The sequence below is a fragment of the Lathyrus oleraceus genome, chromosome 6 (assembly GCF_024323335.1).
Source record: "Lathyrus oleraceus cultivar Zhongwan6 chromosome 6, CAAS_Psat_ZW6_1.0, whole genome shotgun sequence".
NCBI lineage: Eukaryota > Viridiplantae > Streptophyta > Magnoliopsida > Fabales > Fabaceae > Lathyrus > Lathyrus oleraceus.
In genome coordinates this window covers 361813862-361885950 of record NC_066584.1, presented here as the reverse complement: position 1 = coordinate 361885950, position 72089 = coordinate 361813862, and the positions used below count along the sequence as shown (strand labels likewise).

The 72089-nt window shown below is 36.4% G+C and overlaps 1 protein-coding gene and 1 non-coding gene across 16 annotated transcripts; both read left to right on the top strand.

Annotated features, from left to right (window-relative positions):
• The first annotated feature begins 5260 nt into the window (after positions 1 to 5260).
• Positions 5261 to 5367, top strand: LOC127099809 (small nucleolar RNA R71). The gene has a single exon (XR_007794277.1). It is a non-coding gene; the product is annotated as a small nucleolar RNA R71 (small nucleolar RNA).
• Positions 5368 to 24207: 18840 nt separating this feature from the next.
• LOC127092216 (arogenate dehydratase/prephenate dehydratase 1, chloroplastic) lies at positions 24208 to 70491 on the top strand. 15 transcript variants are annotated; one of them, XM_051031057.1, is made up of 13 exons: positions 24210 to 24967; positions 25275 to 25371; positions 25512 to 25579; positions 25680 to 25772; positions 25859 to 26059; positions 26334 to 26414; positions 26501 to 26634; positions 26808 to 26924; positions 27034 to 27099; positions 27530 to 27606; positions 28114 to 28160; positions 28867 to 28924; positions 69641 to 70491. In XM_051031057.1, exons 1-8 carry the CDS (start codon positions 24938 to 24940, stop codon positions 26908 to 26910), a joined length of 807 nt encoding a protein of 268 aa, XP_050887014.1. In that variant the 5' UTR covers positions 24210 to 24937; the 3' UTR covers positions 26911 to 26924; positions 27034 to 27099; positions 27530 to 27606; positions 28114 to 28160; positions 28867 to 28924; positions 69641 to 70491. The 15 variants fall into 15 exon arrangements, with proteins under 15 accessions (XP_050887017.1, XP_050887014.1, XP_050887015.1 ...); XM_051031058.1 differs by having other exon boundaries at positions 69634 to 70491; XM_051031055.1 differs by having other exon boundaries at positions 28861 to 28924.
• Positions 70492 to 72089: the final 1598 nt, after the last annotated feature.

The window sequence follows — 72089 nt, the reverse complement described above, 5'->3', positions numbered from 1 at the left end:
TATTGAACATCCTGAATTGAATGAAACCTCGGTTTATTCCTTTTCCATGGTTTGGTAAATAGATCAGGGAGCTAAGGAATTCTAGAGTTAGCCTTCGGTAAGTAACAAATTGTCTGCGAATAGGAGTGGTTTCCCACCCTATTTGATTCAGCAGATACATGACACTATCTCTTAGCCCAAGTACGATCATTGCATCTTCATCAGCATAGAAGGTTGGGTGCATCTCTCTCTCAGAAAGTTCCTCAAATTTATGTCTCTGAGCTCTCCCTCTGAATTTGATACCCATGCGGTCAATATGTGCCATCAGGTTAGAGTTAACTAAAGAAAAGAAAAACAAGAGTTTTAGTCAGGATTTGGCCAAATGCCGAAAGAAGAAAAGAAGAAAAATTTAATTAAAATAAAGAATACGTAGAATGAAAACTAAATAAAATAAAAAAAAAGGAATGATCAAAGAAGAAATAAAAATAAAAATTTGTGGGTTGTCTCCCACGAAGCTCTTTGTTTAATGTCGCAAGCTCGACATAAAACTATTAAATGTTAATCTATAAATTCTGAAGACATTACGTCTAAGTGCAGGACTTGCGAGCCTTCATTGTTCTCAGCATAATGATAATGTTTTAGACGCTGCCCGTTTACGATAAATGGTTCATTAGATTTTCCTTTAATTTCTACAGCTCCACTGGGAAAGACATTGGTGATTTGGAAAGGGCCTGACCATCTAGATCGTAGCTTTCCTGGGAATAACTTAAGTCTAGAGTTAAACAATAGGACTACATCGCCTTGTTTGAAAGGTTTTCTTGATATACGTTTATCATGCCATTTTTTCGTTCTTTCCTTGTAGATTCTGGCATTCTCGTAGGCGTCTTGTCTAAGTTCCTCTAATTCGTTTATATCAAGAATTCGCTTTTTACCGGCGGCCTTATAGTTTAAATTTAAATTTTTAATAGCCCAATAGGCCTTATATGCTAATTCTACCGGGAGGTGGCAAGATTTTCCGTAAATAAGCTTAAATGGGGTTGTTCCTATGGGAGTTTTGTAAGCGGTTCGATAAGCCCATAAAGCTTCAGATAATTTTGATGACCAGTCTTTTCTTGACGTAGCGACTGTTTTTTCCAATATCTGTTTAATTTCTCTATTAGACACTTCCACTTGTCCACTAGTTTGAGGATGGTAAGGTGTTGCTACTCGATGTTTTACGCCATACTTAAATAATAATTTTTCGAGTATCTTAGATATGAAATGGGATCCACCATCACCGACGACTATTCTTGGGACACCAAATCATGGAAAGATTATATTCTTAAAGAGTCTAGTTACTACTCGTGTGTCGTTTGTTGGAGAAGCTATAGCTTCAATCCATTTTGATACGTAGTCAACTGCTACGACTATGTACTTGTTACCGAAAGAAGGTGGGAAAGGTCCCATGAAATCTATTCCCCACACGTCGAAAATGTCTACTTCCAAAATTCCCTTTTGTGGCATCTCGTCACGTCTAGATATGTTTCCTGTGCGTTGACACCTATCACATTTCTTGACAGCAGCATGCACATCCTTCCATATGTTTGGCCAATAAAGACCGGCTTGTAGGATTTTAGAGCAGGTCTTGGATGTACTTGCGTGTCCACCATAAGGAGCGGAATGACAATGTTGGATTATACTTTTTACCTCTTCTTCAGGTATACACCGACGGGAAATACCATCGGGGCCTCTTTTGAAAAGTAAAGGGTTGTCCCAATAATAATGTTTTATGTCATGGAAGAATCGTTTCTTTTGTTGGTAGGATAAATCAAGTGGAACCACTCCGGTAGCTAAATAATTGACAAAATCAGCGTACCATGGTGTAACACATATAGCTAAGGTGGTCTCTACCTGTTCATCAGCTCTATTTTCTTCCAAATTAGCTATAAGTTTATCATACGAGAAATCATCGTTGATCGATGTTCTTTCCGGTTCCAGGTTCTCAAGTCTAGAGAGGTGATCTGCTACTATGTTTTCAGTTCCTTTTTCATCTTTGATTTCCAAATCAAATTCTTGTAGCAACAAGATCCACCTTAGGAGTCTGGGTTTAGAATCCTTTTTTGTTAAGAGGTACTTAATGGCAACGTGGTCAGTGTAAACGATTATTTTAGCTCCGACCAAGTATGAACGAAATTTATCTAGTGCAAATACTACTGCTAAAAGTTCTTTCTCGGTCGTGGCGTAATTCATTTGCGCTTCATCTAGAGTTCTACTCGCGTAATATATGACGTGAAGTTTTTTATCCTTTCGCTGTCCCAAAACAGCGCCTACGGCGTAGTCACTTGCGTCACACATTATTTCGAAAGGTTCATTCCAATCTGGGGTCTGCATTATGGGCGCGGAGATCAATGCTTGTTTAAGTGTTTGAAATGCTTCTAAGCATTTATTGTCGAAGATGAATTCAACATCTTTCATTAATAGTCCGGTTAAAGGTTTAGTTATTTTAGAGAAATCTTTAATGAATCGTCGGTAAAAACCGGAATGTCCTAAGAAGCTTCGTACTTCTCTCACAGTTTTCGGAGGTTGAAGGTTTTCGATTACTTCTATTTTGGCTTTGTCTACTTCAATTCCTCTATTTGATATGATGTGTCCTAAAACAATTCCTTCTTGTACCATAAAGTGACATTTTTCCCAATTAAGTACTAGGTTTACTTTTACACATCGTTCTAGAACTCTTTCTAGGTTTTCAAGGCATTCTTCAAAACTTTGTCCGCATACGGAAAAGTCATCCATAAAGACTTACATGATGTTTTCGAGAAAATCGGCGAATATTGCCATCATGCACCTTTGGAAGGTTGCAGGAGCATTGCACAAGCCAAACGGCATTCGTCGATAAGCGAAGGTACCAAAAGGACATGTGAACGTTGTTTTGTCTTGGTCATCAGGATGAATTGGTATTTGAAAGAAGCCTGAGTAACCGTCTAGATAGCAGAAATGAGAATGCTTGGCTAATCGTTCTAACATCTGGTCTATGAATGGTAAAGGAAAATGATCTTTTCGGGTTGCTTTGTTTAGCTTTCTATAATCAATGCACATTCTCCATCACGATTCAATTCGTTTGGTTATAGTTTCTCCTTTTTCATTTTCGATCACTGTTATACCTCCTTTCTTTGGTACTACGTGTACAGGGCTAACCCATTTGCTATCAGATATAGAATATATAATACCTGCCTCTAATAACTTCGTTACTTCCTTCTTCACTACCTCACTCAGGATCGGGTTTAGTCTCCTCTGATGTTCCCTAGAATTTTTACAGTCTTCTTCTAGCATGATGCGGTGCATACAAATAGAAGGACTTATCCCTTTGAGATCGGTGATGTTGTATCCTAGTGCGGTTGGATATTTTCTTAAGATATGTAGGAGTTTTTTGGTTTCGAGTTTTCCTAGGTCTGCATTGACTATTACGGGTCGTTCAAGTTCTAAGTCTAGGAATTCATATCTCAGATTTTTGGGAAGTGTTTTCAGGTCGAGGGTAGGTTTCTTAAGGCATTGATTCAGTCTGTCTTCTACATGATAGTCGGACAAATCGTCATTTTCTAATTCTGTTTCTTTTATGCATTCATCGATGATATCCATGAAGTAACATGTGTCTTCTATTGCAGGTGCTTTCAAAAATTTGGAAAGGATGAACTCAATTTTCTCTTCTCCTACTTCGAAAGTGAGTCGTCCTCGTTTTACGTCTATGATGGCACCGGCGGTTGCTAAGAAGGGTCTTCCCAGTATAATGGGTGTAACTTCATCTTCTCTTATGTCCATAATTATAAAATCGGTGGGAATGTAGAATTGACCTATGCGCACGGGAACGTTTTCAAGAATTCCTACGGGATATCTAACGGAACGATCTGCTAATTGCACAGACATTTTGGTTGGTCTTAATTATCCCATTTCAAGTCTCTTGCATATGGACAAGGGCATAACACTGATACCGACTCCTAAATCGCATAAAGCTTTGTCTATGACAAATTTTCCTATGTGACAGGGTATAGAGAAACTACCAGGATCTTTAAGTTTAGGAGGCATATTCTGGATTATCGCGCTGCACTCAGCAGTGAGTGTAACGGTTTCGCTCTCTTCAAGTTTCCTTTTATTAGATAGAATTTCTTTTAAGAACTTAGCATATGAGGGCATCTGTGTAATAGCTTCTGTAAAAGGAATGGTGACGTTTAATTGTTTCAGTAGGTCAACAAATTTTTTAAATTGGCCCGCGTCTTTGGTTTTAATTAGCCTCTGAGGATAAAGGATGGGTGGTTTGTAAGGAGGTGGAGGTACATAAGGTTCTTTGTTTTCTGCGGTATCCTTATTAAACTCTTCCTTTTCCTTAGGTTTACTTTCTTCCTCAGTTGACTTTTTAGAGTTTTGGTTCTCAATCCTTGGGTCAGACGGTCCCTCTACCTCTGTTCCACTTCTTAATATAATTGCATGAGCGTGGCTTTTCGGATTAGGTTGGGGCTGTCCAGGAAATGTACCAGTTGGGGCAGCAGTAGGCGCTTGTTGTTGAGCTACTTGTGAGATTTGTGTTTCCAGCATTTTGTTATGGGTAGCCAGGGCATCTACTTTACTTGCTAGTTGTTTAATCTGTTCGTTAGTGTGTACATTCTGGTTTAAGAACTCTTTATTGGTTTGCTGTTGAGAAGCTATGAAGTTCTCCATCATGATTTCCAAATTGGATTTTCTAGGAACGTTATTGTTAGGTGTAGATGGGGTCGGCTTTTGATATCCAGGAGGTATAACTGGGGCTTGACTGGGAGCTTGTCCTGGTGCGTATAAAGCATTGTTACTCTTATATGAAAAATTAGGATGGTTCTTCCAGTTTGAGTTATAGGTATGCGAGTAAGGATTTCCTTGAGCATAGTTCACCTGCTCTGCTTGGATTCCTGTTAGGAGTTGACAATCTGTAGGAGTGTGACCTTGAATTCCACAGACTTTGCAATTTTGAGTTACAGCATCCACGGTGGCTGGAGGTGATACATTTAAACTTTCAATTTTCTGGGCAAGAGCATCCACTTTTGCACTAACATGATCAAGGCTACTTATCTCGTACATGCCAGTTTTCGTTTGAGGTTTTTCTACCATTGTTCGGTCGCTTCCCCACTGATAATGGTTTTGGGCCATGCTTTCGATAAGTTGGTAAGCGTCAGCGTAAGGTTTATCCATAAGCGCACCACCTGTGGCGGCGTCTATTGTTAATCTTGTGTTGTATAAGAGACCATTATATAAGGTATGAATTACTAACCAGTCCTCTAAACCATGGTGTGGACAAAGTCTCATCATGTCTTTGTATCTTTCCCATGCTTCGAAAAGAGACTCGTTATCTTTCTGTTTAAATCCATTTATCTGGGCTCTTAACATAGTTGTTTTGCTTGGAGGAAAATATCGGGCAAGAAAGACTTTCTTCAACTCATTCCATGTGGTGACTGAGTTGGAAGGAAGAGACTGAAGCCATCTTCTAGATTTATCTCTTAACGAGAAAGGAAAGAGACAAAGTCGAATTGCCTCTGAAGTGACACCATTAGCTTTAACAGTATCAGTGTATTGAACAAATACGGATAAATGAAGGTTTGGATCCTCGGTAGGATTTCCAGAAAATTGGTTCTGTTGCACTGCCTGCAACAGTGAAGGTTTAAGTTCGAAGTTGTTTGCTTCAATTGCGGGTGGAGCAATACTCGAATGCGGCTCATCTTGCGATGGAGCAGCGTAATCTCGAATAGCACGAGCTAGTTCTGCCATCTCGGGTATCAGCGAAGGAAGAAGATTTTTGAGATCAGGAATTTCGATTGGAGGAAGATTGTTTGCGGCACGATACTCCCGAATTCGTCGTAAGACTCGGAGATATCGTTCAACGTCGTTGATTTGTAAGTAGTACGGTTCGCCTTGTGAGCGAGTGTGTGGCATACAAATCAATGAAACACAAAAGGAAAAATAAAAATTACCTTAGTATCTATAGCGTAACAGAAGAGTTACGATATCGACTAAATAAAATTCCCCGGCAACGGCGCCAAAAACTTGATCGCGACTTTATGAGTCTATTGGGGTATTAACTGCAAGTGCACAGTCTAATCGCGTAGTTTTAAAAGATATCGATCCCACAGGGACTTAATGAATCGATATACCTTTTTTTTAGGGTTACTTCGTAAAGCTAAGGCGGATGATACTTTGATGATTAGGGGGAAAAGTAAAACTAAAATTGGATCTAGATTAAATATCAAATAACGCGGATATCGGTATGTAGTTCGTCGTAATTAGGGAATCAAATCTTCGTTGGTTTCTTAGTTTTAAAATAAGTCCTTTCATTAGACACTATTGATTAAAAGCCTTTTCTCAAACTCTCGCTCTGTTGAATAGACTATGATTTTACCTTAACGTACGCTCTCACTATTTAGTTAAAACTAAAATCACTTTTTGAAAACAATAGAATCTATAGAAACTCTTTTTATTAAAATACTAACCGTCTAAACACCATCGTCTCAAACTCTCGCTCTGTTGACTTAGATTATATGAATAAACTTAAATGCTTAACTCTCGTCCTCTCATTTAACCTTTAAAAATACTTTTTGAAAATGATTAGAATTTAATTAACTCTAAAAATTGCTTTCGCTCTGATTTAAAGTTAATGTCCAATTTACACTGTACAGTTAAAATCTCAAACTGTCGTTCTATTGATTTTAACTTCTTTATGTCTTGTACTCTCGTACAAAAACTTTGGTATTAACTCTGTAAATTGAGACCATAAAAAGAGTGACTATATTTTTAAACAAATCCGACTCAGTTTTGATTCCTTTATCCCGCTTACTTTACATACCGATATCTAAATTAATTAGTCGGACATGCTAAATAGGCCTAAACAATTATTATGCTTAAATACAGCCATATCAGACAAACAATATAGATAAACAGCAGCACAGAGCATATATAAGTTAAAACAATAAATTAATGAACCTGTAAAATTAATAGAAATCTTGGTTGTTCCCTAGCTTCGATGCTTGAACACTCCACCACAAACCGGTTGGATTTGTTCTTCACAACTCTTGAGCAGACAGGAAAATAAAAACAAAGAAGTAAAATACTATGATCTAACGTAAGGTTAGATCCAGTAAAAGTTACACAATAGTTTCCGGTGTAGAAACTATTGTGAGAAAATTAATTGAATGCCTAAAAAAACTAAGCTATAAAAGAAAAAGGAAGTAAAAATGCTAAGGTAATAAACTGCTGGAGAAAATATGGAATGCTGAGAAAAAAATATAATGCTGTAAAAATAATGCACGGCGTGGAAATCTGGAAAAGAGAGAGAGCGTCAAGGCACCACTTAAGATCTATTTATATTAATCCATCATGTAACCGTTTCCCAAAAATTCCTTCAGTAGGTTTCCTCGTGTGTCAACGAGTCAAGCGAAGAAAAAGGCCGAACGTGCTTCTGTTACGCGTCAAAGCCAAAAAAATAGGAATGGGGGTGTGACGTATGTCACACCCTGTGTTACGCTCGTAACACTGAGCAGAGGGGCATGACGCTCGTCATGCCTTGTGTGGCGGTCCTCATAGCATCACAGCGCATTTCCTTGTGGTTGTGGGTTGGGCTTTAGTGGAATGCTTCTTTTTGGAGAATCCTCTTTTTGCACCCCTTTTCTTTCCTTTTTACACATGCTTCAGTTTATGTTACCTGAAATAAATAGAAGGAAAATACCAAGTAATATCGAATAATATAAAATAAATCGAATCAAATAATAATATAATTTAATTAAATTGAGTCCAAAAATGTGATATTATTTCATGTTATCAATCACGCCGAATCTCCACAGACGTCTAAATACTTGATTCTGAGATCAATGGCTTCTTCAAGCCCCATAATACACACTTCATACTTAGCCATATTATTTTTACACTTGAAAGTTAATCTAGCTGTAAACGGAAAATGCATGCCTTAAGGAGTAATAGTCACTGCCCCAATACCATTACCATACTGATTAACAGCTCCATCAAATACAATTCCCCAATGGGAACCAGGTTCTGGCCCTTCTTTAAGCAATGGTTCATCATAATCTTTCATCTTCAAGTCCAAGATCTCTTCATCAGGGAAGTCATATTGCACTGACTAGTAATCTTCAATTGGTTGGTGAGCCAAATGGTTAGCCAAGATACTACCTTTGATTGCTTTTTGAGATCGGTATTCAATATCATACTCTGATAACAACATCTGCCAATGGGCAATCCTCCCAGTTAAAGTAGGCTTCTCAAAAATATGCTTGATTAGATCCATTTTGGATATCAACCAAGTGGTATGATTCATCGTATATTGACGCAGACGCTTAGCAGCTCAAGCCAATGCACAACAAGTGTTCTCCAGCATAGAATATCGAGTCTCACAATCGGTGAATTTCTTACTGAGGTAGTAAATTGCATATTCTTTCTTTCCAGTTTTGTCTTGCTGACCTAGAACACAACTCATACTCTCTTCGAGCATAGTTAAATACACGATCAATGATCTTCCTTCAACAGGCGGAGATAGAACCGGAGGCTCAAGCAGATACCCTTTGATACTGTCAAAAGCTTTATGGAAATCCTCGGTCCAATCACAAGACTAATCTTTCCGAAGAAGGTTGAATATAGGAGCACATGTGGCAGTCATATGCGATATGAATTTGGAGATATAACTCAAGCGACCGAGAAAACCTCTGACTTGCTTCTCAATATTGGGCGCGAGCATCTCTTGTATTGCTTTGACCTTGGAAGGATCAACTTCATTACCCTTCTCGCTGACAATAAATCCCAACAACTTACCAGAACGAACACCGAAAGCACACTTATTGGGATTCAAGCGAAGTTTGTACTTTCTCAAACGCTGGAATAGCTTCAACAAATGCTCAACATGTTCTTCTTCATCACTAGATTTAGCAATCATATCATCAACATAGACTTCGATCTCTTTATGAATCATATCATGAAAAAGAGTGGTCATCGCTCTCTGGTAAGTTGCACCAACATTCTTTAGACTGAAAGGCATCACTCTATAACAAAATGTTCCCCAGGATATAATGAATGTGGTCTTCTCCATATCTTCGGGTGCCATTTTGATTTGATTATATCCAAAAAATTCGTCCATAAACGAAAAGACTTTGAATTTAGCTATATTACCTACCAACATGTCAACGTGTGGCAGAGGGAAATCATCTTTCGGACTAGCTTTGTTCAAATCTCAATAATCGACGCACATACGGACTTTTCCATCCTTCTTCGGAACAAGCACAATGTTGGCCACCCATTGCGGATACTCAGTAGTAACAAGGAAACCAACATCAATCTTCTTTTGCACTTTTTCTTTGATCTTTACTGCCATATCAGGATGAGTCCTCCTCAATTTCTGCTTGACTGGCGGGCATTCTGGCTTCAACGACAATCTATGCTCCACAATCTCAGAATCCAAGCCAGACATGTCTTGGTAGGACCAGGAAAATACATCTGGATACTCTCGGAAAATATCAATCAACCCCTTCTTAACCTCTAGACACAGTTGAAAGCCAATCTTGACTAACTCAATTTGGTCTTCGAATTGCTGAATGGCTTTTTCCTCTTGCTCAAGTAAACGAGTCAATTCATTAGACACTTCTTCATCACTTTCTTCCTCAGCCTCAAACACAGGGAATTCAAAGTTTGGAGAAGGAGTAGGATCATTGTATTCGATGGGTTTAGAAACCAACCTGCATAATGATTTGATATTTTGATTTTAGAGAAGTGAATTGTGACCAAATATTATGCAGATGAACAATTATTATTTACGTATTTATGTTTTTTGTGATTACCATTTTTCAGAAAAGCAAAAAGTAAAAGTAAAACATCATAGATGTGGATGAATAAAATTGTATTTTATTAATGATCAAATTGAAAGATGCCTAACAATGTTCACTTCTCCCTTAGGCATAGGAGAAGGATTTCAAAAATAATAAAACAATTACTTAGAATGATGAACAATAACCAGAACATCGATAATGATCCAATTGTTGCAAGATTTTCCATGCATCACAAAATTGGTGTCGTCTTCATCTTCACCATCCTCAATCACTACAACTGAGTGTTGTTCATTACCATGGATGAACCCTCCGCTACGGAAAGTAGGTTGCACATCTTCAGCTTTGACAACATACATCCCTTGCTGGAAACCCAAACCGGATATGTTATTGTTCTCGGCGAACTCTACCATCCGGCCCCACTGATCAGAACTACCATATTCAACAATCTTCTGAGCATCTTTAAAAGAGGACATAGGTGCCCCAACTTTCTTCTCTTCAGCAATAGATAGAGCTTGGAACAGGGTTCCAATCTCATCCTCAGCTTCTACATATGAGAAAGACGACAAATGACTCACCAACAACGCTTTCTCTCCACCCATAATGACGAGCTTTCCATTCTTCACGAACTTCAACTTCTGATGCAGAGTGGACATCACAGCTCCTGCCTCATGTTTCCATGGCCTTCCTAACAAGCAACTATAGTCTGGGTGGATATCCATTACTTGAAAATTAGTTTGGAAATCACCCAGACCTTTCTTCACTAGAAGGTCCACCTCACCAATAACAGTCTTACGAGAACCATCAAAAGCTTTGACGATCACGCCACTGTATCTCATCGGAGCTCCTTGATACGACAATCTGGACAGAGTTGACTTCAGGAGTACACTCAATGAAGAATCGGTATCAACCAACACATTGGATAACACATCCTCCTTGCAGTTCATTGAAATATGTAGTCCAGAATGTGATTTCTGCCTTCTTCGGGAAGTTCTTCATCACAAAAACTCAGATTGTTGCAAGAAGTAATGTTGGCAACAATATGGTCAAACTGGTCCACTGTTACATCATGTTCCACATAAGCTTGCTCCAATACCTTTTGCAATGCTTTTCTGTGCGCTTCAAAATTCATAAGCAGAGACAACACTGAAATCTTGAAAGGAGTTTGAAGCAGTTGCTCCACCATATTGAATTCACTCTTCTTAATCAAACAGAGCACATCATCATCATCGTTAGGCTTTAGCTTGCTGGATTCACAAGACTGACACGTAAGAGCACTAACCGGACTTGTTACAGGCACTTCAACCTTCTTACCAACATCCTCTATATCCTTCAGGAAAATAGGACCAAACACAGGACCGCTACGGGTCACCTTCGCTATATCGGCAATATTCATAACAGATTAGTCGTAGGCAACGGGACCTCTTGACCATTCTCCACCATTGTTGCATTATACTGATAGGGAACAACTCTATCATATGCATACGGGACTGGGCCCGCTAACCGTATCACTAACGGTGATACCGATCTGTTGGCCCTGTTACTACTGCTACTATCGAACTGAATTACCACCCGTTCAGGGGTCTTAAACACTGGCACTATCACATTGGCATCATCTATATCTCTTGATTGTTGAATCTGAATCACATTCTCGTCCATCAACCTTTGGATATCTCTCTTGACAACCGAACACCCATGGGGTTTCACACTGCAAATTGCATAACTGTCATGGTCATGTTCACAACCACTAATCGTGCACAGGGTCTTATGCATCTGAACCAAGGATCGACGGATACGTCGTACATCAAACACACGGAAGCTTTCTGGACAGCCATCTACCATATTAACAGAGGGATTACCATGAGCTGGCAATGGGTTAGCTTTAACATTCGGTGCACGGTCCTTAAAGGACACCATCCCGTTCTTTACTAGCTTCTGGAACTCGTATTTCAATGGGTAGCAATTCTCGATATCATGACCAGGAGCCCTTGATGAAAGGCACAACGGAGTTCTGTCTTATACCACCATGGAAGTGGTTCTGGAATTTGTGACGGATTTCTTGGTGGGAGAAGGTTCTTGAGAACCAAAGACGGGTATAATTCAGCATATGACATAGGAATAGGGTCGAAAGAGACCTTATTCCTCTCAAAGTTTTGTTATTATTGTTGATTATTATTGTTGTTGTTGTAGTTGTTCATTTTTTGTTGCGGTTGTTGTTGACGTTGTTGTTGTTGAATTGGAATAGGTTGATTGTTGGAAAATACTGGAATAATGGATGAAACTTGATTATGATGTTGTCGCGGTTGCGGACTCCTTCTGACATGAGGCCTCCTCTGCCTCCCTGCTGACACTGCATTAGTCTCACCTTCCTTCTTCCTGACGAATCTGTTACCATACTTCTTGCTTGAAGATACTTCCTCCTTAGACAAATGTCACTCACAGACACCCTCTTCTAATCTCATCCCCATATTTTCCATTTCGGTAAAGTCACTAGGGGAACTAGCAATCATCCGTCCGTAATAAAACGAACTCATGGTCTTGAGGAAAATCTTAGTCATTCCTTTTTCTTCCAACAAAGGGTTTATTTGAGCAGTAAGCTATCTCCATCTTTGGGCGTACTCTTTAAATGTCTCTTTGTCTTTCTAAGACATCGACCTCAGCTGGTCTCTATCTAGAGCCATATCAATGTTGTATTTAGATTGCCTCACAAAGGCCTCACCCAAATCATTAAATATGCAAACACTTGCACTATCCAATCCCATGTACCACCTCAGAGCAGCACCAGTCAGACTGTCCTAAAAGTAGTGAATCAATAACTGATCATTATTGATTTGCATCGATATTTTCTTGGTATACATGACAAGATGGCTAAGTGGGCAAGTATTTCCCTTATACTTTTCAAAGTCAGGGACTTTGAACTTCATCAGGATATTGACTTTGGGAACCAGGCAAAGTTCTGCGGCACTCTTACCAAACAAATATTTTCCTCTCAAGGTTTTCAACTCCTTTCGCAGCTCAAGGAATTGGTCTTTCATCTCATCCATCTTTTCATAAACATCCGGACCCTTAGACGACTCATAATGGTAGATGGTGTCCTCAACACGAGGCAGAGTGTGAAAAACTGGAGGCGGCACATGCATGACAAGGATAGATGCCGACATGGAAGCAAAAGTGGGTGCAAACCCTTCAAGCACAAAGTTCGGAGGCATCCCCCACGGGAATCCGGCAGGCATAGCAGGAGCAAACTGAGTGGAAGGCACGGTTAAAGTAGCAACCTTTGAGATGATAGTTCTCTGAGGAGGAGGAGTTTCAGGCGTTGGAGAAGATTGACTATGAGCAGCTAGAACAGACTCCATCATGCCAGTCAAACGGGCAATCTCGTCCTTCAACTCTCGGTTCTCTTCTTCCAAGTGTTCCATGATTCTCGGATGACTGGCGTGAGTATTGTATCGATGAGTCAACTTGGCAGAAGCACATAAGAATAACCAATAAGACATATAGCGGAAGAAAGACCTGTTATGCAAATGATGCATGAAATGCGATATTTTGATTGTTTTTATTTTCAAGGAACATACTATTTTATTTGAAAATATATGTAATAATAACAATTGTAACAATTTGATTGACCATAAAAATCTCTTTTATTCATATAATTTGGAAGGATTACACTGAGTACATTTTCAGAAACCAAAATAAAAATACAAGAGAAAAGGAAACTACTCATCCTAAGGATCCCCTAACGACGGTGTCAGATGATCTGACTGCAGGCGCGTACTTCCTTCGGATCTCGGACTCAAAATAAGTCTTCATCTGAGCCTTCTCGAGGACAAGCTGATCAACAATCTTCTTCGAAGCACCGGAAGGTTGAGGCATACTAGAGGAAGATGGACCCTCTAGCTCTCTCTGTCTCTTCACTGCTCAGTCTTCAAGAAGTTCAATAAGCGCATCTTTATCCTTAGACTCAAGCTGTAACTCCTCATGATTTCTGCTCAAAGCATGGAACCGCTCTTCCCGCATATCTTTCTCTTGCATCATCTTGGCAAGTGTTTCTTTCAACTCCTCTACATCCTAGTTAGGGAGAGTTAATGGCTCAACCACAACCATATACATAGATCTCTCACAAGCATACGACATCTTCAACTCCAAAGCTACACAGTTGCACAGACCAAGCTCAGATCTTCCTTTCCTATGCACGTTATACAAACATGTACCATCTTCTTCTTAAAAAGTTGGGGATCTTTACCCTCTTGATAGAAAAAACCTTCTAGCTGAGTGTTATTAGGTTTGTCTCTCAAGGGGAACCCAAGTTGACGACGAGCCAAAGCAGGGTTGTAGTTGATTCCTCCTTGTGTACCAATAAGGGGATATTAGAGAATTCACCATAACTGTCAATAATATCCAAACTACTCAATGAAGAATCATACTAAAATATATCATCATTAGTGAGGGACATAAGTCTCTGAGACCACCGTAGACATTGTTTGTTCTCCACAAAAGCAGGTGTCTGAGGCAAGTGTGAAATAAACCACTTGTACAGAAGAGGAACACAACACACAATAGTCTCACCACCTTTAGAATTCCTCAAATGAAAATATAAGTACATATCACCTAACAGAGTAGGCACAAGATTCCCAATCAAGAAGATTCTAATGGCGTTAACATCAACAAAATCGTCAATGTTAGGGAATAAAGTTAAACCATAGATGAGCAACACAAAGATGACTTCGAAAGCATCCACACTACCGGCTTGAGAAAAGAAAGTAGCTTTCCCTATGAGGAACTCAGAAGTCAACCCAAAGATTCCTCCTTTCTTCACCCAATGAGCCTCAATCTCAGACTTCTTCAGATGAACAGCTTCAGTTATGATATGAGATCTAGGAATCTCCTCCAATCCACTAAATGACACTTTATTAGAAATAGGTATTCCCAAAAGATGGACATACTCCTCTTACGTAGGAACAAGCTGATAATCAGGAAAAGTGAAGCAACAATAGAAAGGATCATAGAACTGAACCAAAACACTCAAGAGTCCTTCGACCACATCAGCAGATAACACAGATAGAAGCTTCTCATGACATTGTTTGAAGTCTGAGGGATCTAATACAAAAGATGATAACTTCCTTATCTCTTTCAAATAGGGACATCTGAAACTGTACTTCTTAGTGTTCATTCATCCACAATCCATGGTTTGTAAATATTTGCGAATAAAACCTCAGTTCCTTGAAGTTATTTTTCGTGTGATGAATTTTATGATGCGCATGAATGCATGAATGCAACAATAAAAAATAAGGGATCACACACAAGGCAAACAAAGGTCAAGGGATGAATCAAGTCTTTGTCAAGATCAATCGTCCATTTTGGTGGATTATGGTTTTCACCTTATCAACACCCAAGTTCCATTGATATTGACAAGACTTGATTGGATCAACCAAGAATCAAGGGTTTATTATGACTCACGAGTATGAAGTCAGGTTAAGAACCATCCCAAAGGAGTGTACTAAGGATAAAAACATGTAGATTATGTTCTAAAAGGTCCCCAGAGTCTTAATTCCATCTATCGGATATTACAGGTTAGGAAAACTAACTCATCAACCCGAAATATTCTCAAGAGAAACTCGTCTGAGTGTAGTATCACGTAACAACTGTTATCAAGTTTACACTTGAACATTCTCCGCACTACGTCCTAAATAGGCCAAGTTGGGTTAAATGTTCTACGATCCTCAGCTTCTCGGACCTCAAATCAGAGAAAGTAATGTCTAACCACAAATAACTTATGTGACATCAATAGCTCCAAAAGGGTCTCCACTGAGTAAGTGGGTCTCAAGCCAACTTGTTAAGGACTACTCCACACAAGTCGAACATGACTATACCATCCTCCTATCTTAATTCCACACAAGCCAACTTGTTAAGGACTACTCCACACAAGCAGATTATATCATACATACAAAGATACAAACATAAAATATATAGTTATATACACATAAAAAAGTAGGCTAAACCCACTGGACACTACTCCCTAGCAGAGTCGCCACTTCATTTCTGTAGCGGTAAATTCATGACCATTAAGCTATCAAGAAACTTAACGTCAATAAAACCAGAGTCGCCACCGTGATTTTATTGGTTCCAAAGGAAAAGGGAAAAGTACTAACAAAAGCCAAAGATGAGAAGTTCTCAAATTAAAACTAATAAAATGTGAGAGATTACAGGTAAGGGGGTTGATTACAAAGAGGGAAGGTGTTAGCACCCAAAGTGTCCTAGGTACTCCTAGGGGCCCCTTTTTTTATGTGTGTATGTGCTTTTGGTATAAAATTATGTTTGCAATAAATAGAGTGTGGTGATGAGAAAAGAATTCATTAATTTATATTTTTATGTTTGACAAGACCTTCGTACTTGTGCATACGTACCAACGTAAAAATGAGGGATCAAAACCTCGTAGTTCGTGGTATCAATTTCAAAGTGAGTTGCTTGCTTTTAACAAAAGTTTAAGTTTAGAAGAGGCACAAAAGGCCTAAAAGAGTTTGAATTAGTGTTAGTTCTTTTTATCTTTTGAAATTTTAAGTTAAGTATGGTTAAGTTCATTCACAAGTTTGATTAAGAAAAAGAGTTCAAAAATGCAATGGTATAAGGCCAAACTTTCTAATTTGCAATAAAGTCTAAGTTTAAAAAATCACAAGCAAAGAAGATTTTGAAAGAGGGGAGAGATTTGAAATTTAAGAAGTGGGAGGAGATGAAGAGACTAATCCTAAGCAAAAATTTAAAACTTAAGGGTTGAAAATACCTGACCAGTGGGATACAATCCAATAGACAAGAGTGTCATATAGAAACACACTTTCCCTTGGACTTTAAAATCAAGAAACATCAACAAGCAAGATGAAGAACAAGGCATCAAATAAAGATAGCCACATCTAAGCTAGTAATTCCATAGTCTTCTTCATAATCTTCCCCATGAATCAGATGACATACTCATTGAATGGCTCAGAAATAGGTATTAGACACGGGTTCAAAGTAACATTTGCATCAATACCATATAGCAGATGAACTCAAAAGGGATCTTAATACTTGCATCAGATGAAAGCCCAATTCTCAATGTCTTGGCTTCAGAAAAGTTGGCATTGGCCAAGTCCTTTTGCATAGGGAGTGTTGCCTAATTCTAAGTCCAAGTCTCAGATTAAATCCAACAGTCCACACAAACATTTTTTAGGGGTTTTTGTTGTTATTATGTACATTAAGGTCCCAATACCACAAACACAAACAAGGGACAAGACAAGTATATACAATCACAATATATGGTTCAAGTAAGCAAAGTAAAAATGCCATTAAAATAAACAAGTTAAATGATATGAGATATCATAGGTCAATGTAATGAATGGGATATAAGGGGATTGAAGATGAAGAGGGAGGGGAAATGAGACAAACACAAATTGGACAAGGGAAAGATTTTATCAAATTAAAATCATTCATTCAATTTGGGAGATGGAATGTACATTCCATAAATCTCCTAAATCCAATGATTTTAATCCAACAAAGTCAAATCAACCTTGACCAAGGTCCAAATAACATAGTCAAACTCAACAAGTCAATAAAAATAGCTCAACACAATTTATTCACAATTAAACAAATTAAAATCAATTAAAAATACATTAAATTAAATATGTTTAATCAAAAACCTAAAATCTCTCCAAAACACCAAATAAATGGTTAAGAGACTTATCCTAGGTCAATGAAGGTCAAAGGACCTTGGACAAAAAGTTTCATAATTTTTGGAAACTTAAAAGTATTTTTAAACAATTAAAAGCATGCACTAAAACAATTATATCATGAAAAATATTAATATTGATCCAAAAAAAAATTTAATTCAGAAAATGAAAGAGAAAGATATTTGAATTTTTTTGGTGAAAGTCCCATATTTTTTGGATCAATATTAAAATTAATATGAACTAATGAAAATAAAGCAATTAAAAGAGAAAATTAAAAAATTAAAAAAACGTGGACCACTTGATCTCCCTCATTAATTGAGGTGGCAGATCAAGTGGCTCCAAACGCGCGTTCCACAAGGTCATTAGTCAACAACGCAACAGGAATGGTAATTACAACCAACGCGTGAGATTAAAACAATTTGAAAGGATTATGTGGTTCAGAAGTGTGTTAACACATCGCCGGAGCCAGAGCTCCGATCTTCTTCTCCAGTGGACCTCACCGGACTGGTCTACCTTCAACCTCATCAAAATGAAAAAGGAGGACATGAATTTAAAGAAAAAATGATCAGGAGCTTGAATCTGGCCTCAATTTTGTCTAACTCCAAGTATATAGAAAGATACAAGGAGTTGAATTTTGAGGATCATTATCTGGGTTACTTCGATTTAACCTCTAAGCAACTCAATCTTGTTCCCTATATCGGTAGGACTTCAGACAACCAAAAATCAACAAGAATAGTGGAGAATTGAGTGAGAATCGAAGAGATGAAAAATTCTAAAAATCACCTTCAATGTAACTTCAGATTGGCACAATCTTGCTCTCAATTATGCTTGGCCTTGCTTCAGATGCTTGATGGAGTGGAAATGGATCAAAGAGGAGGAAGGACTCTTGGAGTTTCAATCTCAAAAATAGTGGGAGATTCAAACTCGATTTTCAAAGAAAATGTTCAAGCTTATCCTTTGAATGTGATGGTTTATGGTTGCTGATTCAAAGCTTGTGCGCCAGGGTCCTTAATTCTGAGCAATGAAGCTTCTATTTATAGCCAAGGAGATTGATAATTGCACACTTCATTTTTGGCCAAAGCTGGAAATATCACTTGCATGCTTGCATGGGCGTGTGATAGGCCCATCAAATAATGCACTTAGGTCTAAAATTATGTGTAAGCAATGCTGAAGTCATGTGGAAAAGCCATGCAATCGTGTATGAAAAGTGGAACTTCAAATTATCCAAATGGTCCTTCAACTTTATGCCATGCGCAAGTCATTTATACTTTGTCCAAATGAGACGAATTTTGACTTTTTGGAGAGGCTAGATCAATAGGAACAACTTTCATGTTGAACAATTTTTCATTTGAGGCTTGGATCATGATGAATTTTGAGATGGAAGTTTAGAAAATCAAACATATCAGAAAAATTTCTAAGTATCAAGCCATATGTTCACTTTTTCCACCTTGAGTAACTTTTTCTATGGACTTCAAATGAGAAACCTTCCTTCATAAAAGTTGTAGATATTTAAAATCCATTAAATTTGGTCATAAATTTGACCTCATTTGGATTTAGAATGAAGGAGTTATGCATTTTAGAAGTTGAGGAAAATCACTTGTTCAATGGTATTGACCCAAAATGACCTATAATGTTCCCTCTTATCACATGTATTTGCAAGTTGAATTTGCACTTACTCCAAAGATGAAAGTTGAAGTAGACATCTTTAATTTGATCATGAAATTTTAATTGCTTTCATATCATAAAAAGTGAGCAAGTTATGGTCTTGGGAAGTTGACCTCCAAACTAGGGTTTAGACAAAATGACCTATAATCTTTCGCCACACAAATTGACTTTACATGCAAAACTAGCTCTTGACCTCAACATGAAAGTTGTTTGGAATGTAATTTAGAATAACCTTTATCTTGGAATCATTTTCATATTACAAAGAATTGTAGGAGATAAGGTCTAGGGAACCCCAGTTTTGACGAGTTGACTTTCTCTGGTCAACCACCATGAACCAACTTGCTAGCTTGATATTCTATTGACTTTTGGGACTCATGGAGGATCATATATGCATAAGATGATGAAATGTGAAGTATAACTTGAAATATTTGATCAAATGTTGAAGAAACTTGTTAAAGAAGTCACACAAGATACCTAGATGAATCAGGGTTTCCAAGGCAAACAAACTCCAAACTCTTGATGATTTCTTGATCAAAATAAAATATGAAGATAATGGGGGATCCATGTATGAAACCTAGAGCCAATGTGGACCAATTCTGGATTGATCTCCTTGCAATGAGGGTCTTAAACCTTAGATATGAGCTTGATAGAGCATAGTTGAGCATGTGCACTACCTACAAAAGAGTTAAACAATACAAATGACATATTTTTGGTATTTTGGTTAATAAATAAATAAAAACAAAGTATGATACAATCACATGGTGCTTGGTGATCTCTCCCAATGCAATCCCAATGAATGAGGGGTAAGGAGGATGCCAAGGTGTGTTCCCAATGCTAATGCATATGATGAGAATAACATGAGGGATATTAGGGTCAAAATTGGGGTCTTACATATACGAGAAGGATTTAAACTTTCTTTACAAATGTTGAGTTTCATCATATCCCTCGAGATGAAAACCGGATGGCATATGCTCTTGAAACGTTAGCTTCAATGATTATGGTGAAATTCTGGAATGAAGTTCGTAATTTGTCTGTGATGCATCTTGATAGGCCAGCTCATGTGTTTGTTGTTGAAGAAGTTACAGATGAAAAGCCGTGGTATTTTGATATCAAGTGTTTTCTCCAAAATCAGATCTACCCGCCTAGGGCATCCTTGAAAGGTAAGAAGACTTTGAGGAGATTAGCTGGCAACTTCTACTTGAAAGGTGATGTGCTTTACAAGAGAAACTTCAATATGGTTCTGCTTAGATGCGTGGATAAACATGAAGTAAACTTATTGATGACTGAAGTCCATGAAGGTTCCTTTGGTACTCATTCCAATGGACACGCTATGGCTAAGAAGTTGTTGAGAGCAGGTTATTATTGGCTGACAATGGAATATGATTGTTGCAAGTTTGTGAAGAAATGCCACAAGTGTCAAATTTATGCAGATAAGATTCATGTTCCTTCGACACTGTTGAATGTCATTTCCTCTCCATGACCACTCTTCATGTGGGGAATTGATATAATTGAGCCTAAAGCTTCGAACGAACATCGTTTCATTCTGGTGGCTATTGACTACTTCACAAAATGGATTGAAGCGACATCATATGCGAATGTAACCAAGCAAGTTGTTGTAAGGTTTATAAGGAATCAGATTATATGCCGTTATGGTGTCCCAAGTAAGATCATTACTGACAATGGATCAAACTTGAATAATAACATGGTGGAAGCTCTTTGCAAAGACTTCAAGATAGCACACCATAATTCTTCTTCCTGCAGACCTAAGATGAATGAGGCTGTTGAAGCTGCGAACAAGAACATCAAGAAGATCATTCATAAAATGGTTGTAACCTATAAGGATTGGCATGAGATGCTACAATTTGCTTTGCACGGGTATCGTACATCCATCCTCACTTCAAAAGGGATAACCCCTTTCTCACTTGTTTATGGTATGGAAGTTGTACTCCCAATAGAGGTTGAGATTCCATCATTATGTGTATTGATGGAAGCTAAGTTGACTGAGGCTGAATGGTGTCAGACCAGGTATAATCAGTTGTATTTGATTGAATAAAAGAGGTTGATTGCCATGTGTCATGGTCAATTATATCAGTAGAGAATGAAGAAAGCTTTTGATAAGAAGGTCAAGCCTCGTGCATTTAGAGAAGGTGACCTTGTGCTCAAGAAAATTTTATCTTTCAAACCCGATGCTAAGGGCAAATAGACTCTTAATTATGAATGCCCATATGTTGTTAAGAGAGCCTTTTCAGGCGGTGCTTTGATTCTTACAACTATGGATGGTGAAAAGTTCAATCGTCCTGTGAATGCCGATGCAGTTAAGAAATACTTCGGCTAAAAAGAAAAGAACAGCTAGCTAAGTTGAAAACCCGAAAGGGCGGCTTTGGCAAAAATGAGTGTCTCGGTGGATTGAAAACCCGAAAGGGTGATCCAGGAAAAAATTAGAGACATAAAATATAAAAAATTATCCCGGTAGATTGAGTATCCTACCTTGGGGCAATTTATGCAAAAATTAGGGATTATGGTAAGTAACTACACTCGATTGATCTCCGGTCTTGGAACACTTTTGAGCAAGTCAGCCAACTCGTATTCATCATTTTCAACTGAAGCCAAGAGTATAGTGGATATTAAAGTAGGTAGAAGGATTAGTGATCACTTTATTCAATGTATCCCTTTCCATGTAAATTACCATTTTTTTGAACTTTTGTAAAGATCTATGGAGTCTTGTCATTTACAGACTACCATTCTATTAAATAAAGTTGAGCTTTTTATTCAATTGTTTCTACTCTTATTTATCTTTCAGCTAAATAAAATTGAATTTTCATGATGATAATTTTGAAAATTTTGAATAAATAAAAATGAAAATCATTTTTCTTAAAAAATAATAAAAGCCATCGATTTCAGTAAGGAATATCAACAGCAGTCTGAGAACAGGAAAGTCTTAAAAGTGAGGAGCATTGTTGGTTTTCCCCAAGCAGTTAGTTTGGTCCCTTTTTCCTCCCCAACGACAAATCAGTTTCCTCAACCGAGTTGGTTAATCTCTTCCCCAGCTGAGTTGAAGGCGCATATTCTCAATGACTTGTTTAGATTTAGCACATAGCTTTTTATTCCCCTCAAGTCGCCAGCGGAATTCACTCCTGATCCCTGCCAGCGCTGATTCTTGAGCAGTATTTTTGGTCCTCTGCAAGGTTGTCTCCCATTTGGTATGGTGTTGACCTAAAATTCCCTGTAGAGTTGATAAATCAGATCCTTAGCAAATCTTCTCTCCTTCCATAGCAGGAATTGAGATGTTTCGATGATGGATGATTTATATTCATCCCCACTTTTTCTCCAGTTGATGCCTCCATCATGTCGAGATTTATCGAGTGTTGTAGCGATGATTCAGATCAGTGACATCTGTATCCTTTGTGATTATTTTGTCAGCATAATCATTAATCATAAATACATATACATATACATTCATACACCAGATATTTCATTATGCATTATTATCGCATTTTGATTCCTTATTTTTCTGATCCTCTACTATGGTGACATTATTCTTCCCCATGCAAATTTGGTACATCTTTCCTCACTCAATTGTAGAGTGTTAGCCCCTTAAGTAGAAAGAATTTAACCTTTCTCATTCCCCACTGAGTTATTTCCTCGTGGATGATTATTATTTCAACTTCCTCCCCAGTTGATTATCTAGATGAAACCACTCCCCCTGAGTTATATCCTCACTGGGTCAAGTCTTTATTTGACCGTTTCTTTCTAGCTCTTACATAGATATATGATTTGGTCCCTCAAAAGTCTATTACCCAGTAACTGGTAATATTCTTCTCGATTTGCGAGTAATTTACTTTTACCCAATACCCGGTAACAGTAATCTACTTCCTCTTATTTTTTTCCCAGTGGATTCGTTTTACGTTTCCCCAGGTAGTCTATCATTGATATGTTCATCCTAACCGATGACGGATATTCTTTCTTTTGAGTCTACCCTTGATATGTTCACCTTAACCGGTGACGGATATTCTCTCTTTGGGTTTCTACCTAGTAAAAAGGTAGATGTAATCCCTATTTCATTCCCCAAAGAGTTAATCCTTGATATGTTCATCCTAATTGATGACGGATTTCCTCCTCTTTGTGGTCTTCTACCTAGTAACCGGTAGTTGTAAATCCTGCTTTCCTATCCGAGTCTATCCTTGATATGTTCATCCTAACCGGTGATGGACATTATCTTCGGTATTCTATCCAGTAACTGATAGATATAATTCCTATTTTCTCACCGGCAGTATATCCTTGATATGTTCATCTTAGCCGATGACGGATATTCTTCCTTTTGAGTTTATCCTTGATATGTTCACTTTAACCAGTGACGGATATTCTATCTCTTTGGTCTTCTACACAATAACCGATAGTTGTAAATCCTATTTGGCATATTCCCCAACAGGTTGTTCTTACCCAGTAACCGGTCACGAACACACCTATTTTTCCTCAGCGAGTTGTCCTTGATATGTTTACCCTAATTGGTAACGGATCTCTATCTGTCAAGGTATGTTATCTTCCTACCCGGTAGCTGGTATTTGATAATATAATTTTGATACTCCTGTGTTGAATTTCATTCTTCCTCAGTTGAGTTTGGGCGCGTATTTCCTCAGCGAAGTCGCCAATCTCCTGTTTGGTTAAGGTATTTCAACTTTGTTCTGATCTACCTCACTACGCAAAAAAGGTTTTTTAACAGCGCATCTTAGACAGCGCTTTTAAAAGAAAGCGCTGTCTAAGGTTAAAATAAAAATAAAACACGGCAAATGTTCTAAAAAAATAATGAAAGCGCTGTCTAAGGGGGGGTCTTAGACAGCGCTTTTAGAAAGCGCTGTCTAAGACCCCCCCTTAGACAGCGCTTTTAGAAAGCGCTTTTAAATATAGACCTTAGTCAGCGCTTTTGAGAAAGCGCTGTTTAAAGTCTTTCGATTAAAAAAAAAAGTTAGGAGTAATTTACAACTAATAACTCGTGTCATCCATAGTTGCATATTCAAGCAACAAACACTTGAAACAATCATTTATTTCCACTATTAACCCAAAAAAAAATCATTTCCGCGCCCACCAAAAAATTAAAAAAAAATCACTCAATCACTCAACCAAACACCATTCTCTCCGTCCCCAAAAAATCAAATACAGAAAGAAAAAAAACCACTCTCAGTACGACACCGTTTCGCATCTCGCCGGCAACAATGGACGACGAAGAAGAACAACAAAAGCTTCCAGATCTAGTAAAAGCTCTCGTCCACCATCTACTTTCTCAAAACCTTCCCCCAAATTCCCCACCCTTAAACCCTACCTCCTCTCACTTCCAAAACTCCCTCCGTTACGCCCACCTTATTCTCTCCAGCCACCTCACTCCCTCCGTAACCCCCGATGCCGCCGCCATCGCCGAATCCATCAAACGCCGTCTCGCCACCGAAGGTAGATCCTCTGAAGCCTTATCATTCGCTGACCTATATACCAAATTCGTTTCCAAAGCCGCCGATGTTGATAACAAGTTGGCCCTACTTCATCTCTTCAATATCATTTCTCAAGATCGTAAAACCGCCGTTAAATCTCAACTCGATGCTTCCGTTTTTCTTCCGAATTTAACTATCTCCGATAACAACGTTGGTCCACGCCGTATTGAAAATAAGGGATGGAGCGACGGTGTTGTTGTTCTTGCTAAGGATCCTAATAATCGCCGCGACATTGCGTTTCATGAGTATGTGAAATTGGTTAAGGAAGAAAACGATGTGACGGAAGAGGCTATGGTGACTGATGTGCTTTATGCTTGTCAAGGAGTTGATGGTAAGTATGTGAAATTTGATAATGAGAATAACTGTTACGTTTTGTTGGATTCAATTAGGGTTTCTAGGGGAACTACGGGTATGGTTTATAGGCTTTGTGAGTTAGGGGTTTTGTTTAAGAAGGTTATTGGGTACATAGAGTAGAGTTTGGGTCGTTTTCAGACTGAAGATGTGGGAACTGTTGGCCAAGCTTTTTGTTCTGCTTTGCAGAATGAGTTGAGTGATTATTACAAGTTGTTGGCTGTGCTTGAGGCTCATTCTTCGAATCCGATTCCTTTGTTTTCTGAATCTGCAAGTTCTGTCATCAGAGAGCTATCATTCCTGTTGAAGATCAAAAGCCATTCCTTCATTCTGCTTATCAGAATCACTCCAAGGGCTTTCACATAGACATCAACATGCTTCCCAGTGAGTTGTTATTCATTTGCTATCTCTTTGATCTATAATATCATCATTGATTATCAACTGTGAACTTATATATCTCTAGTTGAAATTTATGATTTTTGGTTTTCCGTAGCATGATGATGTAAATCGTATAATTGTTGCAGAGCCATTAACGTCAATTGATGATTCGTCTTCTGCAAGTGATGGATCAAAGGTGCGCGTGGCTTATCAGGTATCGTGCGTAAGCAAGCGTTTGTATTTACTATTCAGCTGAACTATCCATGACATGACATTGTTTGTTGTGCTACTGACGAATCATTTGTTCGATATAGGGAGTGCCGGGAGCATACAGTGAGGATGCAGCTTTGAAAGCGTATCCAAATTGTGAGACTGTGCCATGTGACGATTACGAAGCTGCATTTAAGGTTCCATTATTCAATTTATGACTTGCTTGACGCTTTAGTTTCTGAATTATAACTGCTGTATTGATATATTCATATTTTTTCTCTAGGCAGTTGAACTGTGGTTGGTTGATAAAGCGGTTTTACCAATTGAAAATTCTGCGGATGGAAGCATCCATCGCAATTATGACTTACTTCTTCAACATAAGTTGAATATTGTCGGAGAGGTGCAGCTGCGTGCTAACCACTGTCTCTTAGGATTGCCCGGTGTGACAATGGAGGAACTCGTCAGTGTTGTGAGTCATCCTCAGGTTGGTTGGTTATCATGTACAATCTTGTAATGAATGAAATGATACATTATGTTTCCTATTCAAACACGCTGAATAATAGATATGCTTTAAAATCTGCAATGACTTTTGTTTAATACAATTTATCAGATTGCATCAAACGTATTTTCAATGGAATCTATTGGCTTATCTAAACAATGCCGTCATTTATGATTTGTGCAGACTCCTGATACTGCAAACTGTATCTCTAGAATATGCTTACATATTGACTATGAATAACCGAACTTTTCATATGCAGGCTCTTGCTCAATGTAGGACGGTGCTGAACGATTTAGGTGTTGATAAAGTTCGTGACCAGGATACTGCCGTTGCTGCTAAGGTATATTAAGAATTTTCTCTGTGTGAAAGTACATATGGACTAGTTTGTAGAGTGGCGCGTCATAACTATTGAGATTTTGTTGACAGACAGTGGCCATAAATTGTGTAAGACACACCGGAGCCATTGCAAGTTCCCGAGCTGCAGAAATATACGGCCTGGACATTCTTGCTGAAGGATTCAAAATCAGAAACAATTTGCTTTCAGTTAACACGAACAAACAGTAAGTGACTAGTAAATGACATAGCCTTGAAATGGGTTTTTGTCAAGTTTTTAATGGTGAGCTGAGTTCTTGATGTTTTATGTCAATGTGGATTCTCATGCAATACTTCAGTAGGATTTCTTCAAACCTGTTTATAATTTAAATAGTTGCTTGGCCTTTTTTGTGCTCAACAGTCTCAGTTACGGCATGCTGTATACGTGGAGGATTATGAAGAAGCTTCTAGGCTTCAGGTGGCGATTGCAGCTGCATCTAACAATGACAGTGTTGGAAAAGTGATATCTCTTCTCAAAGTAGGGATTTTGACAAATGGGTGTTATGCTGTTAGCTGATTTTTGTGAGTTACTTTTTCACTATATTGTATATAATTTAATTATGTCTGTATATTTTCTAATCTTGCAGAGAGCCATAAAAGAAGAGCGGTACCATGATGCAGCTTTTTTAAGAGATAAAGCTGGTGCTGGACTTGTGAGTTCTTATGGAATTTATTTAATGGCAACTTGCATGAATGTCTTTGAATTGTGGTGGAATTAGAATGTCAGATGCAATGTCATAGGGCGGCCCCAGTAATACATATTGGTGCTGAAATTGCTATTACCCGGGTTGATAATTTGTTTTTGACATCAAGACAACACTTTCCTCACCACTTCACTTATGAAACCAATAACTAAATTGTAAGGTGTTTTTGTAGACTAAATTTATTTTTGTATCTTGCTAATAAGCCGTGGAACCTAATGACAGTTATATTATGAGAGCCAGATAACGAATAATAATCCATTTTTGAAAACATTTAGTTTGCTTATTATCATGATTTCAAATTTTAAGGTGCATTTGTTTTTTCACTTTGATTTCAAATATGGATTATTTATATTAACGTGCATTTGTTTTGAATTTTTAGGAGCTACACCAAAATCAGTTCTTGAGCTTATGGATGTAAAGGATCTAACTCTATCACATGTTAAATCTCATTTGCAGGTATAATTATCTTCAACTCCTTCATTGCAATAGATCACTAAACATAGTTTAGTTATAATTATAATTACATTATTATGATGTTGTTAATATGTTGAGTAGTGTTGTGAGGTTGCGTCACAGAAAAACTTTTAGGATTTTGGTCGGTATAGATGTTGCGAAGTTGCGATACCGTAGTTTTTGCTGTTGCAGACGGTTTTCTAATCCTTGTGACTGTGAGGTTGAATAGAGTACGGTTCTGATAGCGTGTTTTAATGGTGCCTGTAATGGAATTATAATAGTAATAAAATATACAGTATAGTACAAGGAGTTGTTAATTTATGGATAAGTTTCAAATTCCAATGGTTAATTAATTTAATTTCCTTACAGAGAGTCTTTCACATCCTTAGCAAAAAATTGCTTTTATATTAGATATATTACTTTTATGTTATGTTACTGCTTGCACAAGAAAATGAGAAAGTACTATAAACACCATCATTTCTCAATGATCTCTTCTCTGTCATGTTTCAGCTACTAGCTAGTGGAAGAAAAGCTAGTAAAAAACAGGATTATGATATGTAAGTATATCTCTTTCCTTAGGATTTTGTGGGGGCTAATTCATAAGGGTATTATTAGATGGGGCACAAAGTTGAATAACTTAGTCCTAAAGCTAATTTCTTGGTAGACCCTAGCTAGAAATCTTGGTGCTAAATTGAATATTATTGTGTCATCAAATTCTAGTTAGAATGGTAAGACAAAAAGAGCCTCTAAATATTGAAATATATTAACATCTTTTCCATTACATATATTCTCTTAAAATCAAATCAAAGAATAAAATATCTTTACTTTATAAGATCATCTAAATTAAGTCCTATATATAATCTCAATAATACCGATATCTTGAAAAAAGATGTGTTCGTGTCCGTGTCGGACGCAGACACGATATTGACACTTATGATTATTTTCAATTTATTCATTATTAAAATTATTATTAGTGTCGACACGTCAGTAACAATATCGTATCCGGTTACCGAATCTGTGCTTCATAGTATATATATATATATATATATTATATATATATATATATATAATATATATATATATATATATATATTAATATAATAGAGAGAGATGCAATGTCACATGGGTGGGATAAAACTTTATTTGAATGAACAGAATAAGTAAAAGGGTCTATAAATAAGACAGTAAAAGATTGCTTTCTTTGGTCAGTATGAATGGTTTCCACTAATGGGAAATATTCTCTCATGTGTTTGGTAGTAACAGGGAAGCTTGGTTGCATGGTAAGCCAGTAGACTCAGTTGGAAACTTGCCTTGTATTGAGGTTTGTGAATATTACTCAATGCCTCCTTTATTTTTCAAGTATTATCTTTAGACAATGATGTTTTTAATATGGATGTCAAAAAAATGATAAGAATTCACCATTGAGTTTTTTATAGCAAGGTCTATACCTACTTGAAACACTGGTTTATTTGATTACTTTTTCATCCAATCATGGAAATTATACAGAGAGAAAAAGGAAATAATTTTCAAAAGCTTGCTGCTTTGTCCTTCACATATTCAAATTCACATATTCAGATTGGTGGACCAACGTACCTTTTTTACATTTGCTAATTACAAGGCTAAAAAAACTAATTTTGATGGAAAAAGTACAAAGCTTTAATGAATGATGGCCTACTTCAAAAGATACAAGAAATCTAAACCTATAAGCATTTTTGACTTAGTGTAATTAAAATGTAACCAAGAATTTATGCATGCTAGACCATCTTTTTTTTTTTCATATGTAGTGTCCTCAACAACGTAATCAAATAGACAGCGCTTTTAAGATTTAAAAAAGCGCTGTCTAAACCTTTAGCAGCGGAGGTTTAGACAGCGCTTTAAAGCGCTGTCTAAGGCTAAAAAAAGCGCTGTCTAAGGCTAAAAAAAGCGCTGTCTAAGGTCTTGTTTGTTGTAGTGCCTGTTTCCTCTGCATATTTCCCTTATTCCCCGGCCGAGTCCTTCCATTGATTTATTTTTGTGGAAGTTCCCTTGTGTCTCCAACAGTTTTTAAGTCGTAGACTGGCCTATGCATAACCGTTTATCCCCAGAGTCTCTGTCTCCCCAGTGAGTTTTTCCTTACGGAATGCATTATGCTCCTACGGACTTTCGGTTTCTTCAGATTCTTTTCCTTTTTCGCAATGTTTTCCCCACAGAGATTCGTTTTAACATTCATATCATATGCATCACGAGGTCTCTTATGGACCAAAATTTGTTTCTATATGTTGTTATTTAAGTCCATTCTACTGAGTCGATACGAATATTTTAACCTTCACCTCCTCAGTTAGAATGTCCTTAAATAGGGGCAGTTGTAAGACCCCAATTTTGACCCTAAGACCCCTCATGCTATTTCATCATTTGCATTAGCTTTGAGATCACACCTTGGCGTCCTCCTTACCCCTCTTTCATTGGGTTTGCATTGGGAGAGGTCACCAAGCACTTTTGATTGTATCATACTTTGTTTTTCATTATTTACTAACCAAAATACCAAAAATATGTCAATATATAGTTTGTTGCTTTTGTAGGTAGTGTGTATGCTCACATATGGTCTATCAAGCTCATATCTAGGGTTTGAGACCCTCAATGCAAGGAGTTCAATCAATAAATGGTTCACATTGTCTCTAATCATCATATATGGATCCCCATGATATTCACATCTCATTTTGATCAAGAAATCATCAAGTGTTTGGAGTTTGTTTGCCTTGGAAACCCTAATTCGTTTGGGTATCTTGTGTGACTTCTTCAACAAGTTTCTTCATTAATTGATAAAATATTTCAAGGGATACTTCATATTACACCATCCTACACATATATGATCCTCCATGAGTCCCAAAAGTCAAGAAAATGTCAAGCTAGTAAGACGGTTCATGGTGGTTGACCAGAGAAAGTCAACTAGTCAAAACTGGGGTTCCCTAGACCCTATCTCCTACAATTTTTGTCATATGAAAATGATTGCAAGATAAAAGTTACTCTAAATGATATTCCAAACAACTTTCAAGTTAAAGAAAAGATCTAGTTTTGCTTGGAAAGTCATTTTTTATGGTGAAAGATTATAGGTCATTTTGTCTGAACTCTAGTTTGGAGGTCAACTTCCCAAGACCATAACTAGCTCAATTCTTATGAGATGAAATCCATTCAAATTCCATGATCAAATTCAAGGTGTCTAATTCAACTTTTATGTTTGGAGTAAGCTCAAATTCAACTTGAAAATGCATGTGCCAAGAAGAAACGTTATAGGTCATTTTGGGCCAATACCATTGAACAAGTGATTTTCCTCAACTTCTAAAATGCATAACTCCTCCATGCCAAATACAAATGAGGTCAAGTTTGTGACAAAATAGAAGAGGTTTGAAATATCTATAACTTTGATGAAAGAACTTATTTCATTTTAAGTCCATAGAAAACATTATCCAAGGTGGAAGAAGTGAACATTTGACTTGGGACTTAGAAAATTTTCAAATATGTTCGATTTCCCAAACTTCCACCTCAAACTTAATCATTATCCAAGATTCAAATGGAAACGTGTTCAACATGAAAGTTATTCCCCTTGATCTCACGTTTCCAAAAACTCCAAGATCGTCGCCTTTGGATCAAAATTGAGGGACTTGCACATGGCTCTATTGTGGGAAGTGTTTTGGCAAGTTTTGGATTCAAGTTATCATTCTTCTTTGCATGGTTCATTGTAATGACTTCAACATCAATTGCACACGAATTGGAGATGGATTGCATCATCCCTTAGGCCCAAATCATTGCACATGCATCCATGCAAGATGGTTTCCAAATTTGGCAAAAGTTCAAGTGGTGCAAAAATCAATTTCATTGCCTATTTAAACAAGCTAATGGCTTCAGAATTAACATCAACACCTTGCCCAAGCTTTGCTATACTGATCCAAACCCTCACTGCCAGAGAATTTATGAAGCTTTCTCTTGAAATCAATATTTAACTTCATCTTCTGTTTGGAAGTTCAAACTCCGGAAATTCACTTCCCTTTTCATCTCAATTGGCTTCTGCAAGCAAGAGGAAGAGGAAGCAAACAAATCCAGATCAAGATTAAGTGAAATTGGATCAACTCGAAGGTGATTTTTCATAAACTTCATCTCTTTGATTCTCTCTCAATTCTTCACCATTCTTTGTCATTTTTGGTTGTCTGAAGTCCTATCAATGTAGGTAAGAAGATTGAGTTAATTTGAGGTTAAATCGAAGAAACTCAGTTCATGATGCTCAAAATTCAAATCCATGTATCTTTTTATATACTTGAAATTGGAGAAAATTGAGGCCAGATTCGAGCTCCTGAGCATTTTTACTTTAAATCTATGTCTTTGTGATTTCATTTTGGTATTGGTTGATGGTGGACCAATCCGGTGAGGTCCACCGGAGTAGAAGACCGGAACCCTAGCTCTGGTGTGTGTTGTCACACCTCTCAGCCACAAGATCCATTCAAATTATTTTAATCTTAGCCCTTAGTGCTGATTACCCCGCGTACAACATATTTGACTTGGTGCATGGTGGAACGCGCGCGTCTGGCCATTTGATCCGCCACCTTAATTAATGAGGGAGATCTGATGACCCTTGTTTTTTTATTTATATTTTATTTTTTTGATTTTTCATTTAATCCACTTATTTTGATTAATTCATATTAATTTCATTTTTAATCCAAAAAATATGGGACTTTCACCAAAAAAAATTAAATATTTTCCTCTTTCATTTTCTGAATTAAAACTATTTTTTGGATTAGTTTTGATATTTTTCATGAATTAATGGTTTTTGTGCATATTTTTAATTGTTTAAAAATACTTCTGGCTTTTCAAAAATCATGAATTTTTTTATCTAAGATCCTTTGACCTTGTTTGACCTAGGATAAATCTCTTGGCCATTTATTTGGTGTTTTGAAGTGGTTTTAGGTTTTGACCAAACTAATTTTAACTTAAATGCATTTATAATTTGATTTTTAATTGATTAATTGTATAGAAATTATGTTGAGCCTTTTTTATTAACTTGTGATGTTTGACTATGTGTTTGGGCCTTGGTCAAAGTTGATTTGACTTTTGTTAAGTTAAAATCATTGGATTTAGGGGATTGATGAAATGTATATTTCATCTACCAAAATGAATGAATGATTTTAATTTGATAAAATTCCTCCCATGACCAATTTGTGTTTCTCTCACCTCCCTTCCCTCTTCATCTTCAATCCTATTCTCTCCCATCCTTTTCATTGACCAATGAAATCTAATATCCTAAGGCTAATTGGTTCATCAATAACATTGTGTTAGATGAACCAATACAAGTATTGATGAGATATGTCTATCCTTTGATTTTTTTCTTTTTGTGTGTGGTATGTTTTAGGAGTTTGGTTCATTATACCATATCTCTAACATGCATTAACACCAAAAAAATTATTGCCCGACCTCAGATAGTTGTGACTTCTACATAAGTCCAATTATGATTGCTTAACATAAAGCTAAATTTGACCCTAAAGGCATAAAATTTTAGTAATTGAGATTGTAAATCTCCCCCCTTTCATGGTATTGTGTGGAAACTTGGCCTTTTTTCCTTCCTATGGAAGATGTCTTGGTTCAAGGATCCATGCTTGTGAACAGAGGGGTAAGTGTTCTCCAAAGAATGACTGAATCAATTGAAAAGCAAAACATCACTAACATCTTCAAGTCATTTACCATTCATTGTCATTTACATAACATTTAATTTGTTAATGTTTATGTCATTTTCACTTTATTCATTTGAGTCACATATTGTGATTGTATATATTTGTTTGTGTATTTTGTTTGTGTTTGTGGTCTTAGGACATTAAAATACTTAATAAACAACAAAAACCTTAAAAAATGTTTGTGTGGACTGTTGGATTTGATTTGAGCTTTTAGACTTAGAATTAGGCAACATCCCCTATGCAAAAGGACTTGGCCAATGCAAACATTTATGAGACAAAGTTATTGTGATTTAAGCTTTCATCTGATGCAAGTATTGAAAACCACTTGAATTCATCTGCTACATGGTCTGGATGCAACTATTATTTTGATCTGGTACCTAATGCCTTATTCTCAGTTAATCAAGGAATATTTCATCTGGTGCATAAGAAGGCAAAGAAGACTACTAGCTATTGTATTTGCATGCTTGGGTATGACCATCTTTATTTGATGCCTTGCTTGACATTGCTAATTGCTTGCTGATTATTGCTTGATTCAGAGTCCAAAGGGAAAATGGGTTTTCTATATGACATTCTTGTCTGTTGGATTGCATCCTATTGGTCAGATCTTTTTAACTCTTAACTTTTAATTTTATGCTTAGGATTAGTCTCTTCATCTCCTTCCACTTCTTAAATTTCAAAATCTCTCCCCTCATTTTAAAATATTCTTTGCTTGTGATTTCAAAATTTAGACTTTATTTCAAAGTAGAAACTTTGGCTTTATGCCAATGAATTTTTAAACTCCTTTTCTTAAATCAAACTAGTAAATAAATATAATCATATTGACTTAAAATTTCTAAAATACAAAAAGAACTAACACCCATCCAAACTTTTAGGCCCTTTGTGTCTCTTTTAAACTTAAACTTTTGTTAAAACCAATCCACTCATTTTGAAATTGATGCCACGAACTACGAGGTTTTGATCCCTCATTTTTATGTTGGCACGTAGGCACAAGTCTGAAGGTTTTATCAAACACAAAAATAAATTAATGAATTCTTTTCTCATCCCCACTATCTATTTGTTGCAAACATCTTTTATATCAAAAACACTTACACACATAAAAAAAGGCTCCCTAGGAGTACTTAGGACACTTTGGGTGCTAACACCTTCCCTCTGTGTAACCAACCCCCTTACCTGTAATCTCTAGCATTTTATTAGTTTTAATTTTAAAACTTCTTATCTTTGGGTTTTGTTCGTACTTTTCCCTTTTCCTTTGAAAATAATAAAAGCGCGGTGGCGACTCTGGTTTTATTGACGTTAAATTTATCTATAGCTTAATGGTCATGAATTTACCGCTATAAACTACCTTTCACATTAACCTGCCTCGTCAGAGATGAAGAGGACGACGGTCTACGGTGGCCGCCACCGTCTTCACTGGCCATACTCATCAGAAAACCACCCAGATCCAAAACGAAACAACACCAACTCTCTCTATTTTTTTGTCTTCTACTCAATTTCGGCCTCCAAAAAAGCAACAACTTCACCAAATGGTCGGATCGGGGGACCAGGATTCTACGAACCTTTACTCACAAAAACCAATAAATATCAACATAAACCTTGTTTATTTCACACTCGTAAACACGATTTTGCAATCAAAACACCCAAATAATCAAGCAAAATACAAGAATAACCCTTAGCCCCAAATTCCAAACCCTAAACCCCGTATTTCAATAACTCATCGCCATTACATGTTTCAAACGGGAATGAAAATGCGAAATAACAAGTGAAGTAAAGGTTCAACAATAAATCAAGTTCAATGAAGGATCTACCAAGCTCGAGTGCTTCAAGTGATATCTAGGTAAATCTCAATCTCTCTGCTTTGCTTGCTTCAATACCGCCCTCTCCTTCTTCTCTTTGTTTGGGTGATGCTTTTGTACGTGTGTGGCTAGGCGTGTGGGTTTTGTGTAACTCAGATTGTATGAGATTTGGGATCAGGGATCAGGTTGGCTAGTGATATGTGTGAACATGTTTGATCAAGGGTGAGGATCGATTTGGAGTATATTTTCTGTTGGTTATGAATTCCAATTTCATTTAGTTTGTGTTTGTTGAAACTTAAATGAAATAAGTTGGAATTTGAATTTGTTTTTTATTGTAAACGTGAATTTGAGTGGTGCCAACTTTGTGGTGTATGTATGTTCAAGTAGTATGTATCATGTATATTGAGTATGATTGATGTGCATTTGCTCTAACTGGTTTTATTTTTGTATTGTGTATGTATATCGGTAAATTTTTGAGATTAAGATATTGATTAACTTAACTCACAAAGAAAGAGTCTCCACCACGCTTTTATTGTTTCCAAAGGAAAAGGGAAAAAGTATGAACAAAACCCGAAGATGTTTTAAGACAAAAACTAATAAAAAGAGAACAAGGATCCGAGGTTAGTTATGAAAATGGGAGGTATTAACACCCTAAACATCCATGGTACTCCATGAGAACCTCTTTGAAAATGTTCCTTTTGGTTTGAAAATGGATATTGTTTGCAAAAGATTAGAGAGATGGGAAAAGAAATATTTTTTTTATAATTTTTGTGTTTGCCAAGATCTTTTGAAGTCTCTACCTACGTGCCAATAAAGTGAAATGGAGGATCAAAATCGTGTAGTTCATGGTAAACATAACAAAGGTGTTTGTTTTGATTCATTTTTAATGAAATGAAATTTTGTAATTTTAAGGAGAATACTCAACTAGTCACCCACAAGTATGAGATCTTGCATAATCATGAGAAGGGCTCCACTAGATGTCTTAAATGGAGAAGAATAATCATCAATACTATGGGGATAGGAGAATTATATCTCAAATATTGAAATGACTCATGTTTAAACTTTGAGAAAAGTTTTAAAAGAAAAAGTGCACAAAGGGCCACAAAAACAATTTGAATGAGTTATGCATTTTTAAAGTCTTTTGAAATTGATCTAAATATGCTTAAGATGGATTAGCATTTATTAGAAAAGGGTTTTGAAAATCACTTGACAAAAGTCAAGGTTTATCAAGAAAGTGATTCAAGTTTAAAACAAGAAGGTTTTGGAAGAGAGGGAAGTTTTTGAGAATTAAAGAAAGGGAGGAGATGAAGAGACTATCTTAGAGCACAAAGTAAACACTAGGGAGGAAATATATAACCAAGAAATAGCAAGCCTCAGCACATAAGTCAAGCAAGAATTCATTCCTTTGGATTAAGCCTCAAGAAAGCCACATAAGCAAATAATAATCCATGTATCAGATGAAACCAAAGTAACTCAACCAAGTCTCTAAAATAAGTATAAAGTCAAAGGTACCATATGAATCCCAAGGTCTTATATCACAAACCCGCAAAAGAAAAGGTCATATTCCAAAATCTAAGTCCATAACTCCACAACATTGCTAAGGATGGTAACCACAAGTCCAATGAATCAGGAGAACCAAGTTTCTTTTAGGTTTTTCTTGTTAATGTTTTCTTTACAAAGATATGAAAGTAAAGTCCAAATGGACAAAGAACAAATGACATAATCACAAACAATATGATATGAAATGCTAAACATAAAGTATAAAGTAAATCACATAAAGTAAAAAAGCATGAAGTAAATGACTTGGAAATAAAAGTTAATACAAGTAAAAATGTTATTAAATGGTGTTAGAAAGAAAAAATGACAGATGTTTTGGTCATTTTTTGGAGAACATTCAACTATTCACCCACAAGCATGAAGATATGAACCTATACATCATTTATGAGAAGGGCTCAAACTTGGATAAAATCAACAAGTATGTCACTAGCTCTCACAAATGAAAAGGGAACAATATTTTCACACAATACCATGAGGAGTATGAGACTTACAATATCACTTATAAAAATGCATTTGCTTTTGGGACAAATTTAGCGCAATGTTAAGAAATCGTAATTGGACTTATGTAGAAGTCACAACTATCTGAGGTCGGTCAATAATAATGTTAGTGTTAATACATGCTAGAGAGATTATATGTAAATCATCCTCCTAAAAGCATGCCCCACAAAAAGAAAAGGAAGGGGATGATCAAGCACAAAGGCTAAGAGGATGGTCCATTACTTCAATCCATATTTCATGACACTTAGGGAAAACTTATGCATAAATCCAAAGTACCTTAAATGAAGCATGATCACTTAGAAGGTAGATTTGAAATGATGAAAGTTCATAAAGTACCAATCCATGTATCATGAACAAGATGGGCACAAACCATCCAATTGATCAAAAGGAAAAGAAGGAGATGAAGAAGAAGGAGACAAGAGAAGTCACACCCAAATTGGATCAAAAATTTGATCAAGTCATCATCAAAATCAATCATCCATTTTGGTGGATTAGAGTTTTCACCCCATCAACACCCATAATCCATTGAGTTTGATGAGACTTGAAGTCCAAACCATCATGATCCAAGGCCAACAAAAGTTCACAAGGTCACACAAATATAAAATTCAATTAAATGAAATAAAATGCACCAAAAGTATTTTTTAAATGAATTTTAAAATAGAAATAAAATGAAAGATCCATAAAGTCCTCAAAAACACCAAATAAATGGCCAAGAAAATTATGGAAGGTCAGAAATAAAATGAGAAATATGTAATAAATTTTTCAGAATTTAAAAATGCAGAAAAGTATTTTTAAACAAATTAAAACAAAGGAGAAAAGTGAAAATTCATAAAAAGTAGAAAACTAGTGAAATAAAATATGGAAAAATAATAATCAGATGAAGAAAAATAAAAGAGAATTTTAGAAATTATTTTGGGATTTTTTGAACGTAAAATGAAATTATTATGAATTTTAAAAGAAAAAGCGATTAAAAATAATAAAAGAAAAATAATTAAAATCAGAAAAAACTTGGAGCGTTGGATCACACCTAATTAATTGACGTGGCAGATCCGACATTCCATATGTTAGGATGCACGATAGAACGCACTGCAAACAACACACAAAATTCAATTCAAATCCAACCAATCAGAAGATTTCAAATGTCCAACATGTCTGGCCAAACTCAGACGACTTGGAACACTCCGGTCATCTTCTCCGATGATCTCTCACCGGAGTTTCATCGTTTAGAAAATCTAGAACACGAGACCACCACATTGTGATCCTTTTCTCATCCTGAATTCAACCTTATGCTCCAAATTCATTTATCTAGATCGAGAAAAGGGAATTTCAGAGAAGTTTCAGAAGTAAGCAAGTCACGGAAAATAAAATTAAATGATGAAAACGATCAATCAACACCAGATAATTTAGGGGAAAGCATCATAGACTGAAGGACTACATTGTGGTAACTTGTTTGAGTTCAAATGATGCTAAAAACTACCTTGTCTAGATGGTGACCAGAAGTTGATGAAGCTTGATCTAGTTAGAGCACTTCAGAAGGTCAAAGAGCTTCAGAATTCTTGCAAAACTTTTAGAGGATACCGAAGATGCTAATGGAATCAAGAAATTGGATTGAAACAAGCTGGAACTCAAAAGACGATAGTTGAATTTTCTGGAAACATTTCAAGTTGCGGCAGAGATTTCTTGGCTCTCAAAAGCTTGAAAATTAACGCAATAGCTTCTTATATTTATAGGGAATGTGTTTGGATCCAAATACGTGTGAAATGATAGTGAATTCGTGCAAAACGAAGTTGATCCAAATGTGAGAAAAGTGTGACTTGAAACTCATCAAAACTCAGCCAAATGATGTGTGTTAAGGGTCAATTAACTTCTGTAGACTTGCTTAAACATGGTTAGGTCCAAAAACACATGCTAATATGGCTTGTAATTGAGATTAATGATGTTCAAACTTCGGGCGATGGTGATTTCTTCAGTTCCAAGTCACCATGTTCAACCCAACGGGGCACCCTACTCAGGAGGCTTTTTGATCCCATTCTTTTTGCAATGTATTTACATCATGGAAAATATTACAATGTACCAAGAAAGGTTCCATTTGGATGTTTGAGCATAAATTTATGTCATGTTGAAGTTGGCATGAAAAATTGATCACATAACTTAGAAAAATTTGAGTGCTTCATGGCTGAAAATAACATGTAATATTTCAATGAATTCCATGGCCTTCCAATCATATTTTGGCCTTGATCCTTGAAGAAAACTTGTAGAGGCTATCACCAATGGCATTGGGAAAAAATAATAAGCTCCATGTGTTGAAAACTGAAGAAGTTATGATCTTTGAAAGTTGACAAAAAGTCACTTAAAAATATGTCAAATTTCACCAAGTCCACAAATGACCTATACTGTCTCCAAACTTTTGATGATCCTCCAAGCATAATTGGCTCTTGTCATGTGAAGAGAAGTTGTATAGGATATTAAGGAGAGTCATGTGTAAAACGAAGGATTCAAAAATGTTGATAATTGAAGGATTTGTGATCCTTGAAACCTTGACTTCAAAATGTTGACTTTTTGGTCAAACCACTTCGAACAAGCTTGTGTACTTGGACTTCCATTGAATTTCAAAGCACATGGGTGATCATGTGAACTCAAAATAATGTGTCCTTGATTTCCTATTGAATAAATTTCTCAAAGATTTAGGTAACTTGGTGAAGAAGGTAAATAAACACATGAACCTTTGACTTTTCTTGAGAAGCAAGTAAGAAAACTTTGAGATGCTATTGATTGAAAATCCCTACCTTGCATAATAAACTTAAGGAAAATAAAACATATTTTTGCTATTTTAATTAGTGGTTAGATAAGAAATTAATCATGTAAACACAAAGGTAAAATAAACCAACAAAGAGGTGATTGGTGATCCTTGCAAGAAGTAAATCCAAAGGTGGATAAGGGGAAGGACTAAGATGTGACCTTGTTTGTATGAAATGATGCAAATGATATGTGGGATCTTAGGGTTAAAAATTAGGGTATGAAAGATGCCACTATTTAAGTTTCTTCAATTTTGAGAGATGAAGGTTGAAATCTTTGTCTCGACAAGATTAAAGAGACTTAAATACCGAAGACCCAATATTTATCCCTAAGATACCGCAAAATGTTTATGATATGATATGAATGCAAACCAAGATCTCTGTAGGGAATAACAGCTTCCACGGGGGGACCTGGCTAGGGACAAATAAAGTTTTGTAGGGGAAAAGAAAAGACTCGAGAATAACCTTCACAAAGATCCAACGGGGAAAAATTAACAAGGCAAGACTCCACCGGGGAAATAATCATCATCAAAGGGGAAAAACCCAAGTCCACCAGAAGAGGAATATTACCTAACTATCAGCCGAGTGATAGCTTAACAAAGGTAATAAGCTCGAACATAATGATTACCAACTACCACCCAAGTGATAGCTTAACGAAGGTAATTAATCAAAGGTAAGAGGAACTATTGCCTACTATCAGCTAAGTGATAGCTTAACAAAGGTAATAAGCTCAAAAGGATTATTACCAACTATCAGCTAAGTGATAGCTTAACAAAGGTAACCAATCAAAGTTAAGAGGAATTATTACCTAGTATCAGCCAAGTGATAGCTTAACAAAGGTAATAAGCTCAAAGCATGATTACCAACTATCAGACATGTGATAACTTAACAAAGGTAATCAATCAAAGGTAAGACGAACTATTACCTACTATCAGCCAAGTGATAGCTTAACAAAGTTAATTAGCTCAAAAGATGACTACCAACTATCATCCAAGTGATAGCCTAACAAAGCTAACTAATCAAAGGGGGACCAAAGTTCAACCCAGGAATGAACTAGAGAGAAGAGGTCAAAAAGGAATTCACCCATTGGGTAAATAAACTCAATTGGGGATTAATTCCAACCAGACAATGAACTGGAAAGGGAAACTGAAGCAAAATCTTCAACGAGGATCAACCTCATTGGGGAATTAGAAAGGATAAACTCTTTCTACTTAAGGTCGACACTCTATTAGAGAGAGGATGCACACACTCTGTGGGGAGAAAAGTTCCAGAGAGCGGGGGGAGCATTGAGAAATGCAAAATTCACAAATAAACATCATGATTCTATGCACATGTGTATTATCATGCTAACAAAACAAGCACAAAGAGTGTGATACTGATAACACAATACAAACGGATACTCGACTAATCTCAACAAGATGGAAATGCTGGTGGAGATTCGTTGGGGATTCTACCACTCTTATAATCTGATGCTTGGGAGATTGTTATACATGTAACAAAAGAAAATCCGACTTGGGGAAGTCATTGAATTCCATTCTTTAGGATCTTACCATGCGTGATATTGCTATTAATATTCCTCTTTTGTATTCACAAGTCGAGGAAAATACATATCTCTTTTGTAAAATTTTCAAAAATATGATTGTTTAGATATTTTTTGTTTAAAAAATTGTCATATTAAATAAATGAAATTTCGTAAACTGAAACAAAATAAGAATAGCGAACAAATGGGCAAAAGGCTCAAATTTTATTAATAGAGTGGTAGTCCGCAAATGGCGTGACTCCATGGATCATTACAAAGTTGGAAAATGGTAAGTACATGGAAATGGATACATTGAAATACAATGACCATTATTCTCCCTAACAACTTTGAATTCCACCATGTTCTGAACTTCTGTGGAGGATGACTAAATAGAAACCTGTGATAGACATTTTTCCTTCAAACGGTCAAGTCTGGCTTGGCGTAGTTACTTGCCATAATCCCTAACTTTATCCTAGATTTCCCTTTCGGGCTCAATCTCCTAGGATGATTACTTTCTATTTATGTTTTTAATTTTTTTCTGGACCGCCCTTTCGGGTTTTCAATCCACCGAGGCGCTCATTTTTGCCTAAGCTGCCCTTTTTGGTTTTTAACTTAGCGAGTTGTTCTTTTATTTTTTCTAGGCGAAGTATTTCTTGACTACATCGGCATTCATAAAACGAGGGAGCTCTCCACCATCCATAATTATAAGAATCAATGCACCACAAGAGAAAGCTTACTTAACAACATATGGGCCTTCATAATTAGGAGTCCACTTGCCCCTAGAATCAGTGTTGAAAGACAAGATTTTCTTGAGCACAAGGTCACCATCTCTGAATATACGAGGTTGAACCTTCTTGTCAAATTCTTTCTTCATTCTCTTTTGATATAATTAGCCATGACACAAAGCCGTCATTCTTTTCTCTTCAATTAAATTCAACTGATCATATCTGCTTTGACACCATTCAGCCTAAAACAAATTTGCTTCCACCAAGACTCGCATTGATGGGATGTCCACCTCTATAGGGAGCACAGATTCCACGCCATATACAAGAGAGAAAGGGGTTTCCCCTACTAAAGTAAGAACAGATGTACGATATCCATGCAAAGCAAACAGGAGCATCTCATGCCAATCATTATATGACACAACCATCTTTTGGATACTTTTCTTAATGTTCTTATTCACAGCTTTAACATCCCCATTCATCTTAGGTCTGTAAGGAGAAGAGTTACGATGTTCAGTCTTGAAGTCATCACAAATATCTTTCATCATCTTATTATTCAAGTTTGACCCATTGTTAGTAATGATCTTACTTAGAACATCATATCGGCAAATAATTCGATTCTTGATAAACCGGACCACAACCTGCTTGGTCACGTTAGCATAAGATGTTGCTTCCACCCATTTGGTGAAGTAATCAATGGCTACCAAAATGAAATGATGTCTGTTCGAAGCTTTGGGTTCAACCATACCAATCATATCGATCCCCCACATAGAGAAAGGCCATGGGGATGCGATAACATTGAGAAGTGTCGGAGGCACATGAATCTTATCAGCATAAACCTAACATTTATGTTACTTTTTCACATATTTACAACAATCAGATTCCATTGTCAACCAATAGTAACCTTCCCTTTACATCTTTTTAGCCATTGTATGTCCATTGGCATGAGTACCAAAAGATCCTTCATGAACTTATTACATTAACATGTCTGCTTCGTGTATATCCACACATCTGAGCAAAACCATGTCAAAGTTTATCTTGTATAACACATCTTCATTTAGAAAGAAATTGTCAGCCAGTCTTCTCAAAGTCTTCTTATCTTTGTTGGATGCCCCAAGCAGGTACTCCTGACTTTGGACGAAACACTTCATATCATGATACCAAGGCTTATCATCTAAAATTTCTTCTGCCGCAAACACGTGAGCAGATCTATCAAGGCGCATAATTGTGATACTGTGCGCATTATTCCAAAGATTTACTTTATACAAATAAGACAGAGTAGCCAGAGTGTCTGCCATCTGATTCTTTTCACGAGGTATATGATGAAACTATATTTTATTGAAGAAAGTTGACAACCTCCTTGCATAATCTTTGTAAGGAATTATGCCAGGATGACGAGTCTCCCATTCTCCTTTAATCTAATTAACCACCAAGGCTGAATCTCCATACACATCTAGGATTTTAATTCTCAAATCAATGGCATCTTCAAGACCCATGATACAAGCTTCATATTTATGCCATATTATTTGTACAACCAAACATCAATCTTATAGTGAAAGGGATATATGAATCCTTAGGAGTAATAATGATTTCCCCAATTCCATTACCATAAGCATTAAAAACTCTATCAAACACCAAACCCCAACGAGATCCAGGCTCTGGTCCTTCTTCAGGCAAAGGTTCATCGCAATCTTTGGCTTTCAAGTACATAACATCTTCATTAGGGAAGTCAAACCTCATGGATTGATAATCACCCATCGGCTGGTAAGCCAAATGATCTGCAATAATACTTCCTTTAATCGCTTTCTGAGTACCATACTCAATATCATATTCAGATAATAACATATACCAACGAGCTATTCTTCCATTCAAAGAAGGCTTTTCAAAAATATACTTGATTCGATCTATTTTGGATATCAACTAAGTGGTATGATTGATCATATACTGGCGTAAATGTTTGGTCGCCCAGGCTAGACCATAATTTTTTTTCAAGCATGGAAAACCGAGACTCACAGTCTGTAAACTTCTCACTCAGGTAGTAGATGGCATGCTCTTTTCTACCGATTTCATCTTGATGTCCAAGCACACAACTGTAGCGGCAAATTCATGACCATTAAGCTATGGATAAACTTAACGTCAATAAAACCAGAGTCGCCATCGTGCTTTTATTGTTTCCACGGGAAAAGGGAAAAGTACAAACAAAACCCAAAGATAAGAAGTTTTCAAATCAAAACTAATAAAATCCCAGAGATTACAGACAAGGGAGTTGGTTACACAGAGGGAAGGTGTTAGCACCCAAAGTGTCCTAGGTACTCCTAAGGAGCTCTTTTTTATGTGTGTATGTGTTTTGGTATAACATGGTGTTTGCAATAAACAGAGTGTGGGGATGAGAAAAGAATTCATTAATTATACTTTTGTGTTTGAAAAGACCTTCAGACTTGTGCCTACGTACCAACATAAAAATGAGGGATCAAAACCTCGTAGTTCATGGTAACAATTTCAAAGAGAGTAAGTTGCTTTTAACAAAAAATTAAGTTTAAGAGAGGCACAAAGGGCCTAAAAGAGTTTGATTGAGTGTTAGTTCTTTTTGTATTTTTGAAATTTTAAGTCAAGTATGGTTAAGTTCATTTACAAGTTTGAATTAAGAAAAAGAGTTCAAAAATGTAATGGCATAAGGCCAAAGTTTCCAATTTGCAATAAAGTCAAAGTTTAGAAATCACAAGCAAAGAAGATTTTTAAAGGGGGGAGAGATTTGAAATTTAAGAAATGAGAGGAGATGAAGAGACTAATCCTAAGCAAAAATTTAAAAGTTAAGAGTTTAAAAGATCTGACCAGTGGGATGCAATCCAATAGATAAGAGTGTCATATGGAAACCCACTTTTCCTTTGGACTTTGGAATCAAGCAATATCATTACACAAATAGCAAGATGAAGAGTAAGGCATCAAATAAAGATAGCCACATCCAAGCTAGCAACTTCATAGTCTTCTTCTTAATATCCCATGTATCAGATGACATACTCCTTGAATGGCTCAGAATAAGGCATTAGACACAGGTTCAAAGTAACACTTGCATTAAGACCATGTAGAAGATGAACTCAAGTGGATCCCAATACTTGCATCAGATGAAAGCTCAAACTTGGCATAAGACCACAAACACAAACAAGATACACAAACAAATATATACAATCACAATATATGGCTCAAATAAGCAAAGGAAAAATGACATAAACATAAATAAGTTAGATGATATGTAAATGGAGAAATGGAAAATGACTTGAATTCAAAATGACATAAAGTAAATGACTTGAAATTAAAAGCAAATAGAATAAAGGTTAGTCAAATGTTAGTTGATTAGATGTTAGTATTGTTTTTGCTTTTCAATTGATTAAGTCATTCTTTGGAGAACACTCAACCCTCTATTCATAAGCATGGATCCTTGAACCAAGACATCTTCCAAAGGAAGGAAAAAAGACCAAGTTTCCACATAATACCATGAAAGGGGGAGACTTACAATCCCACTTACGAGAATGCTATACCTTTTGCGGTCAAGATTTAGCACTATCTTAATTAATCGTAATTGGACTTATGTAGAAGTCACAACTATCTGAGGTCGGGCAATAGAAATTTTAGTGTTAATACATGTTAGAGATATGGTAAAATGAACCACACTCCTAAAATATACCACACTTAAAAAAATGGCAAAAGGGTGGACCTAATCTCATCCATACTTGTATTGGTTTATGAACCAATTAGCCTTAGGATATAGAGATATCATTGGTCAATGGAATGGATGGGATAGAATGGGATTGAAGATGAAGAGGGATGGGAAATGAGATAAACACAAATTGATCATGGGAGGAATTTTATCAAATTAAAATCATTCATTCATTTTGGGAGATGAAATGTACATTTCATCAATCCCCTAAATCCAATGATTTTAATCCAACAAAAGTCAAATCAACCATGACCAAGGCTCAAACACAATAGTCAAATTTCACAAGTCAATAAAAATAGCTCAACACAATTTATTCACAATTAAACAATTAAAATAAATTAAAAATGCATTAAATTAAATTATGTTTGATTAAAAACCTAAAATCTCTTCAAAACACCAAATAAATGTCCAAGAGATTTATGCTAGGTCAATGAAGGTCAAACAACCTTAGACAAAAAATTTCATAATTTTTAAAATGTCAGAAGTATTTTTAAACAATTAAAAATATGTACAAAAACAATTAAATCATGAAAAATATCAATATTGATCCAAAAAATAATTTTAATTCAGAAAATGGAAGAGGAAAATATTTGAATTTTTTTGGTGAAAGTCCCGTACTTTTTGGATCAATAATGAAATTAATATGAATTAATGAAAATAAAGAAATCAAAATGAAAAATAAAAAATTCAAGAATACGTGGACTGAAATTCTGGTATAGTCAGAGTTCAGATTTTCTACATGAAGTCATGACATCTGATCCAACATTGTTACTTATACAGCAAGACAGTTAGAAAAATTAAAACCCAGTACTCATATGCACACAGTACCAGATGTCACGACATCCGCTACTCTACCACCAAGGATAGAAGAACATCCAGTTTTGTCCATCTAGAACAAAGACACAGTAGAGATCAAACATGACACTTATGTTTACTAATCCTTCTCAGTTATCAGCATGATGTCTCAACATTGATTTGAACATCACCCGTTCCAACATTACAGAAGGATGAACTGTAACAGACCAACCAGTCTATCAGTAACAACAATCAATAATGAATGTCATAACATTCTGTTTTGCAATCAGAGTGCAGGCTATGTGTCAAGTATGTTATTCTCTTCATAAACAGACTAGAAACAGACTGGGTTATAACTGACAAAATATAGTGTGCAGAAGGTAAAAACACCAGTAATTGTTAACCCAGTTCGGTACAACATTACCTACTCTGGGGGCATACCAAGCCAGGAAGAAGATCCACTATTAGCAGTATTAATTCAGAGTTAAACCTCCCCATTTACAACTCCTCACTTAATCCCTACCCAATGCAATATATACCTAGGCACTCCTAGATAGAAACCTCCAGTTTCCATGTAATGCTTAGACAACTTGAACATGTTTCACAGCTTCGTTCAAGAACATAACAACTCTTGCCTACAGGCTTTGAGTTACACATAATCTCATGCTTTTAAGCACTGAGAAACACCTGGTAACCTTCCCACAGGTTGGGAGGTTTACCTCACACACACCCCTAATTTTTACATTGTTTGAGGCTTCCAAAACCTAGGTTACAAACTGCTATTTATAACCTAACCACCCAACTGGATATGGGCCTTCAGAAATCGCAGCAAATCTTTCCTTTTCTGTTACAGAGCTGGCAGAATTCTTCTGCTACAATCAAGGTCTTCAATCTTTTATTTCCTAAAAGATCTCCATATTTGGAAACTGTATTTTCACCAAATATATTCACCAAATCTTCTGATTGAATCTTCAAGATCTTCACATAGGAGTTAGGATATTCACCAGATCTCCTAATTGATCACACACCAAACCAGAATTAACTGATTCAGTGTTATACACATGTGAGATGTCACAGTCCCGATGTCGTGACATCTTACATGACATGTTGGTCCAGATGTTGAACTTCTTCAATCCAACATATTAAAACAACAGAGGTGATTACATTATTTGTTTTACAAAATTAATGCCAATCTTAAGGTACTAACAATCTCCCCCTTTGGCAAATTTTAGCTAAAATAAATAACCCAATATGGGTCTGCACTTCCTCTTTGTCATTGACAGCCCCAATGCCACCACCACTGTTGGTGTACATGAGGAAGGAGTTGTACAAGACACAGCTGCATCACAACCCTTCCCCTCAACAGGAGGGCTTCTTGAAGAATATGTAATGCTGAGTACATAGATAATGTAACTCAGATCACAAGACACAACTGTCTTCTTAACTCAAATCACAAGACACAACTGATATACCCAGTTAGTGACTTTTGTGTCTGAACCCATCTTCTCCTTGCTACCAGATATTGCTTGCTTCTGGTGCATCCTCAGGATAATGTTTCTCTCCCCCTTTTTAGCTAAACATTTATAAATGACACCCTCACAAAACCAGATCCAGGAGCAGTATGCCCAGATCTTAACAAACCCCATGGTTTAGAGGGAATGAAATGTCGCTCTTGTGAGAAGAGGAGTGCAAATGCATTCTTTAAATAGGCCAGACCATGCTTAGGAATTAATGGTAGGAGTAAATACTTGGTCAAGATCCATAAATATTTGCTGAGAATCCGTCAGAGAATCACCACCAATATCCCAGACTATCTTTGAATACCTTTTACAGCTCTTGACTGTTTCTTTCCAGAAACAACAGTTCTAAGACTATTCCATAAATGCTGTCAGACACGTTGCAAGCTATGTCTTAACATTTGACACTACTTTTGTCTGCATACTTCATATATTCTCCCTATCACCGTTTTCTAAAACCACTTTCTCACCTCCAATGGTAGCTTGACATCTAGCACCACACATCCAGATTTCCTTATATAACTTCCAGCAGGTACATAGGATATCTTATGTTAAGATATCACATATGACATCTTGTGAACACTCTGTCCTTTTTGTTCACAGGGAAAACTAACAGCAGTTAAACAACTTAACAATAGTTTAATCAGCAGCAGAAGCAAAAACAATTACTAGCTATGGCTACTAGTAATACACACATGCACAAGGGTACTTCTCCTCCCCCTAAATCTGTGCAACAATCAACAAAATTACTAGTTATGGATGCAACTAGTAAGACACACAAATGCACAATGCACAAGGGTACTTCTTCTCCCCCTAAATCTGTGCATTCATCAATTAACATCTACTAAACTTCAGCACCTGTACCAGCCAGAATGTCATACTGACATCTGCTACAACATCAGCACCTGTGCACCACATCCATATTTCCTTATGACTGAAGTTTCAGAAGGAAATAACAATATTGTCCAAGGCAATGTCATGACATTCGGTCATACATTCTTCTGCTCACTCAGCCTTGACACACGCCTCATCATCTCACTAACTAACAAGGTGCCATACCTTGTTATCTGAGAACCCATAGACCACAAGCTTGATGATTACTTGCAGTGTAAAGACTGAACTCCCCCTGTCATGAACAACCAACTCTCCTCTTGAAACTTGGAGATGAACATATCCAACACCCCAAAGTTGGACCTTCACATACTTCCTGATTCAAAGAGAACCCACACAGCTTGATGAATGGAAAACATAAGACGCATCTTCATGTCTTCAAGAGCACACTCCCTGTTCAACCTTCTTGGCTGAACACATCCACATCCTGTGACAATCTCTCTTCTAACCAGAACAGAAAATAACATACCACCATCTGATATTCTTCAGATATCACTGAATCACAAGCTTGATCCAGACACAAATTGGGACATATACATTCTCACCCCATTACAAGAGATAATCTTCCATAGACAACTCAAAACTTCTTCCACTAGCTCCAATAGAAAACACCTCCTTTTGTCTTCAACATACTACTTTTCTGCTCAAAAGTAACTTGTCTCAGACAATCCTCAAGAATAATTAGTTGCCATATGTAGATTATCTTGATTCTTCAAACTCACTTCTGAGATAGACCAAATGCCACTAGTTGATTACCTCCTTCATGAATCCTCATATGAAAAAGTCAAATGCCATTTTTTTTACCTCTCCACGTTTATCAGACTTCTCCCAAAGATATTTTGACCTTCCAAGTGAGACTTGAACTTCAAGCTACATGTTGAACACAACTTAGATTTTCTAAGACATGAACATGTAACATCCTTTCTATCCAGCAACTCCAAAGAACTGCAACGAGAACGACATTTTTGAAGTATCCAATCTACAACCCTGTAGACCCTTCTATCTCAAGTTGATGTGCCACTTCACCAACTAAGATTCTGATGTTGAACCAAATGTCATAACATTGTGTTTTGACATCTAGTTGTTGAATTCAGCTCCTTCTTCTACCACTTGAAAGAACTTCCTCCCTTCTCAGAACAAGAGTTCAATGTTCTCATAGACTTGATTGTGGAACCAAGTTTGAGTAAACATCCTCCATCCTGCAGGTTTGCAGTTAAGTCATCCAAGCTCACACCTTGATGAATCCCTGCTTCTTCTCCAAAGACATCAGACACTCTGATGCATGAATCTTCAGAAGGACCAGTTAGAAACTATCCCTTCAGTTATACCAAGGGTTCCACTTCCTAAAGCAAAGCTATTTCCATGATGTCAAGACTGCTGCCACTTGTTCTTGACTCCATAGTGTGCATTAGCTAATGCACTTCCTTACCTAGATCAGAAGTAAACTGGTCCAAGTAACCACCATCAGGACTATGATGTTTTCTTCTTCTTGTACACACCAAGGCTGAACATGTTTCTTGCCAGGAAACCTTTTCAGAGATCGTATGCTTTTGCTGCCACCAAAGTGATAGATCATAAACCAATGTACTATCCTTCCTGTGATTCTGCACAAGATCTTGAAGATGAGATGTTCCAACATCCTTTAAAAACATCATTTATCTTGAGCTCCAAGGATAATCAATTAAATACTTGTACTAGACACAAGTAGACATTGATCTTAAATCCTTTCCCAATATTCCTTTCAGATACTTCCACCATAAGACTACTTTGAAAATACTCTTCTAGTGTCAACATCTTCTGCTTGCAAGCACCTCAACAGTTTTGAAAGTCTTCCCAAATTAAATTCACCCTTAGGAATGAGAGAGATGAATTCTTCCTTGCAAATGTGTCACACAACCACCAGAACCCATGTGACACAGGTCCACAGCCAACCAGACCCTAGGTTGACCGAACATGAGGAGGTTAACCAAAACTCCTCCTCAAATTAACAATCATGGAAACTTCACACCAATATCCATGCATTGTGCAGACATGTCTCAACATGACATACACCATCCCTACCAGTGGCAACTAACTCTATGAGTTATACCTATACATACTCCAATCACACCAATCAGACTCCAGCTGACCATCAGTACTAGTGAAAGAAAACAACACTAGTCAATAGTAGATATGCATTTCTAGAGCATACTACCTCAACCAACCTCTGAATCTTCATATTCTCACTCCTTGAAAGAACTGCCACTTCTGAGCGTGGTGTTTGAATAACAAGATTCATGGTCCCAATCCTCTTAAATGAAATAGCAATCAGGTTACCCCATTATTGACTTCTAACATCCAGGGAACTTGTCTTCCCACACAACATAGTACTTCAGGGAACAACTATCCAACCCTGATCAATCTACAGGAATAAGACAACCAGCAGGAAATTTCACAATGTCACATCTCAACCAGCTCCACTTCTAGAGATCAGACTTCTAAAAGTGACCTTCTTGAGCACACACACAGTTGACCCTACCCTTGTCAACTTAGCAAACACAGATGTCTCCTCTTTCAGGTCAGGAGTAGGTTCCAAACAAAAGTATCCCTTTGTTTGACACCTAAACACATCTGCTCTTCAACCAGTAGCTGCATACTTGTTGAACAACATGTTCTAACATTACATAGAACATTAGTTCCACCTCCTTGGAACAAACCCTCCTTGACACTCTTCAAGGTCTTCATATACACTACCCAAGAGAGTAAAAGAATCAGTGATCAGGTGATTCTTACCATCCTGAAGTGAGAACGTCATGATGAGTGGACTTGAGGAGACTCAAGTATCTTTGACATCTTCAGTAGATTATGATGAAATCTTGAATACAACAGCCTTTCATCCACATGAGGGGAACCTTCATCAGAGTTTGAGTTTAGCCAGGTATTATGCAGCGGAAATCATAATACAACTCAACCTATGACCACGCACTTCACCAGATCAGCCTCCAAGAACATACCAAGTTTGAATATGTTTCAATACTAGCAGAGCTGTTCCACACAAAGGCCAATTGCCAACCTCCAGAGACAGTCACACACAGTTCCTGTCATGAATAGTCCATCCATCTACTTCAAGGGACCATTCAGGGAAATCACAGAACCTTCCACAGGTTCCAATCATCAGTACTGGCATAACTCCTTGCAAGATACCAGAAAGTATCACCCATGGATCTCATCCAGAGACAGAACAGAATGCCTGCTCTGATACCAATTGAAATTCTAGTATAGTCAGAGTTCAGATGTTCTACACGAAGTCATAACATCTGATCCAACATTGTTACTTATACAGCAAGACAGTTAGAAAAATTAAAACCCAGTACTCATATGCACACAGTCCCAGATGTCAGGACATCTGCTACTCTACCACCATGGATAGAAGAACATCCAGTTTTGTCCATCTAGAACAAAGACACAATAGAGATCAAACATGGCACTTATGTTTATTAATCCTGCTCAGTTATCAGCATGATGTCTCAACATTGATTTGAACATCACCTATTCCAACATTACAAAAGGATGAACTGTAACAGACCAACCAGTCTATCAGTAACAACAGTCAATAATGAATGTCATAACATTCTGTTTTGCAATCAGAGTGCAGGCTATGTGTCAAGTCTGTTATTCTCTTCATAAATAGACTAGAAACAGACTGAGTTATAACAGACAAAATATAGTGTGCAGAAGGTAAAAACACCAGTAATTGTTAACTCAGTTCGGTACAACATTACCTACTCTGGGGGCATACCAAGCCAGGAAGAAGATCCACTATTAGCAGTATTAATTCAGAGTTAAACTCCCCCGTTTACAACTCCTCACTTAATCCCAACCCAATGCAATCTATACCTAGGCACTCCTAGATAGAAACCTCCAGTTTCCATTCCTATCACTACAATTACCATGTAATGCTTAGACAACTTGAACATGCTTCACAGCTTCGTTCAAGAACATAACAACTCTTGCCTACAGGCTTTGAGTTACACATAATCTCATGCTTTTAAGCACTGAGAAACACCTGGTAACCTTCCCATAGGTTGGGAGGTTTACCTTACACACACCCCTAATTTTTACATTGTTTGAGGCTTCCAAAACCTAGGTTACAAACTACTATTTATAACCTAACCACCCAACTGGATATGGGCCTTCAGAAATCGCAGCAAATCTTTCCTTTTCTGTTACAGAGCTGGCAGAATTCTTCTGCTACAATCAAGGTCTTCAATCTTTTATTTCCTAAAAGATCTCCATATTTGAAAACTATATTTTCACCAAATATATTCACCAAATCTTCTGATTGAATCTTCAAGATCTTCACATAGGAGTTAGGATATTCACCAGATCTCCTAATTGATCACACACCAAACCAGAATTAACTGATTCAGTGTTATACACATGTGAGATGTCACAGTCCCGATGTCGTGACATCTTACATGACATGTTTGTCCAGATGTTGAACTTCTTCAACCCAACATATTAAAACAACAGAGGTGATTACATTATTTGTTTTACAAAATTAATGCCAATCTTAAGGTACTAACATGGACCATCTGATCTCCCTCATTAATTGAGGTTGCGTACCAAATGGTTCAAAATGCGCATTCCATGTGGTCTTGAGTCAACTGAGCAGCACGCGTGGTAATTAGAAGCAGCGCTCAAGATTCAAACGTTTCAAAAGGATCAGATGGCCTGGATTGATCCAGTGCACCACCGGAGCCCTAGCTCCGGTCATATTCTCTGGTGAGGGCCACCGGACTAGTCCAACCAAAACTCAAAAAAAAAATGAGTACACTATTTTGAAGGAAATATGCTCAGGAGCTCAAATCTGGCCTCAATTTTGTCCAATTCCAAGTATATAAAAAGATATATGGATTTGAATTTTGAGGATCATGAACTGAGTTGCTTTGATTTGACCTTAAAGTAACTCAATCTTGTCGCATATGAAATTCTAGTTATCAGACTTTGGATGTCACACGGGTTGTTATGACATCCAATTCTGCACAGACAGGGATTATGCAGAACTTAACAGTAAGTGCAGTAAATAACACAAGTAATTGTTTACCCAGTTCAGTCCAACATGACCTACATCTGGGGGCTATCAAGCCAGGGAGGAAATCCACTATTAGTAGTATCAATTCAAAGCTAAACTCACCCGTTTACAACTTATCACTTAATCCCTGCCCAATGCAATTTCAATCTTAACCTAAGATCAGAGTTCCTACTCACTCCCCCTCAATCACCTCAGTGATTACTATCTTTAAACAATATTAAAGACAAGTTGAAGTCACACTTCAAACAACTCTTGATTGTGCTTCACAGCTTTAATCAAGATACACAACACTCACGCTTAAAAGCTTTGAGTGACACAACACTTACAACTCAATGAACACCCTATGCCACAGCTATCATCTACTTGATAATGGCTTGGCTTACAAGATACGTCTAATACAAGACTCACAAAAATACAACAGTGAAGTATGATGGACACACAAAATCTTCACGCCTCAAAATCCCCGAAACTGGATGAAGGAACGCCTTCCTTTTATATTGCAGTATCCTGGGCTTTTGCACCTGTATTCTCCTGAATTTAAGGTCACGCGAGTTCCCATAAATTCAACATTTAGGTTACTAACAAATAGGCTATTTGTTAGGTTCATTGAATGTAGCTTGGTTGTTGATTTCCTGGATTTTCTCTCAGTTGTTGAATCCCTGAAGAATAGCCTGAGAAAAAGCTGAAACAGAAAACTGAACAACCTACAATATAGCATATGCTGTCAGGCATGAATGTCACGACATTCAGCTTGACATCAAGGTCCATATGCTGAGTCTGTTTTTCCAGAAAACAGACTGTACAATTTTGCTGACCTTTACATGATCAAAAAGACCATACTACCATAACAGCTTACATTAATAAATGTCAAAGTGTCCAACTTAACATTTACACATTTGGCCTTAAGTTAGTTCTGTTATTCTCTTGAAGAACAAACTAAGTTACATGCTGAAGTATAGCAGAATACCACTCTGTCTAATGTTCAGTAGCTGCTGTCAATGATGAATGTCATAACATCCAGTTTGACATTCAGTCAGTAGGCCTTATGCCAGGTCTGGTCTTTCCTTGATAACCAGACTGGAAATAAATACTAAGTTCTAACAGAACACCTGTTGTTCTATTCCTTAGTATCTGTTGACAGGTATGAATGTCACAGCTTCCAGTTTGACATTCAATAAATCCTGTGTTAGCTAGTCCTGCAGTAACTACAATGTAGTCACACATACATGTCATGACATCAGTCAAGACATTAGTACCCATCTAGTGTTTTACCATATAATGCAGCCAATTAAACACCTACAACATACATTGGTGGGACTTCAGACAACCAAAAATCAACAAGAATAATGGAGAATTAAGGGAGAATCGAAGAGATGAAAATTCTGAAAATTCACCTTCAATGGAGCTTCAGATTGGCACAATCTTGCTTTCAATTATGCTTGATGGAATGGAAATGGATCACGGAAAGGGATGGACTCTTGGAGTTTCAATCTCAAAATAGTTGGAGATTTGAAACTCGATTTTTAAAGAAAATATTCAAGCTTATCCTTTAATGGTGAGGGTTTAGGGTTGCTGAATCAAAGCTTGGCATGAGGTCCCTATTTCCGAGCAAGAGAGGTCTTATTTATAGGCCATGAGATTGATAATTGCACACTTCCATTTTTGGAAAAAGTTTGAAAATCTCTCTTGCATGCTTGCATGTGCATGTGATAGCCCTATCAAGTGATGCACTTAGGTCCAAAATTGAGTGTAAGCCATGCTGAAATCATGTTTTCAAGCCATGCATTCGTGAATGAAAAGTGGAACTTCAAATCATCCAAATGGTCCTTCAAATTTAACCCATGCACAAGTTCCTCATACTTTGTCCAAATAAAATGATTTTGGACTTTTTGGAAAGGTTAGATCAAGAGGAACAACTTTCATGTTGTATACTTTTTCATTTGAAGCTTGGATCATGATGACTTTTGAGGTGGAAGTTTGGAAAATCAAACATATAAAAAAAAATCTAAGTACCAAGCCATATGTTCACTTCTTCCACCTTGAATAACTTTTTCTATCGACCTGAAATGAGAAACATTCCTTCATCAAAGTTGTATCTCTTTCAAATACCTTAAATTTGGTCACAAATTTGACCTCATTTTGATTTAGCATGAAGAAGGTATGCATTTTAGAAGTTGTAGAAAATCACTTGTTTAATGGTATTGGCCCCAAATGACCTATAATGTTTCCTCTTGGCACATGCATTTTCATGTTGAATTTGAACTTCCTCCAATCATCAAAGTTGAAGTAGACATCTTGAATTTAATCATACAATTTGAATGGATTTCATATCTTAAGGATTGAGTAAGTTATGGTCTTGAGAAGTTGACCTTCAAATTAGGGTTTAGACAAAATGACCTATAATCTTTAACCATAAAAAATGACTTTTCAAGAAACATTAGCTCTATACCTCAACATGAAAGTTGTTTGGAATGTCACTTAGAGTAACTTTTCTCTTGGAATCATTTTCATATGACAAATATTGTAGGAGATGGGGTTTAGGAAACCCTAGTTTTGACCAGTTTACTTTCTCTGGTCAACCACCATGAACCAACTTTATAGCTTGATATTGTCTTGACTTTTGGGACTCATGGAGGATCATATATGCATAATATGATGTAATGTGATGTATCCCTTTAAATATTTGATCAATTGGTAAAGAAATTTGTTGAAGAAGTCACATAAGATACCTAGATAAATTAGGGTTTCCAAGGCAAACAAACTCCAAACTCCTAATGATTTCTTGATCAAAATATCATGTGAAGAACATGGGGATCCATATATGATACTTAGGTCCAATGTAAACCTTTTCTTGATTGAGCTCCTTGCATTAAGGGTCTTAAACCCTAGATATGAGCTTGATAGAACATAGCTGAGCATACCCACTACCTACAAAAGATTTAAACTATACATTGACATATTTTGGTTAGTAAATGATAAAAACAAAGTATGATACAATCAAATTGTGCTTGGTGATCTCTCCTAATGCAAACCCAATGAATGAGGGGTAAGGAGAATGTCGAGGTGTGATCCCAATGTCAATGCATATGATGAGATGACATGAAGGATCTTAGGGTCAAAATTGGGGTCTTACAACAACCCATGGACTATTCTAATAAAATCAAATACATAATCAAAGGTCTTCCTTCCACCGGAGGAGACAAGATAGGAGGTTCAAGAAGATACTCCTTGATGCTGTCAAAAGCTTTATGGAAGTATTCTATCCAAACACAACCTTGATCTTTACGGAGAAGCTTGAATATTGGCCAACACGTGGCAGTCATATGAGATATAAATCTGGCTATGTAATTCAGACGCCCGAGGAACCGTCTGACTTGCTTTTCTGTCCCTGGTGCAGGCATCTCTCGAATAACTCTGACTTTATCAGGATCTACTTCAATACCTTTCTTGCTGATAATGAAAGCAAACAACTTTCCTGAATGGACACCAAAAGTACATTTATAGGATTCAACCAGAGTTTAAACTTTGTCAATCATTGAAACAACTTCAATAAATACTCAATATGATCTCCTTCATTCTTCGACTTAACAATCATATCATCAACATAGACTTCTATCTCTTTGTGCATCATGACATGGAAAAGAGTAGTCATGGCTCTTTGGTACGTTGCACCAGCATTCTTTAAATCGAAAGGCATCACTCTATAGTAGAATATTCTCCAGGGTGTAATAAATTTTGTTTTTTCCATGTCCTCGGGCGCCATCTTGATCTGATTATAATCGGAAAAACCATCCATAAAGGAGAAGACATTGAACTTAGCTGTATTATCTTCTAACATGTCAATATGCAATAGAGGAAAACCAACCTTCAGACTAACTTCGTTCAAGTCCCTATAATCAACACACATGCGAACTTTACCATCTTTCTTTGGAACTGGTACAATGTTGGCCACCCATTTAGGATACTCAACAGTAACAAGACATTCAACATCAATCTGCCTTTGCACCTCCTTTTTAATCTTGACAGCCATATCAGGATGAGTTCTTCTCAACTTTTACTTAACCGACGGACATTCTGGCTTCAAAGACAATCGATGTTCCACAATATAAGTATCAAGACCTGACATATCTTTATAAGACTAAGCAAAAATATACACATGTTCTCTGAGAAGCTCTACCATCCTCTTCTTAACATCTGGACGAAGCAGTTTCCCAATCTTGACTTCTTTCTTGTTATCTTTGGAACCCGGATTAATCACTTCTAACAACTTTTTATGAGGCTGAATGGTCTTCTCTTCATGCTCAAGAAACTGAGACATATCATTAGAAATCTCTTCATCATCCTCTTCTTCCATTTCGAACACAGGAAATTCAAAGTTGGAAGAGGGCATGGGATCATTATTTTCAATGGGTCTAACAATTAATGTGCACAATGATTTTATGCTTGATTTTAGAATATGAACAAATAAACGCACATTCTGATGCATATATAAAAGTGATTATTATCTTGTTTTTTATGTTACCATTTTTTCCAGAAAAAGCAAAAAGGAAAAACATAATATGGATAAACGAAATAACATTTTATTAATGATAATGAAAAATCTGAAACAAAGCCCACATAGATCCACTTTCACCTTGGGCATAATGAAAGGATTTTGAAAATAACAAGAGAACATATTACTTTGATAAGTGAATAACAAAAGGAACATCAACAACAATCCAGTTTTGTCACATCGATCCACGTGTTACAAAGTTTGGGACTCCTTACTCTCCATCATCTTCTAAAATAGCGACAATAGACCAATCCTTAGAATGAATAAAGCTAGCACTGTTAAACACTTCCTGAATTCGCTTCAAATCTCTTCGGGTTGACCCAAGTGACAAACATAAACCATCCAAGTTCTTTTTCTCGGCAAGCTCAACAATTTGTCGCCATTGTAAGACTCCAATTCTGACCCTAAGATCCCTCATGTTATCTCATCATATGCATTAGCATTGGGATCACACCTTGACATTCTCCTTACCCCTCATTCATTGGGTTTGCATTGGGAGAGATCACCAAGCACAATTTATTATATAATACTTCATTTTTATTTGTTTACTAACCAAAATACCAAAAATATGTCAATGTATAGTTTGTTGCTTTTGTAGGTAATATGTATGCTCACATATGCTCTATCAAGCTCATATCTAGGGTTTAAAACCCTTAATGTAAGGAGCTCAATCAAGAAATGGTTTACTATGGCTATAAGCATCATATATGGATCCCCATGATCTTCACATGTTATTTTTATCAAAAAATCATCAAGAGTTTGGAGTTGGTTTGCCTTGGAAACCCTAATTCATCTGGGTATCTTATGTGACTTATTCAACAAGTTTCTTCAAAATTGATCAAATATTTCAAGGTATACTTCACCTTACATCATATTATGCATATATGATCATCCATGAGTCCCAAAAATCAAGATAATGTCAAGCTAGAAAGTTGGTTCATGGTGATTGACCAGAGAAATTTAACTGGTCAAAACTGGGGTTCCCTAAACCCTATCTCCTACAATTATAATCATATGAAAATGATTCAAAGAGAAACTTTACTCTAAATGACATTCCAAACAACTCTAATGTTGAGGTCAAGAGCTAATTTTTCTTGGAAAGTCATTTTTTATGGTGAAAGATTATAGGTCACTTTGTCTAAACCCTAGTTTGAAGGTCAACTTCTCAAGACCATAACATGCTCAATTTTCACTATATGAAAGCCATTCAAATTGAATGATCAAATAAAATATATCTACTTCAACTTTGATGTTTTGAGGAAATTCAAATTCAACTTGCAAATGCATGTGCCAAGAGGAAAGATTATAGGTCATTTTGGGCCATTACCATTGCATAAGTGATTTTCCTCAACTTCTAAAATGCATAACTCCTTCATGCCAAATCCAAATAAGGTCAAATTTGTTACCAAATTTAATAGGTTTGGAAGAGATATTACTTTGATGAAGGAATGTTTCTTATTTGAAGTCCATAGAAAAAGTTATTCAAGGTGGAAGAAGTGAACATTTGACTTGGGACTTAGAAAATTTTCAAATATGTTTGATTTCCCAAACTTACACTTCAAAATTCCAAGATCTCACCTTGATCTCACCTTTCCAAAACATCCAAGATCATCTCATTTGAAATAAAATTGAGACACTTGCGCATGGCTTCGTAATGGAGAGTGTTTTGGCAAGATTGGACTTCACATGATCATTTACTTTTGCATGCTTGCACATGATGCATTCAGTACTCTTTAAACACGAATTGGAAGTGGATTGCATCATCCTCGAGGCCCATATCATTGCCCATGAACCCATGCAAGGAGGTTTCTAAAATTATCCAAATTTCAAGTGGTGCAAATATCAAGCGCAATGCCTATTTAGACAAGCTTAAGGCTTCAGATTCATCATCAACACCTTGCCTAAGCTTTGCTAGACCATTACAAACCCTCACTGCCATAGAATTTTCTAAGATTTCTCTTGAAATCGAGCTTGAACTTCACCTTCAGTTTGGAAATTGAAACTCCAGAAATTCACTTCCCTTTTCATTCCATTTGGTTTCTGCAAGAAAGAGGAGGAGAAAGCAATCAAACCCAGATCAAGATCAAGTGACATTGGATCAACTCGAAGGTTATTTTTCAGAAACTTCTCCTCTTCGATTCTCTCTCAATTCTCCACTATTCTTGTTGGTTTTTGGTTGTCTGAAGTCCTACCAATGTAGGCAACAAGATTGAGTTTCTTTGAAGTCAAATCGAAGCAACTCAGTTCATGATCCTCAAAATTCAACTCCATGTATCTTTTCATATACTTGGAATTGGACAAAATTGAGGCAAATTCGAGCTCCTGAGCATTTTTCCTTAAATCCATGTCTTGCTTTTTAATTTTGGTGATGGTTGAAGGTGGACCAGTCCAATGAGGTCCACCGGAGAAGAAAACCGGAGCTTTGGCTCCGGCGATGTGTTGGAAGCATCTCAACCATAGGATCCATTTAAATTATTGTAATCTTGAGCGTTGCTTCTAATTACCACGCGTGCATCTCAGTTGACTCAGACCTTTGTGGAACACGCGCTCTGGCTCATCTAATCTGCCACCTCAATTAATGAGGGAGATCAGATGGTCCGCGTATTTTTGAATTTCTGAAATTTCTTTTAATTGCTTTATTTTTCATTAATTCATATTAATTTTATTATTGATCCAAAAAATATGGGACTTTCACACAAAAATTCAAATATTTTTCTCTTTCATTTTCTGAATTAAAATTATTTTTTGGATCAATACTGATATTTTTCATGATTTAATTGTTTTTGTGTATATTTTTAATTGTTTAAAATTACTTCTGACTTTTCAAAAATAATGATTTTTTTTCTCCAAGGTCCTTTGACCTTGTTTAACCTATGATAAATCTCTTGCCCATTTATTTGGTGTTTTGAAGAGGTTTTAGGTTTTTGATAAAACATAATTTAAGTTAATGCATTTTAATTTGATTTTTAATTTGTTTTAGTGTGAATAAATTGTGTTGAGTCATTTTTATTGACTTGTGAAGTTTGACTATGTGTTTGGGCCTTGGTCAAGGTTGATTTGACTTTTGTTGGATTAAAATCATTGGATTTAGGGGATTGATGAAATGTACATTTCATCTCCCAAAATGAATGAATGATTTTAATTTGATAAAACTCCTCCCATGACCAATTTGTGTTTGTCTCATTTCCCCTCCCTCTTCATCTTCAATCCCTTTCTATCACATTCCTCTCATTAACCAATGAAGTCTCAATATCCTAAGGCTAATTTGTTCATCAATAACTTTGTGTTAGATGAACCAATACATGTATGGATGAGATTAGGTCCACTCTTTTGTCATTTTCTTTTTGTGTGTGGTATGTTTTAGGAGTATGATTCATTATACCATATCTCTAACATGCATTAACACCAAAAACTTTATTTCCCGACCTCAGATAGTTGTGACTTCTACATAAGTCCAATTACGATTGCTTAACATAACGCTAAATTTTGACCCAAAGGCATATCATTCTAGTAAGCGAGATTGTAAGTCTCCCCCTTTTCATGGTATTGTATGGAAACTTGGCCTTTTTTCCTTCCTTTGGAATATGTATTGGTTCAAGGATTCATGCTGTGAATACAGGGTTGAGTGTTCTCCAAAGAATGACTTAAATAATTGAAAAGCAAAACTCCACTAACTTCTAATCAACTAACATTTGACTAACTTTTAATTTCAAAGTCATTTACTTTTATGCACTTTAAATTCAAGCCATTTATCATTTGTCATTATACATATCTTTTAACTTGTTTATTTTATTTTCATTTTGCTCACTTGAGCCATATATTGTGATTGTATATATTTGTTTGTGTACCTTGTTTGTGTTTGTGGTCTTAGAACCTTAAAATACTTAATAAACAACAAAAACTCTTTAAAAAATGTTTGTGTGGACTGTTGGATTTTATCTGAGCTTTGGACTTAGAATTAGGCAACATTCCCTATCCAAAAGGACTTGGCCAATGCCAACATTTCTGAAACCAAGTCATTGTGATGTGAGCCTTCATCTGATGCAAGTATTGGGATCCACTTCAGTTCATTTGCTACATAGTCTTGATGCAAATGTTACTTTAAACCTGTGTCTAATGCCTTATTCTGAGCCATTCAAGGAGTATGTTATCTGATACATGGAAGATGGAAGAAGACTATGAAGTTGCTAGCTTGGATGTGTCTATCTTTATTTGATGCCTTGCTCTTCATCTTGCTACTTATGTATTGATATTGCTTGATTTTAAAGTCCAAAGGAAAAGTGGGTTATGACATTCTTGTCTATTGGATTGCATCCCATTGATCAGATCTTTTCAACTCTTAACTTTGAATTTTATGCTTAGGATTAGTCTCTTAATCTCCTCTCATTTCTTAAATTTCAAAACCTCTCCCCCTTTAAAAAAATCTTCTTTGCTTGGGATTTCAAAATACAGACTTTATTTCAAATTAGAAACTCTGGCCCTATGCCATGGCATTTTTAAACTCTTTTCTTAAATCAATCTTGTAAATGAATCTAATCATATTGACTTAAAATTTTAAAAGACAAAAAGAACTAACACTCTTTCAAACTCTGTTAGGCCTTTGTGCCTCTTTTCAAACTTAAAATTTTGTTAAAAGCAATTCACTCACTTTGAAATTAATACCACGAACTACGAAGTTTTGATCCCTCATTTTTCTGTTGGTATGTAGGCACAAGTCCAAAGGTCTTGTCAAACACAAAAATATAATTAATGAGTTATTTTCTCAACCCTCCACTATGTAGCGGTAAATTCATGATTATCAAGCTATGGATAAGCTAGACATCAAATAACAAGAGTCGCCACCGCACTTTTATTGTTTTCACGGGAAAAGGGAAAAAGTACGAACAAAACCCAAAAGTAAGAAGTTTTCAAATCAAAACTAATAAAATGTCAGAGATTACAGGTAAGGGGGTTGGTTACACAGAGGGAAGGTGTTAGCACCCAAAGTGTCCTAGGTACTCCTAGGGAGCCCTTTTTTGTGTGGATATGTATTTTGTACAAAGTGATGTTTACAAACAAATAGAATAGGGGGATGAGAAAAGAATTCATTAATTATATTTTTGTGTTTGACAAGATCTTCGGACTTGTGCCTACGTACCAACATAAAAATGAGGGATCAAAACCTCGTAGTTCGTGATACAAATTTCAAAGTGGGTACATTGATTTTAATCAAAAATTAAGTTTGAAAGGCATAAGAGCCTAGAAAATAGTGTGAATGAGTTAGTTCTTTTTGGCTTTTTGAAAGTTTAGGTAAAATATAATTAAGTTTATTTACAAGTTTGATTGAGAAAAGAAGTTTGAAAAAGCAATGGCATAAGGCCAAAGTTTCTAGTTTGCAAAGTGGTCTGAGCTTAGAAAATAACAAGTTCAAACAAAGAATTTTAATAAAAAGGAGGGAGAGATTTTGAAATTAAAGAAATGGGGAGGAGATGAAGAGACTAATCCTAAGCACAAAATTAAAAGTTAAGAGTTGAAGAGATTTGACTGATGGGTAGCAATCCAATAGGCAAGAATGCCATATAGAAACCCCAAATTCCCTTGGATATTAGAATCAAGCAACGAACAATGCATACAATATTAACATGAAGAGCAAGGCATCAAATAAAGATTGCCACATCCAAGCTTTAGCCACTCCATGATCTTCTTTAAATTGGCCCATGTAACAGATGAATTCCACAGATCACAGGTTCAAAATAACAGCTTCACAATTATCATGTTCCAGATGAACTCAAAGGGATCTCCAAAGATGTATCAGATGAAGTTTCAAATTACAAGCACTTTATTACATGATAGTTGGCATTGGCCAAGTCCTTTAGCATAGGGAGGTTGCCTAGATTCTAAGTCCAATTGCCCAAGATCAAGTCAACAGTCCACACAATAGTTTTTTAGGATTTTTGTTTCTTATTATGTACATTATTGGTCAAAGACCACACAAACAAACAAAGTATACACAAACAAGATATATCACACAATATGGTCCAAGTGGACAAAGTGAAAATGCATTAATATAAACAATTAGAATGATATGAATAATGGAAAATGAGTAGAGCTTAAAAATTAAAGTGCATTAAAATAAAAGACTTGAAATTAAATGTTAGTTATTAGTGAGTTAGAAGTTAGTATTGTTTTGCTTTTGCTTTTTAAGTCATTCTTTGGAGAACACTCAACCCACTTATCATAAGCATGAATCCTTGAGCCAAGACATCTTCCAAAGGAAGGAAAAAATGCCAAGTTTCCACACAATACCATGAAAGAGGGGAGGCTTACAATCTCACTAACTAGAATGTTATGCCTTTTGCATCAAAAATTTAGCGTTATGTTAAGCAATCGTAATTGGACTTATGTAGAAGTCACAACTATTTGAGATTGGGCAATAGAATTTTGGTGTTAATGCATGTTAGAGACATAGTATAATGGACTATGCTCATGAAAAATACCACACACAAGAAGAATATGCAAAAGAGGTGGTCTAATCTCATCCATACTCATGTTGATTCTTCAATCAACTAGCTTTAGGACTTTGAGATATCATAGGCCAAATGAAATGGATGCATAAAGAAGGGGAATTAGATGAAGAGGTAGGGGAATGGATCAAAACTCAAATTAGTCAAAGGAGTACTTTTACCAAATTAATAATATTCATTCATTTTGGGAGATGGAATATACATTTCATCAAATCCCCTAAATCCAATGATATTAATCTAGCAAAGTCAAATCAACCTTGACCAAGGCCCAACAACACAAGTCAAAGTTACACAAACCATCACAAGAGGTCAACACAATTATTTGGCATTTATTCAATTTAAAAATACTAAAAATAATGCATTAAATTAAATATGGTTTGTCAAATTCCTAAAACCTCATCAAAACACCAAAGAAATAGCCATGAGATTTATCATAGGTCAAACAAGGTCAAAGAACCTTGGAGAAAAAATTTCAGAATTTTTAAAGACTTAAAAGTATTTTTAAACAATTAAAAATAATCACAAAATCAATTCAATCATGAAAAATATTAATAATGATCCAAAAAATAATTTTAATTCAAAATATGGAAGAGGGATTTATTTAAATATTTTTCATGAACCTCTCATATTTTTTGGATCAATATTAAAATAAATATGAATTAATGAAAATCAAATGAATTAAAACAAAAAAAAAAACGTGAGTCACTTGATCTCCCTCATTAATTGAGGTGGAATATCAAGTGGACACAAACGTGCGTTCCATGATGGAACTTAGTCAGCGCGCCACAAGCGTGGTAATCAAAATCAACGCCTAAGATTAAAATAATTTGAATGGATCCTGTGGCTGGGAGACGTGCCAACACACCACCGGAGGCAGAGCTCCGGCCTTCTTCTCCGGTGGACCTCACCGGACTAGTCCACCCTCAACCATCACCAAAATAAAAAAGGAGGACATGATCTGAAAGAAAAATGGTGTAGAGCACGAATCTGACCTCAATTTCAACTAACTCCAAATATATAAAAAGATATGAGGATGTGAATTTTGAGGTGTGACAACTGAGTTGCTTCAATTTGACCTCGAAGAAACTCAATCTTCATGCCTACATTGGTAGGACTTCAGACAACCAAAGATCCAAGAGAATTGATGAGAATTGAGTGAGAATCTAAGAGAAGAAGTTTTCTGAATTTTACCTTCAATGCTGTGCAGAAATGGATCTTGCTTGCTTCAACCTTGATCTTATCACACTTGAGAAGCTTGCAGGAGAGGTTTGGCAATGGTATAAAGCTTTGGATCCTGGAGTTTTTGAATATCCAAACAGTGAGATTCAAACTCAATTTTCAAGTTGAAAATTCTCATGTTTTTCTTTGAAATGTGAGGGTTTCAATTGGAGGGAAAAGTTGGCGCGCAAGGTGTGTTTGAATTGAGCTCAAAGGGCTTGTATTTATAGCAATTGGGATTGATATTTGCACACTTGAAAAATTACTAAATTTGGACATGGTGATGCACAAGCTTGCATGGGCGTGTACAGGCCCATCAAGCAATCCAATTTGATTCATGTATAATCCTTCTGAAGTTCAAATGAGGCTTGGATGTCAAGACAATGTGAAATGTGATTTTTGGCATTTGATTTCTTCCAATCATGTAGACCTGTTAAAGTCATGCGCAGCCCTAGCAAATCACATCCAAAATGCATGAACTTGGGTTCTTTGGAAAGCTTAGATCAAGGGGAACAACTTTGATGTTGAAAACATTTACATTTGGAACTTGGATCATGGTGAATTTTGAGGTAGACGTTTGGAAATTTCAACATGTTGAAAATTTTTCTAGGTGTCAAGCCATATATCTCAATAATTCCACCTTGCTTAACTTTTTATGTGAGCTTCAAATGAGAAACGTGTCTTCAGCAAAGTTGTAGATATTTCAAAGACCATCAAAATGGTAACTAATTTCACGTCAGTTGGATTTAGAATGATAGACTTATGCATTTTTGAAGTTGAGGAAAATCACTTGTTCAATGGTATAGGTAAAAAATGACCTATAATATACCCTTATATCACATGCTCATAAAAGTTGAATTAGCTCTCACTCCAAAAATCAAAGTTTAATTATATATCAGGAATTGGATTGGGAAACTTGGAAATCTTTCATCACATAAAAATTGAGCAAGTTATGGCCTTGGTAAATTGACTTTCAAATTAGGGTTTAGACAAAATGACCTATAATGTCTCAACATAGAAAATGATTTTCCAAGCAAAAAATAGCTCTAGGTCTCAACATTAAAGTTGTTTATAATGTCATTTAGAGTAACTTTTCTCTTGGAATCATTTTCATATGGTGAAAATTGTAGGAGATAAGGTCTAGGGAGACCCAGTTTTTATCAGATGAATTCATTTGGCCAACCACCACCAACCAACTTGCTAATCTTCAATTTTCTTGACTTTTTAGGCTCATGGTAGATCATATATGCATAATATGATGAATGTTTAAGTGTCCCTTGAGAAATTTGATCAATTGGTGAGATAGCTTGTTGGAGAAGTTACTTAAGATACCTAGTCAAACTAGGGTTTCCAAGGCAAATCACTTCTAAACTCTTGAAGAATACTAGATCAATATGACATTTAAAGATCATTGGGACTCATATATGATGCTTTTAGACATTTTTGATCAATCCATGGTTGTGCTTTTAGTCATGAGGGTCTCAAACCCTTGATATGGACTTGATAGATCAATGAGGATCATGCCCTACCTACAAAAAGAGTTAGGCAAATACAAAGGCATATTTTTGGTATTTTGGTTAGTAAAATGATAATATACAAGTATGATACAATCACATGGTGCTTGGTGATCTCTCCCAAAACAAACCCAATGAGAGAGGGGTAAGGAGGATGTCAAGGTATGATCCCAATGCTAATGCATATGATGAAATTGTATGAGGGATCTTAGGGTCAAAATTAGGGGTCTTACAGATGCCCATATTTAAGGTCATTCTACCTGAGGAGGTGAAGATTAAAATCTTCGCGTCGACTCAATAGAATGGGCTTAAATAACAACATATAGAAACAAATGTTGGTCCCTAAGAGACCTCATGATGCATATGATATGTATGTAAAAAGCAAATTCTCTGTGGGGAAATGTTGCCACAAAGGAAAACAAATCAGACATACCGAAGATCCGCAGGAGCATAATGCATTCCACAAGGAAAACTCACTGAGGAGACAAAGACTCTGGGGGATAAAGGGTTATGCGTAGGCCAGGCTACGACTTAAAAACTACTAGGGGACTAGAGGAATTCCATCAAATGGAAAGACTCAGCCGAGGAAACAAGACATCTGCAGTGAATTACAAGTAGATCAGGATAAAACTGAAGTTCTTGAATCAATGTAGGGGAAAGAGATATCACTAAGGAGAAGCACACTCAACTCAACTGGGGGAAGAAATAAACTTCAACATAGGAGGAGAAGAAATCTATTATCCACTAACCGCTACTGGGTAAGGAGATAACAAAAGTCTGACAGAGAGGACACCCGTCATCGGTTAGGATGAACATATCAAGGATGACTCGCTGGAAACCATCAGGAGGGAATATTCATTACCAGTTACTGGGTAAGAGTAGCCTTGCAGGGGAAAGCTTCAGAAATAGGATTTACAACTACCAGTTACTGGGAAGAAGACCAAAGATGAGAATATCTGTCACCGATTAAGGTGAACATATCAAGGATAGACTCAAAGGAAAGAAAATCTATCATCGGTTAAGATGAACATATCAAGGTTAGTCTTGCCTGGAAATTGTTAAGGAGGATACCCGTCATCGGTTAAGATGAACATATCAAGGATATACCAACTGAATAAAAAGTAGGGATTACATCTATCGAATACTGGATAGAAGATCATCAAAGAGAAAATTTGTCACCGATTAGGATAAACATATCAATGATAGACTCTGAAAAAAAAGTAGGGATTACATCTATCAAATATTGGATAGAAGACCATCAAAGAGAAAATTCGTGTTCTTTCAACTTAACAAGTGAGGATGGAAAGAATTTTTTAGATTTATTTGAAAATGCATGACAAGAAACAATGTGACGTACAATAATCGATATTTCCCAAGAGTTATCAGCAACACCCTTCAAAATAACAATCACTGGAAGATCCCCGGAGATTTAACCGGATGAACTTCCAACTAAACACCATTTGAATGGTCTTCTGAGAACTAACCAATAAAACCTTAAACTTAGCAAGTACAAATAGACTCATTGTAAAATTTTAAACATGCAAGTGGAAATCATTAAATGATTCTCTATTGTAAGAACAAGATTTGGTTCTGCATCTAGCCCTTAATTTTGATGATAACAATGTATTATTTCTTAGAGAACAATTTTGTACACTAATGGTTTTTATCTAGTGTGCAGCTTTTGGTAACAGATTCTGACTCTGAAGCATTGATGTGTGACATCATCTGATTTTGGAATCAACACACTCTGACTATGAAGAGATACAAGGGCTTTACAAGATGTTGTTAAGTTCAAGAAAGCTCTTAGACAATGGTTTTGATGAACATTTATTCTAAAGCTTCTGGTTGTGACTATGATTGAAAAGCCTCTGAAGGATTGTCAGCCTTCAAGATTTTGCACTCAAGTTCTGAAGATTTTGAAGAGCAAGATCTGAAGACTCTGAAGACCAGGTTATGAGGAATTGCGTCAAGACTCTAAAGACCGAAGTTCTAAAGATTTTGTCAACTAGTATCTTGATCCTTATAAGCATGCTTCAACATCATTTAATCAAAAGCCTCTGAATATTAGAAGATAATCTCAAAAGGTTGTGCATCAGAAAAACATCACACAGTCCAAGATCTCCCTTCCCCCCACTACGCTGATTTTGTGGGTTACGGACAATACTATTGTACCATTTTGTCTCCTATATGAAAATAGTTACACAAAGAGATAGCTGCAATTTATAGTTCCAATTCTACCCTCAAACGGATATTTTAACTGCCTATAAAAAGGAGACTTGGAAGATTGGAAGAAGTTGCTAATGTTCATGCTAATTCACCGTGCTAACGCTTACACTATTGAATATACACATGCTCTCTACGAAAGTATATACTTTATGTGTATAGTCTTTGTAAACACACAAGAGTTGTTGCTCATTATTGTGTGAAGATATTCATTTTATTTAACTTGTGTTAATATGCTTTCTTATAAGAAATACTTGTAAAACACACACTTGTAAATCTCAAAGTTGTTTGAGTGACTTCCTTGACTGACTAGGTTTTAGATATATAGACTCAAGAAAACAAATACGGTTCGTCTTTGTGGTATCTATAATCAGTTTCGGTTATAGTGGATTAACTCTTTGTTCAAAATAAAAAAAACACCTTTGTAGGGTGGACTGGAAGTAGCTTCGTTAACAGTGAACCAGTATAAAATAACTTTGTTATTTTTCTTGCTTGTGTTATTGTTTGATTGAGTTGGTTTTGAAAAGCTTAGTTTAGTCAGAGGCCGGCCAAATCTTAAATTTTCTCCAGATGCTCTTTGTGGAGCATGTCAGAAAGGCAAGTTTTCTAAAACATATTTCAAGGCTAAAAATATTGTTTCAACCTCCGGACCAATGGAGCTTCTTAATATTGACTTGTTTGGCCCCGTGAAAAATGCCACTGTCAATGATAAGAAGTATGGACTAGTCATTGTTGATGACTATAGTAGATGGGCATGGGTAAAATTTCCCAAACACAAGGATGAGTCACATTCTGTATTTTCTACCTTCTGCTCTCAAGTGTAAAATGAGAAGGATCTAAGAATTGTAAAAGTCAAGAGTGACCATGGTGGAGAATTTGAAAACAAAGATTTTGAAAAACACTTTGATGTTAATGCCATTTCCCATGATTTCTCCTGTCCTAGAACTCCACAACATAATGGAGTTATCGAGAGGAAGAATAGGACTCTGTAAGAGATGGCTAGAACCATGATCAACGAGACCAATGTGGCTAAGAACTTTTGGGAAGAGGTAGTTAATAAAACGTGTTATATTTAAAACATGATCTCTATAAGACTTATTATGGGTAAGACTCCTTATGAATTGTAGAAGAATCTGAAGCCCAACATTTCATATTTTCATCCTTTTGGATGTTCTTGTTTTATGATGAATACTAAAGAGAATTTGAGCAAGTTTGATTCTGAGGCACAAAAGTGCATCATGTTAGGATACTTTGAATGCTCAAAAGACTATAGAGTATACAATACTGAGACACTGATTGTTGAATAATTAATACATGTCACATTTGAAGATAAGCTTGACTCTAAAAAGTCAAAGCTAGTTGAGAAATTTGCAGATCTGGAGATCACTTATTCAGGTTTTGAAGGAAAGACTTCAGAAGCCAAAGAAGTTAATGCAAAAGACTCTCAAGCTCCTCAACCAGAAGCCATTGAAGCTCAGACTCCTATAAGAAAGCATAGATAGAGATCTTCACATCCTGGAGACTTTATTCTAGGAGATAAATCTGAACCTGTTAGAACCAGATCCTCATTCATAATTTTTGAAGAGACTCTTCTAAGTGTCGTGTCTCTAATAGAGCCTACATCAATGGATGAACCACTTCTGGACACATAATGGATTATGGCTATGCAAGAGGAATTCAATTAATTCTCCAGAAATGACGTGTGGGATCTGGTGCCAAGATCCAAAGGAACTCACATTATTATAACAAAGTGGGTCTTTAGAAACAAGTTGAACGAACAAGGAGAGATAGTAAGAAACAAGGCTCGACTGGTTGCACAAGGTTATAGTCAATAAAAAGGGATTGACTATACAAAAACCTTTGCACCAATTGACAGGTTAGATTTTATACGTCTCTTAATCTCC

Excerpts from the sequence above, each read along its gene's own strand:
- LOC127092216 (XM_051031057.1), top strand. The coding sequence starts at position 24,938 with ATGTGCTTTATGCTTGTCAAGGAGTTGATG. Across the intron at positions 25,580-25,679 it reads AGGTGCGCGTGGCTTATCAG|GGAGTGCCGGGAGCATACAG; the intron begins GTATCGTGCGTA and ends TGTTCGATATAG. Across the intron at positions 26,415-26,500 it reads ATACTGCCGTTGCTGCTAAG|ACAGTGGCCATAAATTGTGT; the intron begins GTATATTAAGAA and ends TTTTGTTGACAG.